General features: G+C 31.2%; 4 protein-coding genes across 4 annotated transcripts; all 4 read left to right on the top strand.

Annotated features, from left to right (window-relative positions):
* Window positions 1-356: 356 nt before the first annotated feature.
* LOC145950531 (uncharacterized) lies at window positions 357-2,022 on the top strand. The gene is made up of 2 exons (XM_083061623.1): window positions 357-416; window positions 979-2,022. Exons 1-2 carry the CDS (start codon window positions 357-359, stop codon window positions 2,020-2,022), a joined length of 1,104 nt encoding a protein of 367 aa, XP_082917749.1.
* Window positions 2,023-5,581: 3,559 nt separating this feature from the next.
* Window positions 5,582-9,081, top strand: LOC145950530 (putative disease resistance RPP13-like protein 1). Its single transcript, XM_083061622.1, has one exon. It carries the CDS (start codon window positions 5,632-5,634, stop codon window positions 9,079-9,081), a length of 3,450 nt encoding a protein of 1,149 aa, XP_082917748.1. The 5' UTR covers window positions 5,582-5,631.
* Window positions 9,082-26,578: 17,497 nt separating this feature from the next.
* LOC145950529 (putative disease resistance RPP13-like protein 1) lies at window positions 26,579-29,776 on the top strand. Its single transcript, XM_083061621.1, has one exon. It carries the CDS (start codon window positions 26,708-26,710, stop codon window positions 29,774-29,776), a length of 3,069 nt encoding a protein of 1,022 aa, XP_082917747.1. The 5' UTR covers window positions 26,579-26,707.
* Window positions 29,777-40,529: 10,753 nt separating this feature from the next.
* On the top strand, window positions 40,530-44,288 carry LOC145950528 (putative disease resistance RPP13-like protein 1). Its single transcript, XM_083061620.1, has one exon. The coding sequence runs from the start codon at window positions 40,578-40,580 to the stop codon at window positions 44,286-44,288; it is 3,711 nt and encodes a 1,236-aa protein (XP_082917746.1). The 5' UTR covers window positions 40,530-40,577.
* The last annotated feature ends 18,220 nt before the right edge of the window (window positions 44,289-62,508 follow it).

Below are 62,508 nucleotides of genomic sequence, written 5' to 3'. Positions count from 1 at the left end.
TCCCCAGTTTTTTAAAAATTAACATAATTATAAAATAATTTTTGTTTTTATTTTTTTACTTATTTTTTCCACAATTTTTTTAAAATTTAACATATTATAATGTAATTTTATTTTAATTATTTTGTTTCTGTACTTTTAAATATAAATTAGTGGCACTATGGCCTATAGCGACACTATGTCGCTATGGCCTATAACGCCACTCTTATAAATAATTAAATACATATTTTAAAATTATGCTTTTAAACAACTTATTTTTATTTTTATAAATATATAATAAATATAACTCAGTTTATTATTTTTATGTTACATTTAAATTATTTTTGTTTTTTCTTTTTTTTTTCTTACATGGTGTCGCTATGGGCTACATCATCTCTGTTGGTCCATCAACTGTGTTGGCCCAGCCCATAGCGACACTGGTATGGCTCATTCAAGCCCATTCTAGGCCAAAAAAAAATTGTTACGTGTCATTGATGTCACTACGGCCCATAGCGATACCGTTGTAAATAATCCTAAAGGCGTAAATACTTTCAAAAGAACCCCATTTACGTAAAAAACTTCCCGAATGACCCACTTTGTTCAAAAAGCCCTTTTCACATTTGTTTTTCCTTTTCCCATAATATTTATTAAAATATTGTAATGTCGGTAACCTTATTGGTAGGCCGAATGAAAAGTTTTTCACACAACCTAACCTTAAAGTCAAGTCATCATTCATGAAATAACTCATTTCATCAGTATATTAACCCTGCCATGCATTGTTTGTTGGGTAAACTTAAGATTAGTTAGGAGAATCCGAGATTCTCGGACTGTCTTTGGCCGAGATCAGAAATAAAATATTTTGTGGATCCGGAATTGACGGATCAGTTTTTCGTTTTGAATTTCGAATTTCATGTACTCGGCCTTTAAAAGGCCATTCTTGCTGATTTTATAATATAAGTCTCTTTCAGATAATTTGACCTATTTTCAACAAAGTGGTATCAGAGCTTGCAATCTGAGTGCCTGAGAAAATACAGAAAGAGTGAGAAAATGTCGAAAGTAGTGAACGGGATGACAGTGCCACAATTGACACAGGAAACCAACTATGAAAATTGGTCTCTGCAAATGAAAGCACTCCTGCGATCACAACGTTTGTGGGAGGTTGTGCAAAAAGGATATGAGGAACCGGAGGAAGAAGAAGAACTGACGGTGGCACAATTAGCTACGCTTGAAAAAATGCAAGCAAAGGACAGCTCGGCTCTGTATTTTCTCTATAATGCAGTAGACGAATTGGATTTTGAGAAGATTGGGAGCGCTGCGAATTCGAAAGAAGCGTGGGAGACATTGGAGGTGGCCCATAGAGGAAGCAGCCGAGTTAGGCAAATTCGGCTACAAACTCTCAGAGGAGAGTTTGAAAATTTAAAGATGGAAGACAGAGAACCAATAACCGAATTTGTATCTCGGGTACAGAAGGTGACGAACCAGCTGATGAGGAGCGGAGAACCAGTACCTGAGAACCGAATAGTAGAGAAAATTTTGAGGTCCTTAAATAAGGATTTCGACTATGTTGTTTGTGCAATAGAGGAGTCAAAGGATTTGACGACTTTGACGGTGGAGGAGCTCGCAGGGTCTCTTAAGGCCCATGAACAAAGAATAAAGAAAGGCAAAGAGCCTCTTGACCAAGCACTTCAGGCGAGATTGGAGTTTACTGGAGGACAGAGCACTCAGAAAGGAGGATCCAGAGGACGCGGCTCTCGTGGCCGAGGTGGACGAGGTAGAGGAGGACGTCGACAAGGTGGAAATGTGCAAGGCGATATTGGGACCGAGATTGGTGGAAGAGGGTCACAAAATTGCCATGGCCGAGGAAGAGGAAGGGACCAAGCAAGTCGGTCCAAATCCGAAGTAGAATGCTTTAACTGTGGTAAGATCGGTCACTATGCGAAGGAATGCTGGGGAGGAGGAACGTGCCAAAAATGTGGAAACATGGACACCAAGCGAAGGAGTGCAGAACAGCAACATGTTACAAATGTGGCAAAATCGGCCACATAGCCAAGTATTGTAAAAATGACACTAGTGAGAAGAATCTCTTCTCAGAAGAAGGTAACGAGGAGGTAGGAGTTTTGATGCTGACAAGGAGCGATGAGTGCGAGACTAGCCGAGGTATGTGCGAGACCGAGGTTATGGTGAAGAACCTTAAATCCGAGTCTGGACCGAGGTTCACTGAAAACAAAACAGGTATAGAAGATAGCCCGGATACCTCCATTTGGTATTTGGACACAGGAGCTAGCAATCACATGTGTGGACAGGAGAGCCTTTTCAGTGATCTCGTCAAGCAGGAGGCCGGATCTGTATCTTTTGGAGATAACTCCAAAATAGCAGTAAGGGGATCTGGTACAATTCGTCATGTACAGAAGGACGGACGAGTTGGAGAAATCAGAAATGTTCTCTATGTTCCCAAGCTTAGAACAAACATTCTGAGCATGGGACAAATAATGGAGAAGGGAAATTCAGTCCTGATGAAAGACCGAGGCTTATACTTGAGGGACAGAAACAACCGCTTGATAGCCTGCGTGGAGATGAAAGAAAATCGGATGTACAAGCTCGAGTTAAACATCCTTCAGAAAAAATGTTTGAAGCTCAACCATAAGGACGAAGCCATGATTTGGCACTACCGGTTCGGACACCTGAATTTTGGAGGCTTGAACGAGCTTTCAAAGAAGGAACTGGTGCATGGGCTACCTGGTATAAAATTTGAGAAGAAGTTTTGCGAAGAGTGTGTGCTGGGAAAACATCACAGAGTCGGCTTTCCAAAGTCGGCTTTGTACAGGACAGAAGAGAAGCTCGGCCTGATACATACTGATCTTTGTGGACCGATCTCTCCGAGTTCATTCAGTGGTAAGAAATACTTCATATCTTTTATAGATGATTTGTCTCGGAAAACCTGGGTGTATCTCTTACAGGAGAAGTCAGAGGCGTTTGAGGTTTTTAAAAGGTTCAGGCTAATGGTGGAGAAAGAGACAGGCAGACAAATTAAAGGAATTCGGTCCGACAGAGGAGGAGAATTCATATCATCGAGTTTCATGGAATACTGCGAAGATCATGGTATCAGACGCTTCCTCACAGCTCCATACTCACCACAGCAGAACGGAGTGGCTGAACGAAAGAATAGGACTATCATGGATATGGTCCGGAGTATGCTAAAGGGTAAAAATATGCTTGAAAAATTCTGGGCCGAGGCAGTACAGTGTGCTGTCTACATACAGAACAGGTGCCCGCACTCAAAACTGAACGGGGCGAAACCACAAGAAGCGTAGAGCGGAAGGAAGCCAAGTGTGAGTCATTTTAAGGTGTTCGGAAGCATTGCCTATGCTCATGTCCCAGCTCAACTCAGGACGAAACTCGACGATAGGAGTAAGAAATATATTTTAATTGGCTATGATGAAAGGGCGAAAGCCTATAAATTGTATAACCCGGTTACAAGTAAAATGTTGGTTAGCCGAGATGTACAGGTTGATGAAGAAGGAGAATGGAATTGGGAGAACAGAAGTGCAAGCTCGGATCTCGGCACCGCAAACTCAGACCGAGATAGAACCGAGATTAGAAGAACTGGAAGCTCGGCTATAAGGATAGGAAGCTCGGATAACTCGGGTGAGAGAATCCACGAGCAGATTGAAGAAGAGGACGAGGCTGTGCGACCAAGGACCCGAACCTTACATGATCTGTATGAATCAACTAATGAAATGCATGTAATATGTTTATTAATAGGAACCGAAGAGATTAAGTTCGAGGAAGCTGTACTGGACGAGAGATGGAGAAAGGCTATGAATGAAGAGATTGTCTCCATTGAAAAGAATGGAACGTGGGAACTGACAGACTTGCCCACTGAAACTCGGCCAATTGGGCTAAAGTGGGTCTATAAGAAGAAATATAATGCTGATGGAGAGGTAGAAAGATACAAGGCTCGACTTGTTGCAAAGGGCTATAAGCAGCAGAAGGGCATAAACTATGACGAAGTCTTTGCTCCAGTTACGAGGATGGAATCCATCAGATTACTGATCTCGGTGGCAGCACAAAACGAGTGGACAATTCACCAAATGGACGTAAAGTCAGCATTTCTGAATGGAATTTTGGAAGAAGAGATATATGTGGAGCAGCCGCTGGGCTACATGAGAAGAGGAGAAGAAGAGAAGGTCCTGAAGCTAAAGAAGGCGTTGTATGGACTAAAACAGGCCCCCCGAGCTTGGAACGAAAGAATTGATACCTACTTCCAGAACAATGGATATTGCCAATGTCCGTACGAGCATGCTCTTTATCTGAAAAAGAGTGGCCGAGATATCTTGCTTGTTGCACTATATGTGGACGACTTGATTTTCATGGGAAATGAAGTCGGACTCGTCAGAAATTTCAAGGAAGTGATGATGAAGGAATTCGAGATGACTGATCTTGGGTCCATGAGCTATTTTTTGGGTCTGGAAGTGGAGCAAAGAAGGACAGGGATCTTTGTATCCCAAAGAAGATATGCTGAAGAAGTTTTAAAAAATGCAAGTATGATGGAGTGCAATCCAGTTTCAACACCTATGGAACCTGGGACGAAGCTATCCAAATTCGGTGAAGGAGACAGAGTCGATGCCAACATATATCGAAGTCTGATTGGAAAGCTGAGATACTTGACAAGCACGAGACCCGACTTGATGCTGAGTGTCGGAATAGTTAGCCGATATATGGAGGAGCCGAGATACTCCCACTGGAAGGCTGTGAAGAGGATTCTGAGATACATAAAGGGAACACAGTCGTATGGACTAATGTTTACAAAGTCGGACAGTTTCCAGCTAGTTGGATACTCGGACAGTGACTGGAGTGGAGATATTGATGATCGGAGAAGTACATCGGGATACGTGTTCTTCATGGGAAACACGGCGTTCACCTGGGTCTCCAAGAAACAACCGATTGTAACTCTGTCAACCTGTGAGGCAGAATACATAGCAGCGTCGTGGACTGTCCAACATGCAACTTGGCTCAGAAATCTGTTGAAGGAGCTTGAAATCTCAAAGCAGGATAAGGTGGTAATCCGAATTGACAACAAATCGGCCATTGAGCTTGCCAAGAATCCGATAAGTCACGACCGAAGCAAACATATTGATATTCGATATCATTTCATTCGAGAAAAGGTAAAGGAAGGAGTTGTTGAACTCGAACACGTGGAGAGCAAGAAGCAGATAGCAGACATATTTACAAAACCGCTGCCCATAGTGTTATTTGAAGACTTAAGAGAACAGCTCGGAATGACAAGTGGTGAAGCTCGGAACGATAGACACAAAGCTCGGAATACTTAATTGAAAAGCCCAGAATGTTAGAATGTGAGCTTAAGTTTACGGGAGGGTTTTGTTGGGTAAACTTAAGATTAGTTAGGAGAATCCGAGATTCTCGGACTGTCTTTGGCCGAGATCAGAAATAAAATATTTTGTGGATCCGGAATTGACGGATCAGTTTTTCGTTTTGAATTTCGAATTTCATGTACTCGGCCTTTAAAAGGCCATTCTTGCTGATTTTATAATATAAGTCTCTTTCAGATAATTTGACCTATTTTCAACATTGTTATGGTCATTGGCATAACTTGTTCTTCAAATTAATTGCTCATTTTCTTAATTCCTACCGTACATGGCAGCAACATTGGTTGGTGGTGCTTTTCTTTCTGCTTTCCTTCAGGTTGCATTTGACAGACTTGCTTCTCCTCAAGTTTTGGATTTCTTTCGTAAAAAAAAACTTGATGAGAACCTTTTGAAGAAGTTGAAGAGAAAGCTGCGATCCATCGATGCTCTTGCTGATGATGCAGAACTACAACAGTTCAGAGATCAACGTGTGAGAGCATGGCTTCTTGATGTCAAAGATGCTGTGTTTGAAGCTGAGGATTTGCTGGATGAAATTTATGAACTCTCCAAACGCCAAGTGGAAGCTGAATCTCAGGCTCAAAGCATTGAAGACAAGGTGTGGAATTTCAATTTCTCTATATCTCCTGTCAGTTTGTTCAATAATGAAAATGAAATTGAAACCAGGATGACACAAATCCTTGATGACTTAGATGAACTTGCTAATGAAGGCACTCATCTAGGTTTGAAACCCAAACTAGGCTCCAAAGAGCCTAGTTGTGTGTCACAAAAACTGCCATCAACATCTTTCATCATTGAAAATGTTATTTATGGTAGAGATGATGACAAAAAAATCATCTTTAATTGGCTCACATCTGACACAGACAATCATAACAAGTTCTCAATACTTTCTATTGTGGGCATGGGAGGGGTGGGTAAGACCACACTTGCCCAACATGCATACAATGACCCAATGATAGAGGGTAAATTTGATATCAAAGCTTGGGTCTGTGTCTCAGATGATTTTGATGTTTTTAAGGTAACAAGAACAATTCTAGAGGCAATCACTAAAGCAACTGATGATAGTAGAGACCTACAAATGGTTCATGAAAGATTGAAAAAAAAATTGTCTGGAAAGAAATTTCTCCTTGTTTTAGATGACGTTTGGAATGAAAAGAAAGATAAATGGGAAGCTGTGCATACTCCTCTAGTTGATTGTGGGGCTCAGGGAAGTAGGATCCTTGTTACAACACGTAGCAAGAATGTTGCTTCTATCATAAGGTCAAAAGAACACCTCTTGACACAATTACAAGAAGATTATTGTTGGCAGTTGTTCGAGAAACATGCATTCCAAAATGCTAATCCTCCCCCAAGTCCAGACTTCAAGGAGATTGGCATGAAGATAGTTGGAAAATGTAAAGGACTTCCTCTTGCCTTAAAAACAATGGGAAGTTTATTATACAACAAGCCTATTTTTGAATGGAAAAACATATTGCAAAGCGAGATATGGGAATTGGAGGATAGTGATATTGTGCCTGCTTTAGCACTGAGTTATCACCACCTTCCTTCCCATCTCAAAAGATGTTTTGCATACTGTGCTTTATTTCCAAAAGATTATTTGTTTAACAAGGAGTTTTTAATTCAAGTTTGGATGACTCAAAAATTTCTAGAATGTTCTCAACAAAGTAAAAGTCCAGAAGAAATTGGTGAACAATATTTCAATGATCTATTATCTAGGTCATTCTTTCAACAATCAAGTAGAAACAAAAAGTGTTTTGTCATGCATGACCTTCTAAATGATTTGGCAACATATGTTTTCAAGGACATTTGTTTCAGGTTAGAAGTTGATCATGGAAAAAGTATACCAAAAACAACTCGTCATTTGTCATTTCCTGTCTTTATAGCTCGATGTTTTGATGGGTACGAAACTTTACATGATATTGAAAGGTTACGTACATTTATGCCAACAACTAAGTTCAGAGGTATTCATTGTAATCGTTGGCATTGCAAGATGTCGTTACATGAGCTGTTCTCCAAGTTGAAGTTCTTACGTTTCTTATCTTTGTCTCACTATGCCCTACCAGAGGTGCCAGACTCTATTGGCAATCTTATGCATCTCTGTTCCTTAGACCTTTCCTGTACTGACATAAAAGAGCTACCTGAATCAACGTGCTCACTCTCCAACTTGCAAATATTAAAGTTGAACTATTGTACATATTTGAAGAAGCTTCCCTCAAGTTTTCATAAACTCATCAAGTTGCGTCGCCTTGAATTGATTTATACTCACTTGAGAGAAGTGCCAACACGTTTGGGACAATTGAAAAACCTTCAAATATTAATGAGGTCATTTTGTGTTGGAGAAAGTAAAGGGTTCACTATTCAACAATTAGGAGAACTCAATCTCCATGGAAGACTGCAAATTAGGAATCTACAAAATATTCAGAATCCATCAGAGGCATTAGCTCTGGATTTGACAAATAAAACACAGCTTGTTAAAATAGATTTAGTATGGGACCAAAAATTGATCCTTGATGATCCAAGGAAAGAGGAAGCGATTATAATTCATAATCTAAAACCGCCAAAACACTTGGAGCAATTGTTAATTGAGGGGTATGGAGGTACACAATTTCCAAGTTGGTTATTCGATAATTCATTATCGAACGTAGTCTCCTTAAGGTTGGAAGGTTGTAAATTCTGCCAACGTTTGCCTCCCCTTGGACGTTTGTCATTTCTCAAGTTCTTGAAAATTGCTGGACTTCATAAGATAGTGAGTATTGATGTTGATTTTTATGGGAGTAGATCTTCTTCATTTCCATCTCTAGAATCATTGGATATCTCCAATATGGAGAACTGGGAAAAATGGGAATGTGAAGATGTGACGGGTGCTTTTCCACGCCTTCTAAAATTTTCTATAAGTGATTGTCCCAAGCTGGAAAGGCATTTGCCAAAGCAACTCCTTTGTTTAAAGAGACTAAGAATTACTTCTTGTGCACAACTTTTTGAAGGAACGCTTCACTATGAAGGGCAAGAGGTAGAGATTGATATACGGGGACACAAACTGGAAGCGTGGTTGATCGAATGGATTGGGAACATCATATGTGATTATTCAATTGAATCTTTGCTTGCTTCTTTTAGCCTACTTGTGTATATTCCCATGAACCGTCCCTACAATTTCCTTAAAAGATTGACAATGATTGGTTGTAAATCCCTAATGACCTTTCCGCTCGATATCTTCCCAACATTAAGGTCACTTCAGCTCGAACATTGTAGTAACCTACGGATCATTTCACAGGAACACACACATGGTCATCTTAAGAATTTGACAATTTGGGAGTGCCCTGAATTTGAATCACTGCCTCAATGCATGCATACCTTCCTCCCCTCTCTTGAGAAAATAGTTCTAATAAACTGCAACAGCCTCCATTGCTTACCAGAGGATCTCTGCCAACTCTCTTCTCTCAAGAAATTGATTGTTGGAGATTGTTCCAACTTGCAATGCTTACCAAAGGGTCTCCGCCAACTTTCCTCTCTCCAGAAACTGGTTCTTCGAGACTGCCCCAACATCCAATGCTTACCAGACAATGGTCTACCCGAATCCATTTCACATCTCAGAATTTCAGGCAGTCCATTGCTCAAACAGTCTTGCGGCTCACCAGAAGGCCAAGACCATGCAAAGATTGCTCACATTCAAGATGTTGTTTACGACACTGATTCTGATTCTGATTATGATGAGTATTGGTGAGTTATTATCATGTTTAAGTTTCTAGAGTTTCTTGTGCTATATATGTGGTGGATCTAGGGAATTACTAAATTATTGTTTTTTAAAGTTTTATTTGCTTCATGGTTGTTGTAGTCGTTCGTGAGTTATTCATAATGGACAGAATACTTCTCACAAAAATTCTGTTTTTAATGTTTTACGTACGAGACATCATTGTTCAATCGATAATTAATTGTTTTTCTTCCTATTGTTTATACTTTCGATAGATAATTCTTCTTTTCATAATACAAGACTTTATATATATATATATATATATATATATATATATATATATATATATATATATATATATATACGAGGATCTATTTATTCTAAAAATAAGTTTAGAAGTAAGTTTTTTTAAATTTACTCTATTGAATTTAAAATTTTTAATGTATTGAACAAATTTACAAATTTTTTAAAAATTTAAAAATTATTTGATATTTTATTTTATTAATTCAAATAATCCTATAAAATAATTTTATGATTTAAATTTAATGAAGTATTAAATAATTTTTAAATCTTTTTAAAATTTACAAACTTGATCTATACATTAAAAAAATTTAATTTAAGAATTTGATCATTGAAATTTAATGTAAAATATAAGTTATTTAATGTATTAAATAAAAATAAACTTATTCCTCAAATAAACGAATCTTCTTATATATATATATATAAATGATTTTAATTCATAAATTTTATTTAATGTATTAAATCAAAGTAAACTTATTCCTGGTTTTAATTCATAAATTTTATTTAATATATTAAATTAAAGTAAACTTACTTTTTAAATAAATGAATATTCTTATATATATATATATATATATATATAAATAAGTAGTTTTAATTCATAAATGCTATTTCTAATTGAAGAGCTACATATTGTGTTAATTATATATATAAAAAATATTTAATTTGTTGCAATATATAAGAGTCGAAACTTCAACCTAAAATGTACTTTGATATAGTTTAAAAATATTTTTAAGAATTTTTCTATTGAAAATAAATAATTTTATTTTAGTTCTTTGAAACATTTTTAAGATATTATGTTGGATGTCATTTATCCAAAGAATCAAAGTTAAAATCCAGTTAAAACTGGATTGAATTTACTGCTATTTGTAAATAGTTTTCATTCCTTTTCGTCTTAACTTTTACATGAGAAAAATATTTTATGAATTTAATATACTTTCAATATTATTGAAATCCTTGTTCTATCATTTAATTAAATTGACGATTCTCAAATATATGCATATGACTAGCTCTAGCTCTCAAAATCCTCAATTTTGGTAGCACTGTTATTTTTTTTCAACCTCGAGTGCAGAACTTAGAAGGATTATTGTTTTTTTTCTCCGACCCTTTTCTTGAATTCTAAAATATTAGTTTTTTATTCCAATTTTGTTAAAAAATATATTTAATATTGTCACATAAAATTTACTACCTACTAATATTTTTATTAATAAAAATATTACATTAAATATCATTGATAGTATTAACTATTTCAAACTGTTATTTTTAGATATATTATTTATGATTTAGGAAATTATAATAAGACTTTAAAAAATTATAAAGACTAAAAATAATAATTTTAAATTTAAACGAGGATTACAAATAAATTTATTCTAAATTTAAAAAATTAAAAATATATTTAACCTTGATTAGTTTTAGTAGAATATCACCTTCCAATTATATTTTTTTTTATCTACATATTTGTACTTGATATTTGTACTTGAGACCTTCCTTAAAAAATTAAAACCTAATTCCATTTTCACTAATATAATAATATAATATAATGTTTCATATATCTGAAAAAATTTACTAGGATCTCATGCTTTTAACATTTTCTAAATTTGTAATCTACCAAAGTTTTTAATTAACTTATTTTAATTATTTTTCTTAACTGAAGTTCCTAAATTTTATCAAATAAATAAATAAATATCATATGAAAATTTATCTCACAAGGTTTTAATTTAAAGATTATCAACATCCAAGAAACCATGGTTTTCCCACTTAATTCCTTATGTCTCTACCTCAGGAAGGAACAAGTTGCAATTTTTTTTAAATTTAATTATCTTAAATATTTATGTCATGAAGGAAATCAGATACGTAATTATAGAGATTGAAATATTTGTATTTATTGATATTATTATATCGTAGCAATTATCATGTTTACATATAAGGATAAAAAGTGAATTCTTATTTATGGGTAATTTTGAACTCATTCTAATTTTGATAGGAAATATTCAGTTTGATTGTATATGAGTACGAATGAGTATGTAATACTCAATTCACTACAAAAAAAAAAAAAAATGCATGATTTGTGATGGTTATTTTGGAAGTTTCTGATTTGAAACCATCACAAAATTACATTTTTGTTTGACTTATTTATATTTTCTAGCGGTTTTAAATATTCTATTGTATTCTGTGTGGCATATCAATTCATGATTTATCCATTACTATACATCCATCCAACTAAGTTCAAGAAGAATAAGAATTAGATAAATAAATTAATTTTATAAAAAGACATATATAAAAATAAAAATTAGATAAGTAATTTAAAATTTATGAACAAGGAATTAGATAAGTAATTTTGAAAAAAATTCATGATTACCTATGTGAAGCACTTAATTAAAGCAAGTGAAGTAAATTGAGAATTTTTTTTTAGTTAAACCAAGAGAACAAAAATCTGCTTTAATTTATATTTGTATACAAATATTATATTAATTAAAAATTGATGTACATGAATTAAATAGATAAATAATATTTTATCTATAAAAAGAACAACATGTATTTATCATCACAATAAAACTATGAAAAGATAAATAAAATTAAAATCAATTTAAATTTTAATTAGATCTAACATATACAATAGTTAATGATAATCTATGATTTGACAATTTGCCCCTAGTTTTAATGGATAATATCCATCCCTATAGTATATTACTAATTAATATATTGTTATACATGCTTATGTATCGTTGTGATTCTGGTAACTGTGTAGTGCATTTGTTACTTTGTATTAATAGTATGCCCTTGTAAATTACAATATGTAATATAAATTATGTAACATAAAAAATTATGCATATAATCCGAAACAACTTTTGGCAGCATATCAACCACAAAACTAAGGTACCTATATCACTATGAGAATTTCATAGTTTCAAAAACGAAATATAAAACTGTATCAATAGGGAAAAATAATGCTAATAATAAAATTAAAATAGCTAACTCATATCTATTGACACCTTATATTTTTGTAAGTTGGAGTTATAGGAAAAGAAGTAGAAATTAATGTTGAATATGTTTTTATTATCCCTTACATGTCCTGAAGCAATAAAATTTGCAGTAAAGGAAGTAGAAATGCTAATATGTTTTTATAACCTTTTACATATATGAAGCAATAGAATTTGCAAGAGGATGTAAATTGTGCTTGAAAGTATCCAATATCACTTTGGTAAACTACACAAATTTGTCTAAGTAAACACATGTGCAGGGAATTAACTCTTAATCTTTGTGTTTTGATGTAACAATTATGTGCAGGAGATCTGGTAAATTAAACAAATTTGACTAAATAAACAAATGTGCTGTGATTAAGATTTATATATTTAAAAGAACTTAAGATTTCATTCGGATTATCAACTTATTATCATAAATCAAACTCATGACTAACATGCTATCTATCATGAAATAAAGTCCAAGACTCTCATTAGGAGCTATGGTTACTTTCACCTATTAAATCATAAGTTCTTAGTTTTGTGATAATTCATGTGTAACATCTATTTATAATATAAAAAGTTGAGATACACTATAATACGTTGATACATCACTTTATGCGTTACCATGTTAGTGAAAAAGTTTATGTGTCATTTTATAATTTTTTTTTCTTATTCTATTATATCTCTATCTATAGAAATTAAAAGCTACAAAACTTATAAGTCACACTCTCTACTATCTCACTCCTCCTTCTCTCTCACTTTTGCATGAAAGTTATAATTAATATTCAATAATGAAAATACAATGCATAATCTACAGCATTTATGTAAAACAAAAAAGGCTTAAATATGTTTAGTTTCTTAAATTTATAATAAATACGTTTTTAGTTCCTCAAATGTAAAATTATTTTCTTTAATCTTGTAATTTTTAAAAATCTTGTTTTAGTCCCTTAAATCACTAGTAACATCTAAAAGTGACAAATTGATATAGTTGTGCAAAATCAACTTAGTTTAATGTTATGGTTTTGCTAATAGAGACATTAGTAGGTAAATTTTGTGCAACAATATTTGACAGACTCTAAAAAATATTTGAAAATAAAGATTAAAATAAGATTTTTTGAAATTACATGGACTAAAAAGATAATTTTTTAATTTGATGGACTAAAAGTAAATTTACCTTAAATTTGAGGGACTAAAAACATATTTAAGTCTAAAAAAAAATTAGTTCCACAATTTAGTTCTCTTGACACAATCATTAATTAACCTAAGGGAACAGATTAGAAAAATCTCTTGATAAAAGTATCCAAGCATTTGGGGAACCCTCTCTTGAAAGATGGCTATTAAGGAGGAGAATCAAGTATTAGTACTCTAACAAACATCCTATTCTACTTAATGTGGGACTTGGGCAGTCCATAGTACTTAAGCTCCGATCATAGTGGCATAATGGGAGTGGATCATTTTATGTAAACTCTGATACTCATGTATTTTACATTTGAATGATTGCATTGCAGATGATGATCCTGGAGCAGCAATACCATGATGATTTGAAGAAAGAACTTCAAGGTGTTACACATACTTCAACAGGTTCTAAAGAAACATCTACTGGAGTGGTACCGACAGGAGAATCAACTACCAATGTTCCACAATTTTTGAATTTTGAATTATCAATAGAGTACGACTCTACAATCTTTTCCAGTGATTCCTCGTCGAGATTTGATTTTATACTGCTTTCCCTTCTCAACATTCCTTCTGAATTGGAATGCTTTGTAATCTGATTATCATCCTCAAGCTCACTTGTCTTTATAGATGTGAGATGTTTGTGACTATCATGCTCACAAAGTTAAGTAAAGTTATTCTTGTAATTTTTAGTACACCCTGTCTTAAAAATTGGTTTATTATAAATGTTATAATATATATTTTATAGGTGTATGCACCTAGAATGGTACAGTAATTTTGGACTAACATAATATTAAGTGGTATAATATTTAATAACATGATATTTAAAAATAAAAAATTAAAAAATATATAAATAAATTTTTATCACTCGTAAAAATATATAAAAATAGAATCTTTTGCATGTTATTTTTATTTTTATATATTATATTAATAAATGTCATGTAACTTAAATAATGATAAATCATTGAATAATGTTTAAATTTAACGATAAAAAATATTAAATTAATGATAGAATCTAAATTTTGTATTTTAAAAGATAAAAGAATTAATATATTTATTTTAAAATAGAAGAATTAAAAACATAAATAAAAAATAGAAAAAATAAAAATATAATTTAGCCAATATTTTTTAAGGCAAATTTAGAAGCAACTAATTTAAATTTGTCATAATCAATTTCTGACATTTGTAAATGTTACAGCTCTTTTAGCTTTCAGGAAAAATATTTTGTGGAGATTTTTAGTTATCAGAAACTGTATTAGCCGTGACAAACTGCAGCTTTTTTTTTATTTTTATATATACTTTTTTTTAGTGATATCTTTATGCATAAATAATTATGTTTGAGTTGGATCACATAAACAGCTAATAATTAGTTTGTTGTTGAACTACTTTATCACTATTCCTAAAAGTTTAGCATTAAAAAGAAGCTATAAAGAAAAATACATGCATTATTAGATAAGTTGAGTTTATTTATTGATTAGTTAGCCACCAAAGTTGACCAAACGCACTTAACTTTCGTAAAAGACATATCTTTTGAAAAGGGACAAAGAGTTTTAAGTGTGAACACTATGATTCTTTTTAAGACGCAAGTTCTTCGTAGTTTCACTTTCACGCTTTCATGTAAATAATATCCTAATATAATGGGTTCAAGGCTTTTTTGTTTTTTGTTTTTTTCAAAACTATTCTATAAACTACTTTTTAGTAACTACTTTTCAGATGAAAATAAAGAAATATAAATACGTTTATTAACACTTAATTTAACGACAGTTTAAAAACTGAGAGAAGAAAAAATTTAGTTGTTAATTTTATTTTCTTATACTTTGAAAAAAAAAACACTTGGTTTATAATTTTTTTTATTTACAACTTCATTTTATTATTATTATTATTATTATTATTTATTTATTTTTGGTCATGTAGAAGAAAAAAATGTGTATTTATGAGATTTATTTTTAGAATTAAAACAAACCATATTATAGACAGCTTATTAGAAAAATAAATATTACCGTCTTATAAGTTATAACTTTTAATTTCAGCCTTTATGAATTATGATATTATAGAAAAAACTTAAAAGATCAAATTAAATTAAAGTAAATGTTTAGATGGTTAATTCAACAGTTTATTAATATAAAAAGTTAGAGTGCTAGTATATTATACCTTTATGTTGTATTTTATTTTTTTTCTCACTAATTTATATTTAAGGATAAAATAGAAATAATATATATATATATATATATATATATTTATATATATAACTACCTTTTTAAAAATAATAACTACCCATCCCTTTATAGAAACACTATTTTTTTTTTACGGAGACAAAAAATAGTAATATATAAAGAAGATATATATTTTTTTAGTGTATAAATTTAATTTTATGAAAAACCTGTTCCACCACCTCACACACAAACCTTCTTCACTCACAATTAAACTGGAATTCAATATTTTCATAAAATGTTAATTTTATCTTTCTTTTATTTTATAAAATCATTCAGATCTAGTTATACATATAATGTAAATTTTTGGCTAAAAACCTATTTTGGTTCTTTATAATAATTATTTGTTTTAATTTAGTCTCACTTTTATTTTTTGTCTCATTTAATCTTTAATAATTAATTGGTTACAATGTCAGATTTCCGTCTAAATTATTTAGACGGAGTTAACTGTTAGTCATGTGGATGCTACGTGGATGCCACGTGGAAGCTACGTAGATGCCACGTGAATGTCAAATTTTTGTCATGCATGTGGAACCAAAACGACCTGTTTTGAATCCGGAACGGGCCGTTCTGGTTCCAAAATATAGTTGATGATTATATCCAGAAATTTTAGACCGTGAGGACAATACTTATTCATATATTTGTAATATTAAAAATTTTATATATAATTTTTTAAAGTATAAATATATATTATAGTTATTTTTTAAAAGTTTTTATATTTATAATTATGATTAAGGATGAAAATAAACTAGGTCAGATTATGCTATATTATAATTTAACAGATTTAAACCTAATTTTTGTTAAAAATACATGTTATAAATATTATATATTTATCTGTCATAAACATTTTTTAAAATATTTGGTTACATAACAATCTTGAAAACCTACTTAATAATAATTTAACACTAATAAAAATATATAAATAAATATGTTAAATATTATAAATGTAACGACTCGCCGTGGTCTCTACACTTAATGGAATCGCACTAAAAATTTGTAAACTAAGATAAATAATAAAATTGGATAACTCATAAATACAAAAACATGAAAAATTATATATATAAGAATAATTAAGTATTAGGTATTATATACAAATATCCAAAATTACTATCTCTTAGTGCCGGTCAAGCACAAAATTGTTACCCAAAGTGGTAACTTTGACACTAGGTACCAAAAAATTTCACTTCTAGCAGCAGACTCAGCCAACAGCTCCAACCTAGCCCTAATCTGCTCCCATACACCGTATAATCATAGCAGTCCATCCACATGGAAACAGAAGGGTAAGTTAGAATTCGATAAACAACCATACAAGTATAGGGAAAATACTATACTACTCATTATTCAATCATCATCATACAGTTCAGCATAAAAACACAACTCATTAATACAACTTAGAAGAAATTTTAATACAACAACAATAACAATAATATACAACTTAATATTTAATGTGTCGTCACGCGTGTACAATTGGAAGATCTCCAACAACTGAAGTTGAGCAGTCTAGGTGGCATAAACCCTACCAAATCTAACGTTTGACCGATCTCAATCAGGTCAGGTATAGTACAACAGTAGGAACTCCAAAGAGAACCAGATATAGACAACAATAGGCGATTTCTCAAGTGTGTCACTTAGACTCGGAGGTCTAGTACTACTGTCAGGACAGAAGGGTTTGGATATGAGCCTACCACGGCCTTGGCTAGCTTCACCAATCCACATGTGGAGTTAGCCCACCCACTATCCTCCAAGTACCACGCACCCTACAGTACTTAGTCAAAGACTACATCTCTAACTAGATACCTTACTCAAATTGGTCATTCAACCATGACATGGATCGACTATTTCCATGTCGCCCACACAGTACTAAGGGATTAAACTTTAAAATAACTTTCAACTTTTAAAACAACTTTCAACTTATCACCCTAGTACTATGTATCTTAACATCTGGCCGCTTGTAATCAGTATAGCTCGGCTTGGCCCCTATACCATGGTCGCTTTGTACACGTGTGCTTCGACCTTGCCCACTGTTGAGATTTCCGTTGAAACACTTTTGTTAATATTTGTAAATTCGTTTAATTCTATCAACGGTCTCAAACACGGCAAGTATACCGGCCGTTCAAGTAGTAAAAATATCGTATCCACAGGGATTAGAAGGTAATATAAGCATTTATTGACTATTCGTGATTAAAGAATAATTCCAATTTCAATATTTTGTCCGGTGAATTCAAGGTTAAGACTATTGGAATGAAAGCTGTAAATAAATATTGGTTTGTGAGTGGAAAGGGTAGAAATGATTTTATGGTTTTGTGAGATTGTGGGGTCAGATTTCACCAAACATAACACTAACGTATCCTTAATCTCTTGTTGAATTCATTGCTTAGTCAACCCATGAGTTTACTCAAACCTAATCCCTTAGAGAAAGAGCCTAGGTGCGGATATTGAATATCAATCCCTTGAGTACCCAATATCTACACCCGCATTACGGGCTAGGGTTTAAGACTACTGATGGGTCAAGCTCTATCCCTAGATACAATCACCACTAGGCATATGTTTCAGAACTAGTTTCACAGGTTATTTTCCAATACCCATGGAACCTTAAATCATGCAAAGGGTGATCAGTCCAAAGCAAGCATTAAGAATAGAAACAAACACAACAAAGAATAAAACAACATATATATATATCATTAAAATCGTAAAGATTACAATAGAGTACGTTGGTTACATCTAACCCCACAAAATGGGTGAAACCACTCAACAAAGAGGGTAAAAACAAAATAGAGATGGAAGAGGAAGTGAAGAACCGAAGGAAAGATCCGCACACGGACGATCCCAAGCCCTGGGAATCCCTTCCGCAGCTCCTAGAGTCGCCCCATGTGAGAATGAGGGAAAAACCCTCGAAGTTCTCCTTAAATGCGAGCCTGGGAGGTCAGATTAGGGTTTCGCGCCCGGCGCGTAAGTCTCAGCGCCCGGCGCATATTCTTCTCTTGAGTCTCTGCCAAGCGTCACGCCCGGCGTAATTATCAATTACGCCCGGCGCAATTGCTTCCAGATGTGAGATGCTCTGTTTCGCTCAAGCCCGGCGCAGATCATCTTGCGCCCGGCGCAGCCACCCTGCTCTGCTCATCAGCTTCTTATATTTCCAATCCTAAGAGTCTTCAATCCTCAATTCTCTAGCTCAATACCTACACAAAAAATGAGGTATATTAAGGTATTGAGGTAAATATGGGTTAGTTATATCTGCACATAAAATGAACCAAAAAGAGAACAATTATATTGCAATGGTTCATAGGATGAGTGGAATTTGTCTAATAAGTCTCATCCAAAAAGAGGTAAAATTGAGACTTAACAACTCCCCCAAACTTAGAACCTTGCTTGTCCTCAAGCAAAAGGTAATTAATCTAGCAGATAACAAGCAATGCAAGTGAGTCAATTTCTACATCCTAGTTTACTTGTATCTTCTTTTCGCAAGCATGAACCTCAGATGAATTTCCAATCACAATTATTGCAATAGAACATGACAAGGTGCAAACAAAGGTTTCAAAAGAGATCAAAGAGCTGAGAGGAGTAATGACTATTTGTGTATGCATCCTCACTAGGAAAATGTTTCTCTCTATGCACACTAGTGTATCAGGGTGAGTGTTTCTCTCTAGTCTACTACTCACGCCACATAATTCAACTTTGCTCTTCGTTTCCAAATGAAACCAGTGGTAACACAAATGCAGGCACTTATCACAAGGTCTTTATTAGGGCAATCTGGGTCAAGCAGGGTCAAGCGGTAGCAGTTTTATGGTTTTTCAAGGATTGAAGGTGCTATAGCTTAAGAGAGCAAATAAGATTTTACAATGATGTCCCTCTCCATACCCCATTATAACAATTTGGCACATGCCCTTTACCTGATCCAAGCCATTAGCCTTTATGAGATGCATATTTACATTTTTGCATCTTAATATTTTTGTTTTTGTTTTGCTTTTTTTTATTTTTTTTTTATTTTTTTTTTTTATTTTTATTTTGTTTTGTAATGGCTGACCACATACTTTCTTCTTCCCAAATTCCTCATTCTTCAACTCCCCCAAACTTATTTGATGTCATCAATTTGCTCTCTTAACCAAGGAAAAGGTTATGGTTAATTTTTCATGGTTTGGGACAAGTGGAAGGTGTGGTGTTTAGGCCTAGGAAGGTATGGGTCAAGTGAAAGGTGGAGATGACTTTTTGGCTTAGCTGGTTAACAAAATATGGAAATGTGAATGCCTTGATCATATAAGTGCACAACATAAGCAAACCACCAGGGAAACTCAAGCAAAGTCTATCATGCAACTTAAGCGTAGTTCACTCATAGGTGTTTTAGGCTCAAACCTCACCCGGCTATGCATCCACAAACTATCACACTCAGCTCAGTTCTATGATCAACATTGAAACCCGTATGCAACTAGTCATGAACTAAAGATCTAATGTGACTTGAAAATGTCTAAGGTACACACACCATAAACATCAAGCAAACTATAATCCAGAATCAACCACAAGCAAAGCAAGTATCAACAAGATTAAAAACCATGCTAAGGCAGAATATTCACAAAAGAACCAACAGAGTAATCACCAAAAAGACTATATAAAAACAGTTAAAGTACTGAAAATAAAAAACAGAAAAATAAATTGCAAACAGAAAATAAATTGCAAACAGAGGTAAACTAAGGTGAGCTCCATCTGCTTCCATCCTGGTCATCATCCTCAGTAGGTGCTTCACCTCATCTGCATTAGCAATGCAGCTCTGCTCCCCCAACTGAGAAGCCTGGTCCCTAGGCCAACCAGTATATACCTGAAAGTCCTAGTAACCAGAAGTGGTGAAAGAGCATAATCATAAAAGACATGGTGAGCATACCAATTAAACACAGTGACTACCAAGAACGAATAACAACAATGAAGAATAACCTTAGACCAAAATTAAACACAACAAATACACAAAGAAGCATGATTGAAAACAAAGAAATATGTGGCATCAGGAGGGTGCTCGCCGGGCGCGACACAGGCACGCCGGGCTTGCTATCAGTAAAAAGCACATAGGTTTCAACTCTGATATCGCGCCGGGCTTACGTTAAGCGCGCCCGGCGTGGTGGGTTCCAGAGACCACAATTCGAGTCTTGCGCTGGGCGCGAGGTAAGGAGCGCCGGGCGCGTGACTCTGATATGGTCAGTTTTGCCTAAATTTTCGTTGAAAGGAGGCCTTGAACACACCAGGAAACAGAGTTACCTCAGTTCTTCACACTCCAAACAAAATATACCCTATATTTACTTATTCAAACATGATTCAAACACTTAACAATTAACACAAACACACATAACACAACAACATATAACACAAAACAACATATACCACAAAACACAACACATAATACAAAACAACATATATGGCACAGAACAACACGTAACACAAAACAACTATGCATGACAAACATTGGCACTGAAATCTAAAACACGAACGAAACGATAAACACGTAAATAAAGTCAGATCTCTGGGTTGCCTCCCAGGAAGCGCTTGTTTACTGTCCCGAGCCTGACAGTGACCAACTTGAAATGCTCTGATTCTCCTTCTCCTCTTGTTGCTCTTGTTCCTTTTTGCCCCGTGGTCAACCTCATGATTGCTCAACAATGCTCAGAGGGATTGGTCAATTCAGCTCATAATAGTACCTTGCACACAAGAGAAGGCTGAAGACTAGAGTACACAAGTTAGTTCCAACACTTCATTGCTCAACAAAGAATAACAAAAACAAAGAAAAAGGATTAAATCACAAATAGCTATAAATACTAAATCGCCATTCTAATCCCCAGCAACGGCGCCAAAAACTTGTTGAGATTTCCGTTGAAACACTTTTGTTAATATTTGTAAATTCGTTTAATTCTATCAACGGTCTCAAACACGGCAAGTATACCGGCCGTTCAAGTAGTAAAAATATCGTATCCACAGGGATTAGAAGGTAATATAAGCATTTATTGACTATTCGTGATTAAAGAATAATTCCAATTTCAATATTTTGTCATGTGAATTCAAGGTTAAGACTATTGGAATGAAAGCTGTAAATAAATATTGGTTTGTGAGTGGAAAGGGTAGAAATGATTTTATGGTTTTGTGAGATTGTGGGGTCAGATTTCACCAAACATAACACTAACGTATCCTTAATCTCTTGTTGAATTCATTGCTTAGTCAACCCATGAGTTTACTCAAACCTAATCCCTTAGAGAAAGAGCCTAGGTGCGGATATTGAATATCAATCCCTTGAGTACCCAATATCTACACCCGCATTACGGGCTAGGGTTTAAGACTACTGATGGGTCAAGCTCTATCCCTAGATACAATCACCACTAGGCATATGTTTCAGAACTAGTTTCACAGGTTATTTTCCAATACCCATGGAACCTTAAATCATGCAAAGGGTGATCAGTCCAAAGCAAGCATTAAGAATAGAAACAAACACAACAAAGAATAAAACAACATATATATATATCATTAAAATCGTAAAGATTACAATAGAGTACGTTGGTTACATCTAACCCCACAAAATGGGTGAAACCACTCAACAAAGAGGGTAAAAACAAAATAGAGATGGAAGAGGAAGTGAAGAACCGAAGGAAAGATCCGCACACGGACGATCCCAAGCCCTGGGAATCCCTTTCGCAGCTCCTAGAGTCGCCCCATGTGAGAATGAGGGAAAAACCCTCGAAGTTCTCCTTAAATGCGAGCCTGGGAGGTCAGATTAGGGTTTCGCGCCCGGCGCGTAAGTCTCAGCGCCCGGCGCATATTCTTCTCTTGAGTCTCTGCCAAGCGTCACGCCCGGCGTAATTATCAATTACGCCCGGCGCAATTGCTTCCAGATGTGAGATGCTCTGTTTCGCTCAAGCCCGGCGCAGATCATCTTGCGCCCGGCGCAGCCACCCTGCTCTGCTCCTCAGCTTCTTATATTTCCAATCCTAAGAGTCTTCAATCCTCAATTCTCTAGCTCAATACCTACACAAAAAATGAGGTATATTAAGGTATTGAGGTAAATATGGGTTATTTATATCTGCACACAAAATGAACCAAAAAGAGAACAATTATATTGCAATGGTTCATAGGATGAGTGGAATTTGTCTAATAAGTCTCATCCAAAAAGAGGTAAAATTGAGACTTAACACCCACACACGGGATCAACTAAGTCCTAGAGGAGAACAATACAACGTCCACTCCAAAGGACAACTTCCCAAGGAGGGTTTTTCAAAAAATTGGGCTCTCAGAGCACCACAACTATCTCAATCCACAAAATGGGATGAGCAACTTCGAAAACATCTCCCCTAGTCCTAATGATCAACAACTCATCATTACAGCTTAATAAGTTTAACAACTTAAACAACATACAACTTTACAGCAATATACATCTTAACAACAATAGACAACTTACAACATGCAAACAACTTAATTAAACAATTATAGTCATTTCAATATCAACTTAATGTAACTTAATAACTTTATAAACAACTTCAGCAATATACAACATATTAAAATTAATCTATCATGTCAACTTATATAAACAGCATAAATCAACTTAAGCACTCAACAACTCAACTATTTCAACAAAAGAACACCACACATAAAGCTTCCCTAACTCTCCTGAAATTAAACAACCTACATTCTAGCTTCCCTCACCTGAAGATTGGCTCAAATAGCCAAAAACTGAACAAAAGTAGAATTTTCCTTCGAGGCTCAACTTAGAACTTCTATCCACCCAAATCAAGCTTTCTAATATGAATTTCAAGAAATGACAGAAGGCATTAGTGGTCTAGAGAAGAAAAGGAATCATACAGAGAAATTTGGGAGAGAAAGGAGCTCACAGACCCAGAGACCTTCTCTCTAAAACTTCTCTCTAAAAACTCACATTCTCCTCAAGGCCCACAACTCCTATTTATAGACATTCCGGAATGGCCAGAACGACCTGTACCAAATTCGGAACGGCCCGTTCTGTACTCCTTCATCATGTGCAAAACCCACCTGCAGAACGACCCGTTTTGAAATCAGAACGGCCCGTTCTGGTACTCATCCAGAACGGCCTGTTCTGCATCTAGAACGCCCCGTACTCCAACCAGAAGGACTCGTTCTAGAATTTGGAACGGCCCGTTCTCCCTCCAGAACGGCCCGTTCTCAACCACGAATTATTGGTAAATTTAATAGCCTGGAACGACCCGTTCCAGATTGGGAACGGCCCGTTCTGGGCTACTAAATCACCTATATTGGACTTTCTAAAACAACTTGCTACGTTACAATAAAAATTAAGTTTAATTTATTTATCACATAAAGATGTTTTTAATGTGATATAAATTTTTACAATTTTAATTTTTTTTTATCAACATAAACAATATATAGAAAGTACAAAAGTTTGACAAATATAAGATAAATGAATAATTCCTCGAAAATTATATTTTATACATACGATAATTTAAATAAATAAATAAGTATATATATATATATATATATATATTAGAATATAATTTTTATTTTTTAAAATATATCATTTTTTAGATAAAAAAAATTGTGTGTGTAAATGGTTTGCTTTCGATTTTTGAACCACACTGGTGCATTATGTTGTTTGGCGTTCTGGAACGGCCCGTTCTGAATCTAGAACGGTTCATTTGGAATCTAGAACGACCTGTTCTGGTTTCAGAACGGCCTATTCTGGTTTTAGAACGGCCCATTCTGATGCACGCATTGGTGTTAAATAATGTATCTGGAATGGGTCGTTCCAGATGCAAAATTTACACATCATGAGTGCAATCGGAACGACTCTTCCAGTTTCAAAATGGGTCATTCTGGTTCCAGATGCATGACAAAATTTGACATCCACGTGGCATCTACGTAGCTTCCACGTGATCAATAGTTAACTCTGTTTAAATAATTTGGATGGAAGTCCGACATTGCAACTAATTAACTTATTAGAGACTAAATTGAGACAAAAAATAAAATTGAGATTAAATTGAAACAAACAATTATTATAAGGGACTAAAATTAGTTTTTAACCTAAATTTTTCTAATTTATTTTATTACCAATATATATGTAATAACTATTTTTTAGTACACATATATTTCAAATTAGTTTTTATTATAAATATATATTTTAAAATTATTAATTTTAATTTTATTTTATTTTGATCTTATTTAAACTTTATATTTAAAAAATATTAATTTATATATAAATATTCATAAATACTCATTCATATATATATATATATATATATTTATTTATTTATTTATTTGATTGATATCAGATAAATGAATATATAGAATGATAAAAGGGATTATTATCTGTCCCATGTTTCATTGTCATTCTTATGGTTGAATTTAGATAAATAATTTTTTATTTTTTTAATATTTTGAAAATTTTTTAAAAATGCTATTGTTTAAAAATTTTTATTCCCAAATTGTGCTCGTTACACAATAAAAAAAATCATTATAACCAATAATAAAATGGCAATATTGTCTATTTTAGTAAAATATGTTTAATTTTTTTATTCTAATATAATAATAACTATTATTCATGGCCGAAATTTAATAAATTTATTTAGTATCATTTCTTATTTTACAAATGTTATTTATAATTTTTAAAATATGTATCAGTTTTATTCATTTTATGCTATGATAATATTATTTTACAGTTATTTCTGATTTTGGCATGCTGTAGTGTTATTTCTTTTTCTTTTCACATTTGTTTTTCCTTTTCCCATAATATTTATTAAAATATTGTAATATTTATTAAGACTTGTTAATGAGCAATAATATACAGCCCGAAAATGTATTCTAAACGTTTTGAATATTAAAATATTAATATTTTTAAATAAATTTATTGTAAAATACTTATTTAATTTAATATTTTATAATTCAAATTATTATATTAATCTTTCGGAATGAATTTTGACGGATGTATTTCGAGGCTCAATCATTTTTTCTTATTAATAGATATAGTAGAAAATGGTTAAATAGAAGATAAAATTAGAAAGAAAAAAAATAATTAATTGATGTGATAATAGATATGATAAAGTGTGAAATATAGAAAAATGAGACAGAAAGTGGATGGAAGATAAAGTATGTGTATAAACAGTAAGCCTACTATAATGATAGATTATTTTTTATTTATATTATGAAATACAAAACTATAAAATGTTAGACTCAAAGTCAAGTCTACTTTGTTTATTGATAGTAGATGGTAGACGCAAGTTCTTGGTAGTTTCACTTTCACGCTTTCATGTAAATAATATTTTCATGTAAATATTAATTTATATATAAATACTCATAAACATTCATTCATATATATATATATATATATATATATATATATATATATTTTATTTGATTGATATCAGATAAATGAATACTTTTATAATATATAAAATGATAAAAGGGATCACTATCTGTCTTGTCATTCTTATGGTTGAATTTAGATAAATAATTTTTATTTTTTCAATATTTTGAGAAATTTTTAAAAATATTATTGTTTAAAAATCTTTATTCCCAAATTGTGCTAATGAGTAATAATACAGTGGTTGTTAACAAAAAAAAAATCATTGTAACCAATAATAAAATGGCAATATTGTCTATTTTAGTAAAATATGTTTACTTTTTTATTTTAATATAATAATAACTATTATTCATGGCCAAAATTTAATAAATTTATTTAGTATCATTTCTTATTTTACAAATGTAATTTATAATTTTTAAAATATTTATCAGTTTTATTCATTTTATACTATGATAATATTATTTTACAGTTATTTCTGATTTTGGCATGCTGCAGTGTTATTTCTTTTTCTTTTCACATTTGTTTTTCCTTTTCCCATAATATTTATTAAAATATTGTAATATGGGTAACTTTATTGACTTATTGACTTAAAGTCAAGTCATCAATAACTCATTTCATCAGTATATTAACACTGCAATGCATTGTTATAGTCATTCACATAACTTGTTCTTCAAATTAATTACTCATTTTCTTAATTCTTACCATACATGGCAGCAACATTGGTTGGTGGTGCTTTTCTTTCTGCTTTCCTTCAGGTTGCATTTGACAGACTTGCTTCTCCTCAAGTTTTGGATTTCTTTCGTAAAAAAAAACTTGATGAGAACCTTTTGAAGAAGTTGAAGAGAAAGCTGCGATCCATCGATGCTCTTGCTGATGATGCAGAACTACAACAGTTCAGAGATCAACGTGTGAGAGCATGGCTTCTTGATGTCAAAGATGCTGTGTTTGAAGCTGAGGATTTGCTGGATGAAATTTATGAACTCTCCAAACGCCAAGTGGAAGCTGAATCTCAGGCTCAAAGCATTGAAGACAAGGTGTGGAATTTCAATTTCTCTATATCTCCTGTCAGTTTGTTCAATAATGAAAATGAAATTGAAACCAGGATGACACAAATCCTTGATGACTTAGATGAGCTTGCTAATGAAGGCACTCATCTAGGTTTGAAACCCAAACTAGGCTCCAAAGAGCCTAGTTGTGTGTCACAAAAACTGCCATCAACATCTTTCATCATTGAAAGTGTTATTTATGGTAGAGATGATGACAAAAAAATCATCTTTAGTTGGCTCACATCTGACACAGACAATCATAACAAGTTATCAATACTTTCTATTGTGGGCATGGGAGGGGTGGGTAAGACCACACTTGCCCAACATGCATACAATGACCCAATGCTAGAGGGTAAATTTGATATCAAAGCTTGGGTCTGTGTCTCGGATGATTTTGATGTTTTTAAGGTAACAAGAACAATTCTAGAGGCAATCACTAAATCAACTGATGATAGTAGAGACTTACAAATGGTTCAAGAAAGATTGAAAGAAAAATTGTCTGGAAAGAAATTTCTCCTTGTTTTAGATGACGTTTGGAATGAAAAGAGAGATAAATGGGAAGCTGTGCATACTCCTCTAATTGATTGTGGGGCTCAGGAAAGTAGGATCCTTGTTACAACACGTAGCAAGAATGTTGCTTCTATCATAAGGTCAAAAGAACACCTCTTGACACAATTACAAGAAGATTATTATTGGCAGTTGTTCGAGAAACATGCATTCCAAAATGCTAATCCTTCCCCAAGTCCAGACTTCAAGGAGATTGGCATGAAGATAGTTGAAAAATGTAATGGACTTCCTCTTGCCTTAAAAACAATGGGAAGTTTATTACACAACAAGCCTGTTTTGGAATGGAAAAACGTATTGCAAAGCGATATATGGGAATTGGAGAATAGTGATATTGTGCCTGCTTTAGCACTGAGTTATCACCACCTTCCTTCCCATCTCAAAAGATGTTTTGCTTACTGTTCTTTATTTCCAAAAGATTATTTGTTTAACAAGGAGTTTTTAATTGAGGTTTGGATGACTCAAAAATTTCTAGAATGTTCTCAACAAAGTAAAAGTCCAGAAGAAATTGGTGAACAATATTTCAATGATCTATTATCTAGGTCGTTCTTTCAACAATCAAGTGAAAACAAAAAGCGTTTTGTCATGCATGACCTTCTAAATGATTTGGCAACATATGTTTCCAAGGACATTTGTTTCAGGTTAGAAGTTGATCATGGAAAAAGTATACCAAAAACAACTCGTCATTTGTCATTTCAATGTTTTGATGGGTACGAAACTTTACATGATATTGAAAGGTTACGTACATTTATGCCAACACCTTTTCATGTTTGGGATTGCAAGATGTCGTTACATGAGTTGTTCTCCAAGTTGAAGTTCTTACGTTTCTTATCTTTGTCTCATTATGTCCTATCAGAGGTGCCAGACTCTGTTGGCAATCTTATGCATCTCTGTTCCTTAGACCTTTCCTGTACTGACATAAAAGAGCTACCTGAATCAACGTGCTCACTCTCTAACTTGCAAATATTAAAGTTGAACAATTGTAAATATTTGAAGAAGCTTCCCTCAAGTTTTCATAAACTCATCAAGTTGCATCGCCTTGAATTGATTTTCACTCACTTGAGAGAAGTGCCAACACGTTTGGGACAATTGAAAAACCTTCAAATATTAATGAGTTCATTTTGTGTTGGAGAAAGTAAAGGGTTCACTATTCAACAATTAGGAGAACTCAATCTCCATGGAAGACTGCAAATTAGGAATCTACAAAATATTCAGAACCCGTCAGAGGCATTAGCTCTGGATTTGACAAATAAAACACAGCTTGTTGAAATAGATTTAGTATGGGACCAAAAATTGATCCTTGATGATCCAAGGAAAGAGGATGCGATTATAATTGATAATCTAAAACCGCCAAAACACTTGGAGCAATTGTTAATTAAGGGGTATAGAGGTACACAATTTCCAAGTTGGTTATTCGATAATTCATTATCGAACGTAGTCTCCTTAAGGTTGCAAGGTTGTAAATTCTGCCAACGTTTGCCTCCCCTTGGACGTTTGTCATTTCTCAAGTTCTTGCAAATTAATAGGCTTGATAAGATAGTGAGTATTGATGTTGATTTTTATGGGAGTAAATCTTCTTCATTTCCATCTCTAGAATCATTGTGTATCTACAGTATGAAGAACTTGGAAAAATGGGAATGTGAAGATGTGACGGGTGCTTTTCCACGCCTTCAAAATCTTTCTATAAGTGATTGTCCCGAGCTGAAAAGGCATTTGCCAAAGCAACTCCTTTGTTTAAAGACACTATATATTACTTCTTTTCAAAATCTTAAAAATGTAGACTACAAGGGTCTCTTCCACCTCTCATCTCTTGAGAAAATAGTTCTAATAAACTGCAAAAGCCTCCATTGCTTACCAGAGGATCTCTGCCAACTCTCTTCTCTCAAGAAATTGATTGTTGGAGATTGTTCCAACTTGCAATGCTTACCAAAGGGTCTCCGCCAACTTTCCTCTCTCCAGAAACTGGTTCTTCGAGACTGCCCCAACATCCAATGCTTACCAGACAATGGTCTACCCGAATCCATTTCACATCTCAGAATTTCAGGCAGTCCATTGCTCAAACAGTCTTGCGGCTCACCAGAAGGCCAAGACCATGCAAAGATTGCTCACATTCAAGATGTTGTTTACGACACTGATTCTGATTCTGATTATGATGAGTATTGGTGAGTTATTATCATGTTTAAGTTTCTAGAGTTTCTTGTGCTATATATGTGGTGGATCTAGGGAATTACTAAATTATTGTTTTATAAAGTTTTATTTGCTTCATGGTTGTTGTAGTCGTTCGTGAGTTATTCATAATGGATAGAATACTTCTCACAAAAATTCTGTTTTTAATGTTTTACGTACGAGACATCATTGTTCAATCGATAATTAATTGTTTTTCTTCGTATTGTTTATACTTTCGATAGATAATTCTTCTTTTCATAATACAAGACTTTATATATATATATATATATATATATATGAGGAACTATTTATTCTAAAAATAAGTTTAGAAGTAAGTTTTTTTAAATTTACTCTATTGAATTTATAGTTTTTAATATATTAATCAGATTTACAAATTTTTTAAAAATTTAAAAATTATTTAATATTTTATTTTATTAATTTAAATAATCCTATAAAATAATTTTATGATTTAAATTTAATGAAGTATTAAATAATTTTTAAATCTTTTTAAAATTTACAAACTTAATCTATACATTAAAAAAATTTAATTTAAAAATTTGATCATTGAAATTTAATGAAAAATATAAGTTATTTAATGTATTAAATTAAAGTAAACTTATTCTTTAAATAAATGAGTCTTCTTATATATATAAATATATATATATATATATATATATATATATAAATGGTTTTAATTCATAAATTTTATTTAATGTATTAAATCAAAGTAAACTTATTCCTGGTTTTAATTCATAAATTTTATTTAATACATTAAATTAAAGTAAACTTATTCTTTAAATAAATGAATATTCTTATATATATATATATATATATAAAAGTAGTTTTAATTCATAAATTTTATTTCTAATTGAAGAGTTACATATTGTGTTAATTATGTATAAAAAAATATTTAATTTGTTGCAATATATAAGAGTCGAAACTTCAAGCTAAAATGTACTTTGATATAGTTTAAAAATATTTTAAAGAATTTTTCTATTGAAAATAAATAATTTTATTTTAGTTCTTAGAAACATTTTAAAGATATTATGTTGGATGTCATTTATCCAAAGAATCAAAGTTAAAATCCAGTTAAAACTGGATTGAATTTACTGCTATTTGTAAATAGTTTTCATTCCTTTTCGTCTTAACTTTTACATGAGAAAAATATTATATGAATTTAATATACTTTCAATATTATTGAAATCCTTGTTCTATCATTTAATTAAATCGACGATTCTCAAATATATGCATATGACTAGCTCTAGCTCTCAAAATCCTCAATTTTGGTAGCACTGTTATTTTTTTCAACCTCGAGTGCAGAACTTAGAAGGATTACTGTTTTTTTTCTCCGACCCTTTTCTTGAATTCTAAAATATTAGTTTTTTATTCCAATTTTGTTAAAAAATATTTAATATTGTCACATAAAATTTACTACCTACTAATATTTTTATTAATAAAAATATTACATTAAACATCATTGATAGTATTAACTATTTCAAATGGTTATTTTTAGATATATTATTTGTGATTTAGGAAATTATAATAAGACTTTAAAAAATTATAAAGACTAAAAATAATAATTTTAAATTTAAAGGAAGATTACAAATAAATTTATTCTAAATTTAAAAAATTAAAAATATATTTAACCTTGATTAGTTTTAGTAGAATATCACCTTCCAATTATATTTTTTTTATCTACATATTTGTACTTGATATTTGTACTTGAGACCTTCCTTAAAAAATTAAAACCAAATTCCATTTTCACTAATATAATAATATAATATAATCTTTCATATATCTGAAAAAATTTACTAGGATCTCATGCTTTTAACATTTTCTAAATTTGTAATCTACCAAAGTTTTTAATTAACTTATTTTAATTATTTTTCTTAACTGAAGTTCCTAAATTTTATCAAATAAATAAATAAATATCATATGAAAATTTATCTCACAAGGTTTTAATTTAAAGATTATCAACATCCAAGAAACCATGGTTTTCCCACTTAATTCCTTATATCTCTACCTCAGGAAGGAACAAGTTGCAATTTTTTTAAATTTAATTATCTTAAATATTTATGTCATGAAGGAAATCAGATACGTAATTATAGAGATTGAAATATTTGTATTTATTGATATTATTATATCGTAGCAATTATCATGTTTACTTATAAGGATAAAAAGTAAATTCTTATTTATGGGTAATTTTGAACTCATTCCAATTTTGATAGGAAATATTCAGTTTAATTGAATATGAGTACGAATGAGTATGTAATACTCAATTCACTATAAAAAAAAATGTGTGATTTGTGATGGTTATTTTGGAAGTTTTTGGCGATTTGAAACCATCACAAAATTGCATTTTTGTTTGACTTATTTATATTTTTTAGCGGTTTTAAATATTTTATTGTATTTTATGTGGCATATTAATTCATGATTTATCCATTACTATACATCCATCCAACTAAGTTCAAGAAGAAGAAAAATTAGATAAATAAATTAATTTTATAAAAGACATATATAAAAATAAAAATTAGATAAGTAATTTAAAATTTATGAACAAGGAATTAGATAAGTAATTTTGAAAAAAATTCATGATTACCTGATGTGAAACACTTAGTTAAAGCAAGTGAAGTAAATTGAGATTTTTTTTTAGTTAAACCAAGAGAACAAAAATATGCTTTAATTTATATTTGTATACAAATAATATATTAATTAAAAATTGATGTACATGAATTAAATAAATAAATGATATTTTATCTATAAAAAGAATAAAATGTATTTATCATCACAATAAAACTATGAAAAGATAAATAAAATTAAAATCAATTTAAATTTTAATTAGATCTAACATATACAATAGTTAATGATAATCTATGATTTGACAATTTGCCTCTAGTTTTAATGGATCATATACATCCCTATAATATATTACTAATTAATATATTGTTTTACATGCTTATGTATCGTTGTGATTCTGGTAACTGTGTAGTGCATTTGTTACTTTGTATTAATAGTATCCCCTTGTAAATTACAATATGTAATATAAATTATGTAACATAAAGAATTATGCATATAATCCGAAACAACTTTTGGCAGCATATCAATCACAAAACTAAGGTACCCTATATCACTATGAGAATTTCATAGTTTCATAAATGAAATATAAAACTGCATCAATAGGGAAAAATAATGCTAATAATAAAATTATAATAGCTAACTCATATCTATTGACACCTTATATTTTTGTAAGTTGGAGTTATAGGAAAAGAAGTAGAAATTAATGTTGAATATGTTTTTATTATCCCTTACATGTCCTGAAGCAATAAAATTTGCAGAAAAGGAAGTAGAAATGCTAATATGTTTTTATAACCTTTTACATATATGAAGCAATAGAATTTGCAAGAGGATGTCAATTGTGCTTGAAAGTATCCAATATCACTTGGTAAATTACACAAATTTGTCTAAGTAAACACATGTGTAGGGGATTAATTCTTAATATTTGTGTTTTGATACAACAATTATGTGCAGGAGATTTGTTAAACTAAACAAATTTGACTAAATAAACAAATGTGCTAGGATTAAGATTCATATATTCAAAAGAACTTAAGATTTCATTCGGATTATCAACTTATTATCATAAATCAAACTCATGACTCACATGCTATCTATCATGAAAAAAAGTCCAAGACTCTCTCGTTAGGAGCTATGGTTACTTTCACCTATTAAATCATAAGTTCTTAGTTTTGTGATAATTCATGTGTAACATCTATTTATAATATAAAAAGTTGAGATACACTATAATACGTTGATACATCACTTTATGCATTACCATGTTAGTGAAAAAGTTTATGTGTCATTTTATAATTTTTTTTTCTTATTCTATTATATCTCTATCTATAGAAATTAAAAGCTACAAAACTTATAAGTCACACTCTCTACTATCTCACTCCTCCTTCTCTCTCACTTTTGCATGAAAGTTATAATTAATATTCAATAATGAAAATACAATGCATAATCTAAAGCATTTATGTAAAATAAAAAAGGCTTAAATATGTTTAGTTTCTTAAATTTATAATAAATACATTTTTAGTCCCTCAAATGTAAAATTGTTTTCTTTAATCTTGTAATTTTTAAAAATCTTGTTTTAGTCCCTTAAATCACTAGTAACATCTAAAAGTGACAAATTGATATAGTTGTGCAAAATCAACTTAGTTTAATGTTATGGTTTTGCTAATAGAGACATTAGTAGGTAAATTTTGTGCAACAATATTTGACAGACTCTAAAAAATATTTGAAAATAAAGATTAAAATAAGATTTTTTGAAATTACATGGACTAAAAAGATAATTTTTTAATTTGATGGACTAAAAGTAAATTTACCTTAAATTTGAGGGACTAAAAACATATTTAAGTCTAAAAAAAAATTAGTTCCACAATTTAGTTCTCTTGACACAATCATTAATTAACCTAAGGGAACAGATTAGAAAAATCTCTTGATAAAAGTATCCAAGCATTTGGGGAACCCTCTCTTGAAAGATGGCTATTAAGGAGGAGAATCAAGTATTAGTACTCTAACAAACATCCTATTCTACTTAATGTGGGACTTGGGCAGTCCATAGTACTTAAGCTCCGATCATAGTGGCATAATGGGAGTGGATCATTTTATGTAAACTCTGATACTCATGTATTTTACATTTGAATGATTGCATTGCAGATGATGATCCTGGAGCAGCAATACCATGATGATTTGAAGAAAGAACTTCAAGGTGTTACACATACTTCAACAGGTTCTAAAGAAACATCTACTGGAGTGGTACCGACAGGAGAATCAACTACCAATGTTCCACAATTTTTGAATTTTGAATTATCAATAGAGTACGACTCTACAATCTTTTCCAGTGATTCCTCGTCGAGATTTGATTTTATACTGCTTTCCCTTCTCAACATTCCTTCTGAATTGGAATGCTTTGTAATCTGATTATCATCCTCAAGCTCACTTGTCTTTATAGATGTGAGATGTTTGTGACTATCATGCTCACAAAGTTAAGTAAAGTTATTCTTGTAATTTTTAGTACACCCTGTCTTAAAAATTGGTTTATTATAAATGTTATAATATATATTTTATAGGTGTATGCACCTAGAATGGTACAGTAATTTTGGACTAACATAATATTAAGTGGTATAATATTTAATAACATGATATTTAAAAATAAAAAATTAAAAAATATATAAATAAATTTTTATCACTCGTAAAAATATATAAAAATAGAATCTTTTGCATGTTATTTTTATTTTTATATATTATATTAATAAATGTCATGTAACTTAAATAATGATAAATCATTGAATAATGTTTAAATTTAACGATAAAAAATATTAAATTAATGATAGAATCTAAATTTTGTATTTTAAAAGATAAAAGAATTAATATATTTATTTTAAAATAGAAGAATTAAAAACATAAATAAAAAATAGAAAAAATAAAAATATAATTTAGCCAATATTTTTTAAGGCAAATTTAGAAGCAACTAATTTAAATTTGTCATAATCAATTTCTGACATTTGTAAATGTTACAGCTCTTTTAGCTTTCAGGAAAAATATTTTGTGGAGATTTTTAGTTATCAGAAACTGTATTAGCCGTGACAAACTGCAGCTTTTTTTTTATTTTTATATATACTTTTTTTTAGTGATATCTTTATGCATAAATAATTATGTTTGAGTTGGATCACATAAACAGCTAATAATTAGTTTGTTGTTGAACTACTTTATCACTATTCCTAAAAGTTTAGCATTAAAAAGAAGCTATAAAGAAAAATACATGCATTATTAGATAAGTTGAGTTTATTTATTGATTAGTTAGCCACCAAAGTTGACCAAACGCACTTAACTTTCGTAAAAGACATATCTTTTGAAAAGGGACAAAGAGTTTTAAGTGTGAACACTATGATTCTTTTTAAGACGCAAGTTCTTCGTAGTTTCACTTTCACGCTTTCATGTAAATAATATCCTAATATAATGGGTTCAAGGCTTTTTTGTTTTTTGTTTTTTTCAAAACTATTCTATAAACTACTTTTTAGTAACTACTTTTCAGATGAAAATAAAGAAATATAAATACGTTTATTAACACTTAATTTAACGACAGTTTAAAAACTGAGAGAAGAAAAAATTTAGTTGTTAATTTTATTTTCTTATACTTTGAAAAAAAAAACACTTGGTTTATAATTTTTTTTATTTACAACTTCATTTTATTATTATTATTATTATTATTATTTATTTATTTTTGGTCATGTAGAAGAAAAAAATGTGTATTTATGAGATTTATTTTTAGAATTAAAACAAACCATATTATAGACAGCTTATTAGAAAAATAAATATTACCGTCTTATAAGTTATAACTTTTAATTTCAGCCTTTATGAATTATGATATTATAGAAAAAACTTAAAAGATCAAATTAAATTAAAGTAAATGTTTAGATGGTTAATTCAACAGTTTATTAATATAAAAAGTTAGAGTGCTAGTATATTATACCTTTATGTTGTATTTTATTTTTTTTCTCACTAATTTATATTTAAGGATAAAATAGAAATAATATATATATATATATATATATATATATATATTTATATATATAACTACCTTTTTAAAAATAATAACTACCCATCCCTTTATAGAAACACTATTTTTTTTTACGGAGACAAAAAATAGTAATATATAAAGAAGATATATATTTTTTTAGTGTATAAATTTAATTTTATGAAAAACCTGTTCCACCACCTCACACACAAACCTTCTTCACTCACAATTAAACTGGAATTCAATATTTTCATAAAATGTTAATTTTATCTTTCTTTTATTTTATAAAATCATTCAGATCTAGTTATACATATAATGTAAATTTTTGGCTAAAAACCTATTTTGGTTCTTTATAATAATTATTTGTTTTAATTTAGTCTCACTTTTATTTTTTGTCTCATTTAGTCTTTAATAATTAATTGGTTACAATGTCAGATTTCCGTCTAAATTATTTAGACGGAGTTAACTGTTAGTCATGTGGATGCTACGTGGATGCCACGTGGAAGCTACGTAGATGCCACGTGAATATCAAATTTTTGTCATGCATGTGGAACCAAAACGACCTGTTTTGAATCCGGAACGGGCCGTTCTGGTTCCAAAATACAGTTAATGTAACTTAATAACTTTATAAACAACTTCAGCAATATACAACATATTAAAATTAATCTATCATGTCAACTTATATAAACAGCATAAATCAACTTAAGCACTCAACAACTCAACTATTTCAACAAAAGAACACCACACATAAAGCTTCCCTAACTCTCCTAAAATTAAACAACCTACATTCTAGCTTCCCTCACCTGAAGATTGGCTCAAATAGCCAAAAACTGAACAAAAGTAGAATTTTCCTTCGAGGCTCAACTTAGAACTTCTATCCACCCAAATCAAGCTTTCTAATATGAATTTCAAGAAATGACAGAAGGCATTAGTGGTCTAGAGAAGAAAAGGAATCATACAGAGAAATTTGGGAGAGAAAGGAGCTCACAGACCCAGAGACCTTCTCTCTAAAACTTCTCTCTAAAAACTCACATTCTCCTCAAGGCCCACAACCCCTATTTATAGACATTCCGGAATGGCCAGAACGACCTGTACCAAATTCGGAACGGCCCGTTCTGTACTCCTTCATCATGTGCAAAACCCACCTGCAGAACGACCCGTTTTGAAATCAGAACGGCCCGTTCTGGTACTCATCCAGAACGGCCTGTTCTGCATCTAGAACGCCCCGTACTCCAACCAGAACGACTTGTTCTCCAACCAGAAGGACTCGTTCTAGAATTTGGAACGGCCCGTTCTCCCTCCAGAACGGCCCGTTCTCAACCACGAATTATTGGTAAATTTAATAGCCTGGAACGACCCGTTCCAGATTGGGAACGGCCCGTTCTGGGCTACTAAATCACCTATATTGGACTTTCTAAAACAACTTGCTACGTTACAATAAAAATTAAGTTTAATTTATTTATCACATAAAGATGTTTTTAATGTGATATAAATTTTTACAATTTTAATTTTTTTTTATCAACATAAACAATATATAGAAAGTACAAAAGTTTGACAAATATAAGATAAATGAATAGTTCCTCGAAAATTATATTTTATACATACGATAATTTAAATAAATAAATAAGTATATATATATATATATATATATATATATATATATATATTAGAATATAATTTTTATTTTTTAAAATATATCATTTTTTAGATAAAAAAAATTGTGTGTGTAAATGGTTTGCTTTCGATTTTTGAACCACACTGGTGCATTATGTTGTTTGGCGTTCTGGAACGGCCCGTTCTGAATCTAGAACGGTTCATTTGGAATCTAGAACGACCTGTTCTGGTTTCAGAACGGCCTATTCTGGTTTTAGAACGGCCCGTTCTGATGCACGCATTGGTGTTAAATAATGTATCTGGAATGGGTCGTTCCAGATGCAAAATTTACACATCATGAGTGCAATCGGAACGACTCTTCCAGTTTCAAAATGGGTCATTCTGGTTCCAGATGCATGACAAAATTTGACATCCACGTGGCATCAACGTAGCTTCCACGTGATCAATAGTTAACTCTGTTTAAATAATTTGGATGGAAGTCCGACATTGCAACTAATTAACTTATTAGAGACTAAATTGAGACAAAAAATAAAATTGAGATTAAATTGAAACAAACAATTATTATAAGGGACTAAAATTAGTTTTTAACCTAAATTTTTCTAATTTATTTTATTACCAATATATATGTAATAACTATCTTTTAGTACACATATATTTCAAATTAGTTTTTATTATAAATATATATTTTAAAATTATTAATTTTAATTTTATTTTATTTTGATCTTATTTAAACTTTATATTTAAAAAATATTAATTTATATATAAATATTCATAAATACTCATTCATATATATATATATATATATATATATATTTATTTATTTATTTATTTATTTATTTATTTATTTGATTGATATCAGATAAATGAATATATAGAATGATAAAAGGGATTATTATCTGTCCCATGTTTCATTGTCATTCTTATGGTTGAATTTAGATAAATAATTTTTTATTTTTTTAATATTTTGAAATTTTTTTAAAAATGCTATTGTTTAAAAATTTTTATTCCCAAATTGTGCTCGTTAACACAATAAAAAAAATCATTATAACCAATAATAAAATGGCAATATTGTCTATTTTAGTAAAATATGTTTAATTTTTTTATTCTAATATAATAATAACTATTATTCATGGCCGAAATTTAATAAATTTATTTAGTATCATTTCTTATTTTACAAATGTTATTTATAATTTTTAAAATATGTATCAGTTTTATTCATTTTATGCTATGATAATATTATTTTACAGTTATTTCTGATTTTGGCATGCTGTAGTGTTATTTCTTTTTCTTTTCACATTTGTTTTTCCTTTTCCCATAATATTTATTAAAATATTGTAATATTTATTAAGACTTGTTAATGAGCAATAATATACAGCCCGAAAATGTATTCTAAACGTTTTGAATATTAAAATATTAATATTTTTAAATAAATTTATTGTAAAATACTTATTTAATTTAATATTTTATAATTCAAATTATTATATTAATCTTTCGGAATGAATTTTGACGGATGTATTTCGAGGCTCAATCATTTTTTCTTATTAATAGATATAGTAGAAAATGGTTAAATAGAAGATAAAATTAGAAAGAAAAAAAATAATTAATTGATGTGATAATAGATATGATAAAGTGTGAAATATAGAAAAATGAGACAGAAAGTGGATGGAAGATAAAGTATGTGTATAAACAGTAAGCCTACTATAATGATAGATTATTTTTTATTTATATTATGAAATACAAAACTATAAAATGTTAGACTCAAAGTCAAGTCTACTTTGTTTATTGATAGTAGATGGTAGACGCAAGTTCTTGGTAGTTTCACTTTCACGCTTTCATGTAAATAATATTTTCATGTAAATATTAATTTATATATAAATACTCATAAACATTCATTCATATATATATATATATATATATATATATATATATATATATATATATATATATATATTTTATTTGATTGATATCAGATAAATGAATACTTTTATAATATATAAACTGATAAAAGGGATCACTATCTGTCTTGTCATTCTTATGGTTGAATTTAGATAAATAATTTTTATTTTTTCAATATTTTGAGAAATTTTTAAAAATATTATTGTTTAAAAATCTTTATTCCCAAATTGTGCTAATGAGTAATAATACAGTGGTTGTTAACAAAAAAAAAATCATTGTAACCAATAATAAAATGGCAATATTGTCTATTTTAGTAAAATATGTTTACTTTTTTATTTTAATATAATAATAACTATTATTCATGGCCAAAATTTAATAAATTTATTTAGTATCATTTCTTATTTTACAAATGTAATTTATAATTTTTAAAATATTTATCAGTTTTATTCATTTTATACTATGATAATATTATTTTACAGTTATTTCTGATTTTGGCATGCTGCAGTGTTATTTCTTTTTCTTTTCACATTTGTTTTTCCTTTTCCCATAATATTTATTAAAATATTGTAATATGGGTAACTTTATTGACTTATTGACTTAAAGTCAAGTCATCAATAACTCATTTCATCAGTATATTAAAACTGCAATGCATTGTTATAGTCATTCACATAACTTGTTCTTCAAATTAATTACTCATTTTCTTAATTCTTACCATACATGGCAGCAACATTGGTTGGTGGTGCTTTTCTTTCTGCTTTCCTTCAGGTTGCATTTGACAGACTTGCTTCTCCTCAAGTTTTGGATTTCTTTCGTAAAAAAAAACTTGATGAGAACCTTTTGAAGAAGTTGAAGAGAAAGCTGCGATCCATCGATGCTCTTGCTGATGATGCAGAACTACAACAGTTCAGAGATCAACGTGTGAGAGCATGGCTTCTTGATGTCAAAGATGCTGTGTTTGAAGCTGAGGATTTGCTGGATGAAATTTATGAACTCTCCAAACGCCAAGTGGAAGCTGAATCTCAGGCTCAAAGCATTGAAGACAAGGTGTGGAATTTCAATTTCTCTATATCTCCTGTCAGTTTGTTCAATAATGAAAATGAAATTGAAACCAGGATGACACAAATCCTTGATGACTTAGATGAGCTTGCTAATGAAGGCACTCATCTAGGTTTGAAACCCAAACTAGGCTCCAAAGAGCCTAGTTGTGTGTCACAAAAACTGCCATCAACATCTTTCATCATTGAAAGTGTTATTTATGGTAGAGATGATGACAAAAAAATCATCTTTAGTTGGCTCACATCTGACACAGACAATCATAACAAGTTATCAATACTTTCTATTGTGGGCATGGGAGGGGTGGGTAAGACCACACTTGCCCAACATGCATACAATGACCCAATGCTAGAGGGTAAATTTGATATCAAAGCTTGGGTCTGTGTCTCGGATGATTTTGATGTTTTTAAGGTAACAAGAACAATTCTAGAGGCAATCACTAAATCAACTGATGATAGTAGAGACTTACAAATGGTTCAAGAAAGATTGAAAGAAAAATTGTCTGGAAAGAAATTTCTCCTTGTTTTAGATGACGTTTGGAATGAAAAGAGAGATAAATGGGAAGCTGTGCATACTCCTCTAATTGATTGTGGGGCTCAGGAAAGTAGGATCCTTGTTACAACACGTAGCAAGAATGTTGCTTCTATCATAAGGTCAAAAGAACACCTCTTGACACAATTACAAGAAGATTATTGTTGGCAGTTGTTCGAGAAACATGCATTCCAAAATGCTAATCCTTCCCCAAGTCCAGACTTCAAGGAGATTGGCATGAAGATAGTTGAAAAATGTAATGGACTTCCTCTTGCCTTAAAAACAATGGGAAGTTTATTACACAACAAGCCTGTTTTGGAATGGAAAAACGTATTGCAAAGCGATATATGGGAATTGGAGAATAGTGATATTGTGCCTGCTTTAGCACTGAGTTATCACCACCTTCCTTCCCATCTCAAAAGATGTTTTGCTTACTGTTCTTTATTTCCAAAAGATTATTTGTTTAACAAGGAGTTTTTAATTGAGGTTTGGATGACTCAAAAATTTCTAGAATGTTCTCAACAAAGTAAAAGTCCAGAAGAAATTGGTGAACAATATTTCAATGATCTATTATCTAGGTCATTCTTTCAACAATCAAGTGAAAACAAAAAGCGTTTTGTCATGCATGACCTTCTAAATGATTTGGCAACATATGTTTCCAAGGACATTTGTTTCAGGTTAGAAGTTGATCATGGAAAAAGTATACCAAAAACAACTCGTCATTTGTCATTTCAATGTTTTGATGGGTACGAAACTTTACATGATATTGAAAGGTTACGTACATTTATGCCAACACCTTTTCATGTTTGGGATTGCAAGATGTCGTTACATGAGTTGTTCTCCAAGTTGAAGTTCTTACGTTTCTTATCTTTGTCTCATTATGTCCTATCAGAGGTGCCAGACTCTGTTGGCAATCTTATGCATCTCTGTTCCTTAGACCTTTCCTGTACTGACATGAAAGAGCTACCTGAATCAACGTGCTCACTCTCTAACTTGCAAATATTAAAGTTGAACAATTGTAAATATTTGAAGAAGCTTCCCTCAAGTTTTCATAAACTCATCAAGTTGCATCGCCTTGAATTGATTTTCACTCACTTGAGAGAAGTGCCAACACGTTTGGGACAATTGAAAAACCTTCAAATATTAATGAGTTCATTTTGTGTTGGAGAAAGTAAAGGGTTCACTATTCAACAATTAGGAGAACTCAATCTCCATGGAAGACTGCAAATTAGGAATCTACAAAATATTCAGAACCCGTCAGAGGCATTAGCTCTGGATTTGACAAATAAAACACAGCTTGTTGAAATAGATTTAGTATGGGACCAAAAATTGATCCTTGATGATCCAAGGAAAGAGGATGCGATTATAATTGATAATCTAAAACCGCCAAAACACTTGGAGCAATTGTTAATTAAGGGGTATAGAGGTACACAATTTCCAAGTTGGTTATTCGATAATTCATTATCGAACGTAGTCTCCTTAAGGTTGCAAGGTTGTAAATTCTGCCAACGTTTGCCTCCCCTTGGACGTTTGTCATTTCTCAAGTTCTTGCAAATTAATAGGCTTGATAAGATAGTGAGTATTGATGTTGATTTTTATGGGAGTAAATCTTCTTCATTTCCATCTCTAGAATCATTGTGTATCTCCGGTATGAAGAACTGGGAAAAATGGGAATGTGAAGATGTGACGGGTGCTTTTCCACGCCTTCAAAATCTTTCTATAATTTATTGTCCCGAGCTGAAAAGTCATTTGCCAAAGCAACTCCTTTGTTTAAAGAGACTAAGTATTATTTCTTGTGAGCAACTTTTTGAAGGAAAGCTTTTCTATGAAGGAAAAGAGTCAGACATTGATATATGTGGACACAAAATGGAAGCGTGGTTGATCGAATGGATTGGGAACATCATATGTGATTCTTCAATTGAATGTTTGGATGCTTATTTTGGCCTACATGTATATATTCCCATGAATCGTTGCTACAATTTCCTTAAAAAATTGAAAATGAGTGGTAAATCCCTAATGACCTTTCCCCTCGATATCTTCCCAACATTAAGGTCACTTGAGCTTGGTCGTTGTCATAGTCTACGGATCATTTCACAGGAACACATTCATGATCATCTTAAGAATTTGAAAATTTGGGAGTGCCCTCAATTTGAATCACTGCCTCAATGCATGCATATCTCCCTCCCCTCTCTTGAAGATCTATGCATAACAGATAGTCCAAAACTTGAGTTACCCCCTGACAAAGGTTTCCCACCAAATCTAAAATCCTTGTCTCTCCTCAATTGCTCCAAACTTATGGCCTCAATAAAAGAGGCTTGTGCTTTGGTTGCCAATCCCTCTTTAAAATACTTGTATATAGAGAAATTGGATCATGTTGAGTGTTTTCCCGATGAAGGTTTGTTGCCAGTCTCTCTTACTTCTCTATGGATTGAGAATTGTCAAAATCTTAAAAATGTAGACTACAAGGGTCTCTTCCACCTCTCATCTCTTGAGAAAATAGTTCTAATAAACTGCAAAAGCCTCCATTGCTTACCAGAGGATCTCTGCCAACTCTCTTCTCTCAAGAAATTGATTGTTCGAGATTGTTCCAACTTGCAATGCTTACCAAAGGGTCTCTGCCAACTTTCCTCTCTCCAGAAACTGGTTCTTCGACACTGTCCCAACATCCAATGCTTACCAGACAATGGTCTACCCCAATCCATTTCACTTCTCAGAATTTCAGGCAGTCCATTGCTCAAACAGTGTTGCGGCTCACCACAAGGCCAAGACCATGGAAAGATTGCTCACATTCAAGATGTTGTTTTCGACGGTAATTCTGATTCTGATTATGATGAGTATTGGTGAGTTATTATCATGTTTAAGTTTCTAGAGTTTCTTGTGCTTTATATGTGGTGGATCTAGGGAATTACTAAATTATTGTTTTATAAAGTTATATTTGCTTCATGGTTGTTGTAGTCGTTCGTGAGTTATTCATAATGGACAGAATACTTCTCACAAAAAAAATTGTTTGCAATGTTTTACGTACGAGACATATTGTTCAATTGATAACTAATTTTGTTTTTCTTCATATTGTTTATATAGCCGACTTCTATGGAGATAATTCTTCTTTTCACAATACAAGGCTTTTAATATATAGAAAAGAACCTATTTACTCTAAGAATATATCTTTTTAGATTTATTCAATAATGTATCTCCTACATTAAATTTTTATAATTCAACTATTAAATTTAAAGTTTTTAATGTATAGATTAAGTTTGTGAATTTTTAAAAAAATTTAAAAGTTATTTGATACCGAGTTTCATTAATTCAAATTAATATATAAAATTAATTTATAATTATCCATTCATTTGAAGTATTTTGAATTAATGAAATAAAATATCAAATAATTTTTAATTATTTTTTAAATTTGTAAATTTGATCTATGTATTAAGAACTTTAAATTCAACAATTAAATGGTTAAAATTATAAACAGAATAAATTTATGTAAACTTAGTTTTGCAGTAAGCAGATCCTCCTATATATATATATAAGTATAAATTTTGTTTTTAATTGAAGAGGTACACATTGAGTAATAAAAAAAAAATTAATTTGTTGCAATATAAGAGTCTAACCTTTAACCTAAAATTTGTTTGGATATAGTTTTAAAAGATTTTTAAGGGTGTTTTTATTGAAAATAAATAACATTTGTTTAAACTAAAGAAGCTCTTAATTTTTTTTAAGTTATTATGTTGAATGTCATTTATCCAAAGAATCAAAGTTAAAATTCACTTATAATTAGTTTGAATTTACTGCTTTTTGTAAATAGTTTTCATTCCTTTCCGTCATAAATTTTACAAGAGCTAGAAAAATATTATATGAATTTAATATATACTTTTAATATTATTGAAATTCTTGTTCTTGTTCTATCATTTAATTAAATTGATGATTCTCAAATATATACATACGACTAGCTCTAACTCTCAAAATTCTCAATTTTTGTAGCAACTGTTATTTTTTTTCAACCTTGAGTGCAGAACCTAGAAAGGATCATTGTTTTTTTCCCCAACCCTTTTCTTGAATCACGAGAAAAAAAAAAAAACACGTTTCATGCTTTATAAGTAAATAACAACATTTGCGCACACATTCAACATTAAGTTAAATTATTTTTTATCGATTCTTATGATTATATATATAAAAAAATCTATATCACTATTATTTTATTTGTTATCATGTTAAAAGTGTAACATACCTACTTTTGTCGTTGATAATTAATTTTCATTAATTGATTATTAGCTTAAATATATTTTTATTTTTTAAATTTAAGATAAATTTATTTTTTTTTGTCTTTGAAATTTAAAATTGATCTTTTTAATCTTGTAATTTTAAAAAATTTTGCTCTAATTTTTATACTTAAATTTTTGTTAAAAAATTTATCTATTAATGTTGCATAAAATCTAGTTATGGATATTTTTGTTAGTAAAAATATCTTATTAAACACCGTCGTTGATAGTGTATAATTATTTCAAACTGTCATTTTCAAATATATTATTGGTGACTTGAGGGACTATAACAAAATTTTTAAAAATTACAGGACTAAAAATAATAATTTTAAATTTAAAAAAGGACCAAATATAAATTTATCGTAAATTTTAGAGACTAAAAATATATTTAAATCTTGATTATTTTTAGTAGAATATCTCTTTCCAATTACATTCTTTTATCTACATATTTGCACTTGAGACCTTCCTTAAAAAAATTAAAACCTAGGATCTCATATCTTTATTATTTGAAAAAATTTACATAGGATCTCATGCTTTTAACATTTTCTAAATTTGTAATTTACCAAAATTCTTAATTTTCTTCTTTTAATTATTTTTCTTAAGTGAAGATCCTAAATTTACAAGATAAATAAATAAATATCTTATAAAAATTTATCTCACAAGGTTTTAATTCAAAGATTATCATCAAGAAAGCATTGTTTTCCAAGTTAATTCCTTATATCTACCTCAGGAAGGAACAAGTTACAATATTTTTTTTAATTTAATTATCTTAAATATTTATGTCTTGAATGAATGCATTTTATATATAGCTGGTTTTTGTTGTCCATATTAACGGAAACAAGGAAATTAGATATGTAATTGCAGGGATTGAAATATTTGTATTTATTAATATTATTGTATCGTAGAAATTAGAAATAATTATAGGCTAGATAATATATTTATATATAAGAATGAGAATAAGTGAATTCTTATTCATGGGTAATATATATAGGATTTGTTTCAATTTTGACGAAAAATATTCAGTTTGATCAAATATGAGTATGAATATAAGTATAAGTAATATGCAATTTATTAAATCGGATATGAGGGCCAGAATTTGTATAAATTTACTTGTCCTGTATTTATACTTACTTTAAATTTCTAGAAATTTAATTTATTTTTTAAAAATTTATTTGATATTATGTAATTTTTACTCTATTTTAAAATTATGTTAAATGAAACTTAATTAATATAATTTTATAATTACTACTCTATATTGAAATTTTTGCCTTTGTTTTATGTAACGACCCGGCTGGCCACTACGCTCATCACCATAACACACCGGAAACACTATACAGAGTAGAACAAATATATAAATATAGAGTCTAGAATATAAATATATACATATGTCCCGAGTCCGACTAGAGTTAGGGCATGTAATACAAGAATTTCATCAAAAGTCACAATGCCAAGTGACCAAAACAAACAAAACTTCCATATAAGTCAGCTCCATCCATCAGCTACCGACTCGCCACTATCCACCACCTATCCCTGCTCTGCTCCCGTACATAGTACGATCATAGCAGTCCAACCACATGGAAACACAAAGGGTAAGCTAGCATAAAAAGGAACAACATATAGAAAGATTTAGGAAATATAAAAAAAACTACAACTATCAACACTTCATCAACATACATCCCATCGGTTCTCAACATGATCATCAATAAGCATGCAATGCGTCGTCACGCATATCAACTCGGAGATCTCCTACAACAACTCAGCCGTTTAGGCCTACAACAACTCAGCCCTTTAGGCCTACAACAACTCAACCCTCCTACAACAACTCAGCCGTTTAGGCCTACAACAACTCAGTCATCACATAACACTGCACAACTATACAACTCATCACATCAGCTTCACAGTTCAACATATCATCTACAACACAACACCACTTCTCAACACATTCATCAGATACAATTTAATATCAACAACAACATTATCTACTAGACATCATTTCATAACCTTCCATTTCAATTCAACTCAACATAAAACATCATACACAACAATCTCATCTCCGCGCCCGGCGCATACGTGGTTGCGCCCAGCGCATACGTGGTTGCGCCCAGCGCAGCGCAACCAGAAAGCACCAGCGTGCCCCACGCACCCAGCGCAGGTGTGCCCGCGCCCGACGGGACTCAGCCAGAGAACCCAAGGCTTTCTCGCACTTCGCGCAATGGCCATTGCGCCCAGTGTTGGCCAGGCAGAGACTCAAAGGAGATTCACGCGCCCGACGTACCGAACCCAACGCTGAGCGCGGGGAAGGCAGGGACCACCCCTTGGTCTCGTGCCTAGTGCAATTCGAAATTGCACCCAGCGCCCTCAAGGCAGAGACTCCCAAGGAGTCTCACACCCAGCGCGACAAGGGTCGTGCTCAGCGCAGCCTCAAGAAACCAAAAGCAAGTTACAACGAGTATCGTGCCCAGCGCGGTCCAAGTCACGCTCTGCTCGGGCCAACCAGAGACCCACATTCTCAAGCGCGCCCAGCGCACTCATGATTGTGCCCAGCGAGCTTGGCCAAATGGGGTCCCCTGGTGGCCACGCGCCCAGCGCGATGAACAGCGCTCAGCGCGAAGCTCAGCAGCAACACTCCATTTTCAAAAAGTTTGACCAAAACCTGTATAACTCAACAGAAATCTAACATGCAAACTATCCACAAGCTTTCTCTTTCATCAAACATCAATAAAAATGATACATTTTCGACATGCAAACACGAAATCATCAAAACCCCAAAAATTTATTTAACTCCGAAACCCTCCCAAAAACCCATTTTCAGAAATCTTAACTCAGAAATCCAGAAATCATCGTGTAACAAATGAGTTTCTGAACTCGTCCATAGCCAAATAAAACAGAATGACTAGCTTCCTTTACCTCGGGTGAAGATTTCGAGCTCCGGGAAGCTTGAATGGAGAAGAAGAGAGAACAAGTGAGCTTGAATGACGGAGAAAGGAGAAGAGGAATCCAACACCAGCTAGTACTCCCTACTACTCAGCACCACCACCTTGAGTTCAAGCAAAAAGGGAAAGAGAGAGTTTTAGAGAATGAAGAAAGTGAATTCAGTTCAAAATGAGAGGGAGAGGGTAGGGTCCCGGGGAAGGAAAAAGAAAAAGACAGATAGAGGTCTAACAACCTCCCCAACAAAAAACGTTTTCGTCCCCGAAAACAGACTTACTTGGGAAGAGAAACGGGTAACGCTCCCTGAACTGCTGCTCTACCTCCCAGGTAGCCTCACCGGTAGTTGCATCCCACAACACCTTTACCAGGGCAATGGACTTGCCTCTCAACTCCTTCAGCTTATGATCAACTACAGCTACTGGAAACTTCTCATACGTCAAATTCTCCTTCACTTGTACATCATCCAACTCCATCACATGACTCGGATCATGGACGTACTTTCTCAGCTGGGAGACATGAAACACATCGTGCAGGTTTGAAAGAGATGGTGGCAAAGCCAACCGATAGGCAACCGGACCCACACGCTGTATGATCTGGTAGGGACCCATGAACCTCGGTGTCAACTTCCTTGCCTTCAGTTCTCTACCCACACCAGAAGTCGGAGTCACCTTCAGAAACACATGCTCCCTTTTAGCAAACTCCAAAGGCTTCCTCTTCTTGTCAGCATACGACTTCTACCTACTCTGAGCAGCCTTCATCCTTTCCTGAATCATCTTCACTTTCTCAGTAGTCTGTAGGATTAGCTCCGGACCTACCACCACTGACTCACCATCCTGGTACCAGTACAGAGGAGTCCTACATCTCCTGCCATACAACACTTCGAATGGTGCCATCCCAATGCTTGCGTGAAAGCTGTTGCTATAGGTGAACTCAACCAACGGTAGGACCTCTTCCCAGCTACCCAAATGGTCTAACACACAAGCCCTAAGCAGATCCTCCAAGGACTGGATTGTCCTTTCTGATTGACCATCCGTTTGTGGATGATAAGCAGAGCTCAACTTCAACTTCGTACCTAAGGCCTGGTGTAGACTCTGCCAAAATCTGGAAGTGAACCTCGGATCTCTGTTTGAAATAATACCGGAAGGCACCCCGTGCAACCGTACTATTTCCCTCACATACAACTGCGTCACTTCTCCAAGGACCACTTGATGTTGACAGGCAAGAAGTGTGCGTACTTGGTCAACCGGTCTACAATCACCCAGATAGCATCACTATTCCTAGCTGACCTAGGCAACCCGACAATAAAATCCATGGTAATGCTATCCCACTTCCATTCCGGAATCTCCATCTGCTGCATCAACCCACTCCACTTCTGATGCTCCACCTTCGCCTTTTGACAAGTCAGACAGGCCGCTACATACTCAGCTATCTCCCTCTTCATGCCAGGCCACCAGAAAGTCTTCCTGCGGTCCTGGTACATCTTAGTCATACCCGGATGTATGCTAAGTCTACTCTTATGGCCTTCCTCCAACACAACTTTCTTCAACTCTGTATCCTGAGGTAGGCAAATTCTGCCCTTGAACCTCAAGATTCCATCTCCGCCCAACTCAAAACCCACAACCTTCTCGGTACCTAACAAACCAAGAAGCTTAACTAGCTCAGCATCTTGTAATTGCTTAAGTCCAACCTGCCTCAAGAACTCATTAGTTATGGTGACTGTCCCACAACTAATGTGATCTTGAGCTAACTCTACACCGAGGTTCAAATCTCAGAATTTCTCAATCAGTTCCAACTCCCTCACCATCATACTCGACATGTGGATGGATTTCCTACTCAACGCGTCTGCCACAACATTGGTCTTACCAAGATGATACATCAACTAAAAGTCATAGTCCTTCAGAAACTCCATCCACCGCCTCTGCCTCATGTTCAGCTCCTTCTGGTCAAATAGATACCTCAGACTCTTATGATCACTAAAGACGCTGAACCGAGCACTATACAAATAATGTCGCCATATCTTCAATGCAAAAACAACAGCTGCCAACTCCAAGTCATGAGTGGGATAATTCCTCTCATGGTTCTTCAGTTGCCTTGACGCATAGGACACCACTTTCCCGTGTTGCATCAGCATGTAGACACCCAATTTCGTCCGGGGGCATACAAACAAGGACATGGACCTCTGTTGTGAAGGGAAGGAGCTCCCGAAACAAGCCAACAAGAAGACGGGGCTTTAAAAGGCCCAAAATTGTTATTGGCCCGGAACGGGCCGTTCCAAAATCAGAATGGGCTGTTCCAAAATTGGAACGAGCCGTTCCAATGTCCAGAACGGGCCGTTCCAAGGCTTTTAAAAAAAGGAAAAAAACCTAAGTTGGAACGGGCCGTTCCAAAATCGGAACGGGCCGTTCCCAAGTCTGGAACAGGCCGTTCTCGAATTGGAACGGGTTGTTCCGAGGCCTATAAAAAGCCTAAAATTATAGATTGGAACGGGCCGTTCTGGTCGTCCAGAACGGGCCGTTCTGACTCAGAACGGGCCGTTCCAACCTTTAAAAAAGGGGCTTAATTTGAAGCCCAGAACGGCCGTTCTGAAATCAATACGGGCTGTTCCAGTTACCCGGAACGGGCCGTTCTGATTTCAGAACGGGCCGTTCTGGGGTCCAAATTAACACACAACGGCCATATCCAGAACGGCCGTTCCGATCTTGGAACGGGCCGTTCTGGACCCCCTTCCCGAAGTCTATAAATAGACAGCTGGGGCTCATTTCTCCAGGCCCCGAAAATTTCGTCCAGAGCTCCATAGAGCACGAAATTTCTCTCTTTTTCTCTCTCTCCCTCTCTTTGTATTTCTTGAGATTTTTGTGAGGCATTGTAGTGTGAAGGGTTGCCAAAAAGCGCCCAAATCTCCATCTTTGAAGATTAATAGAGCTCGTTCAAGAGGTATTTCAGCTAATTCTCTTCTATCTTTTATTTCTTATTTTTTCATAAATATTATTTATAATAAAAAATAATCATGTAGACATTTTAGGATTAATTGTATAATTTAAATTTCAAGCATGTAAATAATCATCAATAAAAGGGGATCTAATATTTAATTTATTATTTCTTATCGCATTAACTTTATCATAGGGTACCGATTTAGGGCGTTGTAAGGGTGCTTAATACCTTCCTTACACGTAACCGACCCCCGAACCCAATTCTGGTTATCAAGGCCATTATTGGATCTTTTAAAAACCTTTTCTTTTTCCAATGTTTTGAGTAAAATATTGGTGGCGACTCCATAGAACCTATTTTCAAAACCATTAATTAAGGATTAGTCTGGTATCCGGGCATTCCTTAATTGATGAGACTTTTAAAAGGACGTCTAAACCATAGGTCGCAAGATCGGAAATTTTCGGGTTGCGACAGATGGCGACTCCACTGGGGACGTTTAAAGAGGGTCAGGCCCCTTTAATTGATGAATTTAATAAAATAAAAATAATAATTTAAATATTTTCCCCTTTACTTTATTTATTTTATTTGTTTGGCTTTAATATCTGTTTGTTTGTTTATTTAAATTCTGCACTTGTTTGAATAAAACTGTACACAATCCTTTGCACACAACAGTTTCCCCTACACCCGGGGGCATGAGGGTAATAAACATAGGGAGTGGTTGACATACGACCGGCCCAAGTTTGGCCTTGGAGCCTGCGAGCCTTGTCGGAAATCACACTCAAGATGATAACCGGTTACTCTAGCCCGAAATACTACGACATACCTTAGAGTTTGTCAGGTGACGGCGACAGAGATACTGGGTCGCTATAATGGGGGCACCTTGGGGGCCTTGAAACCATTGAGATTAGAACCATCCTTGTACAATGCACTTTTCTGAACAGAGACCACAAACCATGGATTTATACGCGACTGTTCGTGGGTGTACGTTGGTTGAGCATATGATTGTTGCATAGTTGTTTGTGAAAAAAAAAATTAAATATAGTTCGTTTGCCTTTTGTCATAATCCCTTTCTTTTGTCTAAAAATATAAACAAAAAAATATAATAAGGCGCTTATATGCTATACATATATTAGAACTGGTAGGAATACTCGACAAAAATCAGTGCAACCTTTGTCATATCGTAAAATATTACGAAAAGGGACACCGATAATGACCGACTTTCTAAGATTTGGTGTAACCTCTGTCATGTCGTAAGATATTACGAAAAGGGACACCTACCTTCATAAGGGCAAGTGTCATCCTGTCAGTAATCACCACAAGGCCAAGACCATGGAAAGATTGCTCACATTCAAGATGTTGTTTACGACACTGATTCTGATTCTGATTTTTCTGATTATGATGAGTATTGGTGAGTTATTATCATGTTTAAGTTTCTAGAGTTTCTTGTGCTATATATGTGGTGGATCTAGGGAATTACTAAATTATTGTTTTATAAAGTTTTATTTGCTTCATGGTTGTTGTAGTCGTTCGTGAGTTATTCATAATGGATAGAATACTTCTCACAAAAATTCTGTTTTTAATGTTTTACGTACGAGACATCATTGTTCAATCGATAATTAATTGTTTTTCTTCGTATTGTTTATACTTTCGATAGATAATTCTTCTTTTCATAATACAAGACTTTATATATATATATATATATATATATATATATATATATATATATATATATATATGAGGATCTATTTATTCTAAAAATAAGTTTAGAAGTAAGTTTTTTTAAATTTACTCTATTGAATTTAAAGTTTTTAATATATTGATCAGATTTACAAATTTTTTAAAAATTTAAAAATTATTTAATATTTTATTTTATTAATTTAAATAATCCTATAAAATAATTTTATGATTTAAATTTAATGAAGTATTAAATAATTTTTAAATCTTTTTAAAATTTACAAATTTAATCTATACATTAAAAAAATTTAATTTAAAAATTTGATCATTGAAATTTAATGAAAAATATAAGTTATTTAATGTATTAAATTAAAGTAAACTTATTCTTTAAATAAATGAGTCTTCTTATATATATAAATATATATATATATATATATATATGTATATATATATATATATATATATACATAAATGGTTTTAATTCATAAATTTTATTTAATGTATTAAATCAAAGTAAACTTATTCCTGGTTTTAATTCATAAATTTTATTTAATACATTAAATTAAAGTAAACTTATTCTTTAAATAAATGAATATTCTTATATATATATATATATATATATATATATATATATAAAAGTAGTTTTAATTCATAAATTTTATTTCTAATTGAAGAGTTACATATTGTGTTAATTATGTATAAAAAAATATTTAATTTGTTGCAATATATAAGAGTCGAAACTTCAAGCTAAAATGTACTTTGATATAGTTTAAAAATATTTTAAAGAATTTTTCTATTGAAAATAAATAATTTTATTTTAGTTCTTAGAAACATTTTAAAGATATTATGTTGGATGTCATTTATCCAAAGAATCAAAGTTAAAATCCAGTTAAAACTGGATTGAATTTACTGCTATTTGTAAATAGTTTTCATTCCTTTTCGTCTTAACTTTTACATGAGAAAAATATTATATGAATTTAATATACTTTCAATATTATTGAAATCCTTGTTCTATCATTTAATTAAATCGACGATTCTCAAATATATGCATATGACTAGCTCTAGCTCTCAAAATCCTCAATTTTGGTAGCACTGTTATTTTTTTCAACCTCGAGTGCAGAACTTAGAAGGATTACTGTTTTTTTTCTCCGACCCTTTTCTTGAATTCTAAAATATTAGTTTTTTATTCCAATTTTGTTAAAAAATATTTAATATTGTCACATAAAATTTACTACCTACTAATATTTTTATTAATAAAAATATTACATTAAACATCATTGATAGTATTAACTATTTCAAATGGTTATTTTTAGATATATTATTTGTGATTTAGGAAATTATAATAAGACTTTAAAAAATTATAAAGACTAAAAATAATAATTTTAAATTTAAAGGAAGATTACAAATAAATTTATTCTAAATTTAAAAAATTAAAAATATATTTAACCTTGATTAGTTTTAGTAGAATATCACCTTCCAATTATATTTTTTTTATCTACATATTTGTACTTGATATTTGTACTTGAGACCTTCCTTAAAAAATTAAAACCAAATTCCATTTTCACTAATATAATAATATAATATAATCTTTCATATATCTGAAAAAATTTACTAGGATCTCATGCTTTTAACATTTTCTAAATTTGTAATCTACCAAAGTTTTTAATTAACTTATTTTAATTATTTTTCTTAACTGAAGTTCCTAAATTTTATCAAATAAATAAATAAATATCATATGAAAATTTATCTCACAAGGTTTTAATTTAAAGATTATCAACATCCAAGAAACCATGGTTTTCCCACTTAATTCCTTATATCTCTACCTCAGGAAGGAACAAGTTGCAATTTTTTTAAATTTAATTATCTTAAATATTTATGTCATGAAGGAAATCAGATACGTAATTATAGAGATTGAAATATTTGTATTTATTGATATTATTATATCGTAGCAATTATCATGTTTACTTATAAGGATAAAAAGTAAATTCTTATTTATGGGTAATTTTGAACTCATTCCAATTTTGATAGGAAATATTCAGTTTAATTGAATATGAGTACGAATGAGTATGTAATACTCAATTCACTATAAAAAAAAATGTGTGATTTGTGATGGTTATTTTGGAAGTTTTTGGCGATTTGAAACCATCACAAAATTGCATTTTTGTTTGACTTATTTATATTTTTTAGCGGTTTTAAATATTTTATTGTATTTTATGTGGCATATTAATTCATGATTTATCCATTACTATACATCCATCCAACTAAGTTCAAGAAGAAGAAAAATTAGATAAATAAATTAATTTTATAAAAGACATATATAAAAATAAAAATTAGATAAGTAATTTAAAATTTATGAACAAGGAATTAGATAAGTAATTTTGAAAAAAATTCATGATTACCTGATGTGAAACACTTAGTTAAAGCAAGTGAAGTAAATTGAGATTTTTTTTTAGTTAAACCAAGAGAACAAAAATATGCTTTAATTTATATTTGTATACAAATAATATATTAATTAAAAATTGATGTACATGAATTAAATAAATAAATGATATTTTATCTATAAAAAGAATAAAATGTATTTATCATCACAATAAAACTATGAAAAGATAAATAAAATTAAAATCAATTTAAATTTTAATTAGATCTAACATATACAATAGTTAATGATAATCTATGATTTGACAATTTGCCTCTAGTTTTAATGGATCATATACATCCCTATAATATATTACTAATTAATATATTGTTTTACATGCTTATGTATCGTTGTGATTCTGGTAACTGTGTAGTGCATTTGTTACTTTGTATTAATAGTATCCCCTTGTAAATTACAATATGTAATATAAATTATGTAACATAAAGAATTATGCATATAATCCGAAACAACTTTTGGCAGCATATCAATCACAAAACTAAGGTACCCTATATCACTATGAGAATTTCATAGTTTCATAAATGAAATATAAAACTGCATCAATAGGGAAAAATAATGCTAATAATAAAATTATAATAGCTAACTCATATCTATTGACACCTTATATTTTTGTAAGTTGGAGTTATAGGAAAAGAAGTAGAAATTAATGTTGAATATGTTTTTATTATCCCTTACATGTCCTGAAGCAATAAAATTTGCAGAAAAGGAAGTAGAAATGCTAATATGTTTTTATAACCTTTTACATATATGAAGCAATAGAATTTGCAAGAGGATGTCAATTGTGCTTGAAAGTATCCAATATCACTTGGTAAATTACACAAATTTGTCTAAGTAAACACATGTGTAGGGGATTAATTCTTAATATTTGTGTTTTGATACAACAATTATGTGCAGGAGATTTGTTAAACTAAACAAATTTGACTAAATAAACAAATGTGCTAGGATTAAGATTCATATATTCAAAAGAACTTAAGATTTCATTCGGATTATCAACTTATTATCATAAATCAAACTCATGACTCACATGCTATCTATCATGAAAAAAAGTCCAAGACTCTCTCATTAGGAGCTATGGTTACTTTCACCTATTAAATCATAAGTTCTTAGTTTTGTGATAATTCATGTGTAACATCTATTTATAATATAAAAAGTTGAGATACACTATAATACGTTGATACATCACTTTATGCATTACCATGTTAGTGAAAAAGTTTATGTGTCATTTTATAATTTTTTTTTCTTATTCTATTATATCTCTATCTATAGAAATTAAAAGCTACAAAACTTATAAGTCACACTCTCTACTATCTCACTCCTCCTTCTCTCTCACTTTTGCATGAAAGTTATAATTAATATTCAATAATGAAAATACAATGCATAATCTAAAGCATTTATGTAAAATAAAAAAGGCTTAAATATGTTTAGTTTCTTAAATTTATAATAAATACATTTTTAGTCCCTCAAATGTAAAATTGTTTTCTTTAATCTTGTAATTTTTAAAAATCTTGTTTTAGTCCCTTAAATCACTAGTAACATCTAAAAGTGACAAATTGATATAGTTGTGCAAAATCAACTTAGTTTAATGTTATGGTTTTGCTAATAGAGACATTAGTAGGTAAATTTTGTGCAACAATATTTGACAGACTCTAAAAAATATTTGAAAATAAAGATTAAAATAAGATTTTTTGAAATTACATGGACTAAAAAGATAATTTTTTAATTTGATGGACTAAAAGTAAATTTACCTTAAATTTGAGGGACTAAAAACATATTTAAGTCTAAAAAAAAATTAGTTCCACAATTTAGTTCTCTTGACACAATCATTAATTAACCTAAGGGAACAGATTAGAAAAATCTCTTGATAAAAGTATCCAAGCATTTGGGGAACCCTCTCTTGAAAGATGGCTATTAAGGAGGAGAATCAAGTATTAGTACTCTAACAAACATCCTATTCTACTTAATGTGGGACTTGGGCAGTCCATAGTACTTAAGCTCCGATCATAGTGGCATAATGGGAGTGGATCATTTTATGTAAACTCTGATACTCATGTATTTTACATTTGAATGATTGCATTGCAGATGATGATCCTGGAGCAGCAATACCATGATGATTTGAAGAAAGAACTTCAAGGTGTTACACATACTTCAACAGGTTCTAAAGAAACATCTACTGGAGTGGTACCGACAGGAGAATCAACTACCAATGTTCCACAATTTTTGAATTTTGAATTATCAATAGAGTACGACTCTACAATCTTTTCCAGTGATTCCTCGTCGAGATTTGATTTTATACTGCTTTCCCTTCTCAACATTCCTTCTGAATTGGAATGCTTTGTAATCTGATTATCATCCTCAAGCTCACTTGTCTTTATAGATGTGAGATGTTTGTGACTATCATGCTCACAAAGTTAAGTAAAGTTATTCTTGTAATTTTTAGTACACCCTGTCTTAAAAATTGGTTTATTATAAATGTTATAATATATATTTTATAGGTGTATGCACCTAGAATGGTACAGTAATTTTGGACTAACATAATATTAAGTGGTATAATATTTAATAACATGATATTTAAAAATAAAAAATTAAAAAATATATAAATAAATTTTTATCACTCGTAAAAATATATAAAAATAGAATCTTTTGCATGTTATTTTTATTTTTATATATTATATTAATAAATGTCATGTAACTTAAATAATGATAAATCATTGAATAATGTTTAAATTTAACGATAAAAAATATTAAATTAATGATAGAATCTAAATTTTGTATTTTAAAAGATAAAAGAATTAATATATTTATTTTAAAATAGAAGAATTAAAAACATAAATAAAAAATAGAAAAAATAAAAATATAATTTAGCCAATATTTTTTAAGGCAAATTTAGAAGCAACTAATTTAAATTTGTCATAATCAATTTCTGACATTTGTAAATGTTACAGCTCTTTTAGCTTTCAGGAAAAATATTTTGTGGAGATTTTTAGTTATCAGAAACTGTATTAGCCGTGACAAACTGCAGCTTTTTTTTTATTTTTATATATACTTTTTTTTAGTGATATCTTTATGCATAAATAATTATGTTTGAGTTGGATCACATAAACAGCTAATAATTAGTTTGTTGTTGAACTACTTTATCACTATTCCTAAAAGTTTAGCATTAAAAAGAAGCTATAAAGAAAAATACATGCATTATTAGATAAGTTGAGTTTATTTATTGATTAGTTAGCCACCAAAGTTGACCAAACGCACTTAACTTTCGTAAAAGACATATCTTTTGAAAAGGGACAAAGAGTTTTAAGTGTGAACACTATGATTCTTTTTAAGACGCAAGTTCTTCGTAGTTTCACTTTCACGCTTTCATGTAAATAATATCCTAATATAATGGGTTCAAGGCTTTTTTGTTTTTTGTTTTTTTCAAAACTATTCTATAAACTACTTTTTAGTAACTACTTTTCAGATGAAAATAAAGAAATATAAATACGTTTATTAACACTTAATTTAACGACAGTTTAAAAACTGAGAGAAGAAAAAATTTAGTTGTTAATTTTATTTTCTTATACTTTGAAAAAAAAAACACTTGGTTTATAATTTTTTTTATTTACAACTTCATTTTATTATTATTATTATTATTATTATTTATTTATTTTTGGTCATGTAGAAGAAAAAAATGTGTATTTATGAGATTTATTTTTAGAATTAAAACAAACCATATTATAGACAGCTTATTAGAAAAATAAATATTACCGTCTTATAAGTTATAACTTTTAATTTCAGCCTTTATGAATTATGATATTATAGAAAAAACTTAAAAGATCAAATTAAATTAAAGTAAATGTTTAGATGGTTAATTCAACAGTTTATTAATATAAAAAGTTAGAGTGCTAGTATATTATACCTTTATGTTGTATTTTATTTTTTTTCTCACTAATTTATATTTAAGGATAAAATAGAAATAATATATATATATATATATATATATATATTTATATATATAACTACCTTTTTAAAAATAATAACTACCCATCCCTTTATAGAAACACTATTTTTTTTTACGGAGACAAAAAATAGTAATATATAAAGAAGATATATATTTTTTTAGTGTATAAATTTAATTTTATGAAAAACCTGTTCCACCACCTCACACACAAACCTTCTTCACTCACAATTAAACTGGAATTCAATATTTTCATAAAATGTTAATTTTATCTTTCTTTTATTTTATAAAATCATTCAGATCTAGTTATACATATAATGTAAATTTTTGGCTAAAAACCTATTTTGGTTCTTTATAATAATTATTTGTTTTAATTTAGTCTCACTTTTATTTTTTGTCTCATTTAGTCTTTAATAATTAATTGGTTACAATGTCAGATTTCCGTCTAAATTATTTAGACGGAGTTAACTGTTAGTCATGTGGATGCTACGTGGATGTCACGTGGAAGCTACGTAGATGCCACGTGAATATCAAATTTTTGTCATGCATGTGGAACCAAAACGACCTGTTTTGAATCCGGAACGGGCCGTTCTGGTTCCAAAATACAGTTAATGTAACTTAATAACTTTATAAACAACTTCAGCAATATACAACATATTAAAATTAATCTATCATGTCAACTTATATAAACAGCATAAATCAACTTAAGCACTCAACAACTCAACTATTTCAACAAAAGAACACCACACATAAAGCTTCCCTAACTCTCCTGAAATTAAACAACCTACATTCTAGCTTCCCTCACCTGAAGATTGGCTCAAATAGCCAAAAACTGAACAAAAGTAGAATTTTCCTTCGAGGCTCAACTTAGAACTTCTATCCACCCAAATCAAGCTTTCTAATATGAATTTCAAGAAATGACAGAAGGCATTAGTGGTCTAGAGAAGAAAAGGAATCATACAGAGAAATTTGGGAGAGAAAGGAGCTCACAGACCCAGAGACCTTCTCTCTAAAACTTCTCTCTAAAAACTCACATTCTCCTCAAGGCCCACAACCCCTATTTATAGACATTCCGGAATGGCCAGAACGACCTGTACCAAATTCGGAACGGCCCGTTCTGTACTCCTTCATCATGTGCAAAACCCACCTGCAGAACGACCCGTTTTGAAATCAGAACGGCCCGTTCTGGTACTCATCCAGAACGGCCTGTTCTGCATCTAGAACGCCCCGTACTCCAACCAGAACGACTTGTTCTCCAACCAGAAGGACTCGTTCTAGAATTTGGAACGGCCCGTTCTCCCTCCAGAACGGCCCGTTCTCAACCACGAATTATTGGTAAATTTAATAGCCTGGAACGACCCGTTCCAGATTGGGAACGGCCCGTTCTAGGCTACTAAATCACCTATATTGGACTTTCTAAAACAACTTGCTACGTTACAATAAAAATTAAGTTTAATTTATTTATCACATAAAGATGTTTTTAATGTGATATAAATTTTTACAATTTTAATTTTTTTTTATCAACATAAACAATATATAGAAAGTACAAAAGTTTGACAAATATAAGATAAATGAATAGTTCCTCGAAAATTATATTTTATACATACGATAATTTAAATAAATAAATAAGTATATATATATATATATATATATATATATATATTAGAATATAATTTTTATTTTTTAAAATATATCATTTTTTAGATAAAAAAAATTGTGTGTGTAAATGGTTTGCTTTCGATTTTTGAACCACACTGGTGCATTATGTTGTTTGGCGTTCTGGAACGGCCCGTTCTGAATCTAGAACGGTTCATTTGGAATCTAGAACGACCTGTTCTGGTTTCAGAACGACCTATTCTGGTTTTAGAACGGCCCGTTCTGATGCACGCATTGGTGTTAAATAATGTATCTGGAATGGGTCGTTCCAGATGCAAAATTTACACATCATGAGTGCAATCGGAACGACTCTTCCAGTTTCAAAATGGGTCATTCTGGTTCCAGATGCATGACAAAATTTGACATCCACGTGGCATCAACGTAGCTTCCACGTGATCAATAGTTAACTCTGTTTAAATAATTTGGATGGAAGTCCGACATTGCAACTAATTAACTTATTAGAGACTAAATTGAGACAAAAAATAAAATTGAGATTAAATTGAAACAAACAATTATTATAAGGGACTAAAATTAGTTTTTAACCTAAATTTTTCTAATTTATTTTATTACCAATATATATGTAATAACTATCTTTTAGTACACATATATTTCAAATTAGTTTTTATTATAAATATATATTTTAAAATTATTAATTTTAATTTTATTTTATTTTGATCTTATTTAAACTTTATATTTAAAAAATATTAATTTATATATAAATATTCATAAATACTCATTCATATATATATATATATATATATATATTTATTTATTTATTTATTTATTTATTTATTTGATTGATATCAGATAAATGAATATATAGAATGATAAAAGGGATTATTATCTGTCCCATGTTTCATTGTCATTATTATGGTTGAATTTAAATAAATAATTTTTTATTTTTTTAATATTTTGAAATTTTTTTAAAAATGCTATTGTTTAAAAAATTTTATTCCCAAATTGTGCTCGTTAACACAATAAAAAAAATCATTATAACCAATAATAAAATGGCAATATTGTCTATTTTAGTAAAATATGTTTAATTTTTTTATTCTAATATAATAATAACTATTATTCATGGCCGAAATTTAATAAATTTATTTAGTATCATTTCTTATTTTACAAATGTTATTTATAATTTTTAAAATATGTATCAGTTTTATTCATTTTATGCTATGATAATATTATTTTACAGTTATTTCTGATTTTGGCATGCTGTAGTGTTATTTCTTTTTCTTTTCACATTTG

Source organism: Cajanus cajan, chromosome 8 (assembly GCF_000230855.2).
Source record: "Cajanus cajan strain Asha chromosome 8, NIPB_CcT2T_4, whole genome shotgun sequence".
In the NCBI taxonomy this organism is placed as follows: Eukaryota; Viridiplantae; Streptophyta; class Magnoliopsida; order Fabales; family Fabaceae; genus Cajanus; species Cajanus cajan.
This window is presented reverse-complemented; position numbering and strand designations above follow the sequence as displayed.

Coding starts and splice junctions, on each gene's coding strand:
- LOC145950531 (XM_083061623.1), top strand. CDS start 357: ATGGGCTACATCATCTCTGTTGGTCCATCAACTGTGTTGGCCCAGCCC. Junction 417..978: donor CCCAGCCCATAGCGACACTG/GTATGGCTCATT, acceptor AAGTGGTATCAG/AGCTTGCAATCTGAGTGCCT.
- LOC145950530 (XM_083061622.1), top strand. CDS start 5,632: ATGGCAGCAACATTGGTTGGTGGTGCTTTTCTTTCTGCTTTCCTTCAG.
- LOC145950529 (XM_083061621.1), top strand. CDS start 26,708: ATGGCAGCAACATTGGTTGGTGGTGCTTTTCTTTCTGCTTTCCTTCAG.
- LOC145950528 (XM_083061620.1), top strand. CDS start 40,578: ATGGCAGCAACATTGGTTGGTGGTGCTTTTCTTTCTGCTTTCCTTCAG.